The sequence below is a fragment of the Papaver somniferum genome, unplaced genomic scaffold (assembly GCF_003573695.1).
Source record: "Papaver somniferum cultivar HN1 unplaced genomic scaffold, ASM357369v1 unplaced-scaffold_117, whole genome shotgun sequence".
Classification (NCBI taxonomy): Eukaryota; Viridiplantae; Streptophyta; class Magnoliopsida; order Ranunculales; family Papaveraceae; genus Papaver; species Papaver somniferum.
The window spans coordinates 6,443,554-6,515,642 of record NW_020620714.1 but is presented as its reverse complement, the minus strand read 5'-3'; the positions used below and the strand labels follow the sequence as shown (position 1 = coordinate 6,515,642).

Genomic DNA, 72,089 nt, shown 5'->3' with positions numbered 1-72,089 from the left:
CTCCAATCCAGCTAAAACTTTTTGGATCATTAATCTGTCCACTACTGGATAAATTTTATCCAGTGGGTCTATCACACAACAATCAGGGTGATTTTCGCAATACCTGTGAAAGAAATCCCAGCATATTAAAAGAAACGGTCAACTTCGTACGTATATCGAGTAATTATGCTTTTTAATTTAAAAAGTAACTACCTCTTCAATTCCTGCATGCCTTTGGAGAAAGAAATTCCATTAAAATACTCTGAAGAACCTGTCAGTTCAATGTTGGTAATTTCGTCAGTTGCTTTATGGAAAACGACATCAACTTCGTGCACTTGAGGTTCCAGTGGGAGATCGAAGGTGAGAGGAATAAACATCAGCCCATTCTGAGTAGGATTCATAGGGAATGCCCCTCTCTGTTGGAATCAAAGAGGACAGTGGGCAGACATAAGATACAGGAGAATATAACCAATAAGCTAAATCTCTCAATTAAGATATTCATGGGAATCACCTTGGCAAAGTCTGCTTCTCGAGAAGCTTTCATTACGTAACCAACTCTTATGACGTTATTACTTGTAAACTGTTTAAATGGAAAATAGAGAAAATTAACATGTGAATTTGAAAGTAGAAAAAATGGCAGACTAGTTTTCTAGACAGAGGATATCTGTAGAGAGGGGTATCCTTGGAGCATATGATAAAGGTGTAGAAGGAACCAGAATAACAACCTTTCTACTAAGACGGCACAGAGTAAGAGGTAGCTCTTCCAGCTTGTTAATAAGCATTACTTCTGAATCCTCCATCCCGTCACCACTCTCCTTAACTAGACAGGGAACGAAAATCTTGTTTAGAAGTGCATGAAATAGCATATATGATCAATCTTAAGGAAGGAATAACTATTATTAGTTAGAAAAATGGAATGCTTACGTTTAGCAACAGTCAGCCATCCATGATCATGTAGTTTAAGAAAGAGGTCATCATCTTTACTTGAAGCTACATATAAACAACTCCCCCCGATGTCTCCCCACGATTGCAAAATCTCACTAAGGGATGCATCTAATGAAGATGGGTCAAGCATGAAGCAATCCAGTGAGTATAGCATTGCCATCTCCTTGAGGAAGATAACCTATTTCAAAAAGAAAGCATTGACACGAACAATATCACACAATGTACATACCACAGATCCACTGCAGAGAAAGTAGAGATCATAACTACGGAATGATAGGAATTACAGATCATAAGAACGAGTGACTAATGGCACCAGCTTGTCAATGATTGTCACATGCATACAAATGCAATAAGTTAAGAGTTGATAATGTCTCCCAATAGGGTTAAGCCGGTTGTTGAATACCACTTGACATAGTCAAGCTTTCTTTGCTTAAGAAACAGTGGGACAAATATGTAGTGTTATGGCATTGTGCTATATAGAGTTTAAGACAGCTGCAAGGAAACCTTATATTAACATAGCAAAATCTAAAGTAGGAAAAGCACACCTTTTGGGGTGAAACACTCCCTTCATAGGAAATTGCCTGCAAAACAGATGCACTAATAAATCAGAAAAGTCTAATGCATCAAGTAATTCACCAATGCAAGACATCAAGACTAACAACTTACTAGGAAAGTGGACTAGGAGCCCATAGAGAAACATACGCAATCAATCACAGAATAAATTTTAGCCATAATATTCAGTAAATGCAATCAAATTCACTAATCACCCAAACCCATACCCGCTACCAAATTTGCAAGAATTGCGGATCGTATATCCTTCTAAACCATCATGATCATTCATAACATTCTTGATTGCAAATACACGAATCCACAAGACTGAAACCAAAACCCTATCATTGAGTCCCACAATTCAGAAATTAAACTCCATATTTAGACATCCAAAATAAAACTCACCCAATTTCACGCATAACCATTTACCCTAACCACCAATCTCCAAACAAAAACCTTTCAACCAAATCAAAACCCTTAAATTCTATCCAGTATCTGATCCAAAAAAACAACCAAAACCCACCCCATTTCAGTAGAAATAGAACAAACCCATATTCCAAAACCATCAGAAAATTTCAATTTTAACTAACAAGGATGTAAAAAAGAGGTGTTAATAAGAAAATAACTATACCGTGTGGAGATTTGAGTATTGAAGTCTGCTGAGAAGAGATTCAGAACCAGATTGAAAAAATGTATTTCCATTGTTATCTTCAGCAAACAAAAGTGATTCATCCAGTAGAACTCCTCGTATAAAACCACTACTACTACCCATTTTTCGTTTTGAATCAGGTTTCTGAGAAATGGGTTTCTGATAAATGGGTTTTTACAGAGAGTGATGATAATGAAATTTTGAGAAATGGGTTTTCGATAAATTACAAGAAAAGGAAGAACGAGGAGAATAAAGTACACGCGTCTGAAGTAAGCTTCTGTGAAGTGTGTGCAGGACTCGCACTGAAAGAGAAAAAGGTTGGCGTTTTTAGGGGCCACCCCAAAGGATTTAGGGGCCATCAATTTATACCCAGCCAAAGACTCTAGTTAAGGGGTACCCTATATGATATTGAAGTTACATAAATGCCCTTCTGGTAAAACTGTATAAAAACCAAATCAAAAACAATTCTACTCATTTCAACTCTTCTTCTTCCAGTTTCATATTATCTTCCGATTGTGGAAGAAAAAAAAAAATTCCTCGTTCAACCAAAACATCGCCGCGAATCGTAAAATCAAAACATCGTCGATTCGATTATAAAACAATGGATAAGAGAAATGAAACCCACAGACCTAGAACCAAAAATGTTGCTCGGGGTATCGATCCAAACATTGGAATTTTAGCAAGAAATAAAGAAATTCTTGCTGCAAATGAAGAAGAACGCGAAGAACGCGAAGAAGAAGTACCCGGCAATGTAGTCGGTGGTGGCGATTCCGAGACTCAAACACTTCGTCAACTTAAAATGGCCCCAATTAGGTAAGAATCTATCATTTTTGGGGTTTATTTCGCTTTAATTCGTCGAATCGAGGAAAAAATTTCTAGGGTTTTCGGTTATTTATCCAGATTCGGACGATATGCATGCTCATTTACTTCCGAATGTAGTCGTGTTCTTCATTTTTCAAGAACATCGACAGTATTCTGGAGAAAGATTTGATGATTATTTGTCGAATATTGGTGGTCATATCTTCCTGGATACAAACTGCTAATAATCGGTAGTTTAATGAATTTTTTGGCTACCGAATATATTTAAGTAGACACAAAGTATTCGGAAGAACACTCACTACCGAATGTATATATTGAAAAAATCTCAAAATTTCTGATATAGGAAAAATCCCATTTTGGGGCCAGTATTTATTCGGAAGACAATATAATGTTTTATACCTCCGATTGTGTAGGATAAAACTTTAGAGTTTCTGAACTCCAGTTGATGAATATTCGGTTGTAAACATGTTTAGTTATATTCCGATTGTTTTTCATTCGAAAAAAATATGTGTCTTCTTACTTCCGAATTTGTACATTCGGGTTATAGATGTGCACTTTGTCTTCCGATTGTGTAGGATGAAAAATTTACAGCTTCTGAACTCCAATTGATGTATATTCGGTTGCAAATATGTTTAGTTAGCTTCCGATTGTTTTGTATTCGGGAACAATATGTGTCTTCTTACGTCCGAATGTGTACATTCGGGTTATATTTCCATACTTTCTCGTCCGATTGTATAGTTTGTAAATATTGTTCCTTTATTTGTTGTTTAGACAAAGTCGAGAAGGGAGGAAGAAAGTGACAGCTAGTGCTAGGAGGGAAAGGAGTGCCAAAGATAATTCAGGTGCTCAACAAAGCGAACAAGAACAAAGCAGTCAACAAGGAGTGCAACCAACTGTTGAACAACAAGGCAGTGAACAAGGGGTGCGACCAAGTGTTGAACAAGCCGCTCAACAAAGTGCAGGACCAAGTGTTGAACCAGTTGATCCAGTGGCAAGAGTAGAAGAAGGACAACCAAGTGGTACCCAAAAATCCAAAAAAGGAAAAGATGTTGTAAGGAAGGATATTGCTAAGAAAGCATCACATCTTGTCCCTCAGCACTTGAAGAAGAAGGGTATTCCAGCAGGCACAATCCTTGGACTACCAGAGGATGTAGGAAAATTGCTATTTGGATACAAAGACTCATGAGCCAGAGAAATATATGAAACCGAGATAATAAAATTACTATTTTTTATTAATGTATTGTCTATGTGTTATATCGTAATACTTGTATTAAGGATTTTTTTATGTACTTTAATAGGATCATCAAGATGCGGTCCGTCTACTCAAACCTACCGCCGCACCAACAAAAATGCTTGCGTGGCCTTTATCCGGTGAATGTGAAAGGTTCAAGACAATTGTTGTACATTCGGAAATTTGTTTGGGTAACTAAGTTAGACAAGTTCAAATGACAATGATTTGTGTGGTATATTCGGAAATTTTTGTAACTAATTTAACTTCCGATTATTTCAAAGACAAAATTTGAAAAGTATAAGTTTTTCCAAATTCTGATTTTTGGGCTATCGTACATTCGGAACTTTACAAAAAACTATCCTCCGAATATCACAAGTTCAAAACAAACCACGCCATGGCTCCAGGTGGTTCCAAGGGCCAATATTGAAGGTTAGACAGCCCATATTCGGAAGCTTTTGTAACTAATTTAACTTCCGATTATTTCAAAGACAAAATTTGAAAAGTATAAGTTTTTCCAAATTCTGATTTTTGGGCCATCGTACATTCGGAACTTTACAAAAAAACTATCCTCCGAATATCACAAGTTTAAAACAAACCACGCCATGGCTCCAGGTGGTTCCAAGGGCCAATATTGAAGGTTAGACATCCCATATTCGGAAGTTTTGGTAACTAATTTAACGTCCGATTATTTCAAAGACAAAATTTGAAAAGTATAAGTTTTTCCAAATTCTGATTTTTGGGTCATCGTACATTCGGAACTTTACAAAAAAATTATCCTCTGAATATCACAAGTTCAAAACAAACCACGTCATGGCTCCAGGTGGTTCCAAGGGCCAATATTGAAGGTTAGACAGCCCATATTCGGAAGTTTTGGTAACTACTTTAACTTCCGATTATTTCAAAGACAAAATTTGAAAAGCATAAGTTTTTCCAAATTCTGATTTTTGGGCCATCGTACATTCGGAACTTTACAAAAACATTATCCTCCGAATATCACAAGTTCAAAACAAACCACGCCATGGCTCCAGGTGGTTCCAAGGGCCAATATTGAAGGTTAGACAGCCCATATTCGGAAGTTTTGGTAACTACTTTAACTTCCGATTATTTCAAAGACAAAATTTGAAAAGTATAAGTTTTTCCAAATTCTGATTTTTGGGTCATCGTACATTCGGAACTTTACAAAAACATTTTCCTCCGAATATCACAAGTTCAAAACAAACCACGCCATGGCTCCAGGTGGTTCCAAGGGCCAATATTGAAGGTTAGACATCCCATATTCGGAAGTTTTGGTAACTAATTTAACGTCCGATTATTTCAAAGACAAAATTTGAAAAGTATAAGTTTTTCCAAATTCTGATTTTTGGGCCATCGTACATTCGGAACTTTACAAAAAAATTATCCTTCGAATATCACAAGTTCAAAACAAACCACGCCATGGCTCCAGGTGGTTCCAAGGGCCAATATTGAAGGTTAGACAGCCCATATTCGGAAGTTTTGGTAACTAATTTAACTTCCGATTATTTCAAAGACAAAATTTGAAAAGTATAAGTTTTTCCAAATTCTGATTTTTGGGCCATCGTACATTCGGAACTTTACAAAAAAATTATCCTTCGAATATTACAAGTTCAAACAAATTGTTTCCTGGAACCAACAACACCATAATCGGAAAGAAAGTTGACTCATAACATAACCGAATATTACAATCGGTAGGTTGTTTAACAAAATAATCTACCGATTTCGTATAATCGGCTAGTTTTTATATTAATAATACTTCGATTACATCCATTACATAAAGTTCAAACGGCCTTAACCTTACAATTTCGTCAAAGGCACCTAAATCCATACTCCTAATTGACGATAAAAATATTAAAACAGATCATAACTTCCAGTGACCATAGAAATTGTCCCTCTTGATTTTGTAGCATCCTTCATGTTCAAATCGTTTCCCGTAGAGGTCCACATACCGGCGATCCGCAAGATTTCTCTGAAATTACGAATGAGTAACAAGTTAGTACTAACTTTTATTAATGTGAGTTGGAGTTACAGAGATACTTACTCGTTTTTCATACGTCCACCAAGGAAAAGCGTTCCTAACAAACCGTTCCTCATCTTCAAGTTTGTCAATCTCCTTATCGAGCGCATTCTTTCTCATCTTAATGTCATTGGATGATCTTCGAATTCGATTACCATCTAAGGCCTCAAATACCATTAAGATACGGTTCCATATCTGCTCTTCGGATTCCGATTTGTGGAGCTTGTGAACACGATCATGAGCAGTTACCACAACCCACGCTCTATAAATAGCACAATCTTCTTCTTCGGCAAAAGCAATATCCATGTTTTTTGTTATGAAAATTAAAACTGAAGAGAGGAAAGAGTTTGGTGCAATTGGGGTGATAGATATGAGTTTCTTCATATAGGTTTAGGGTCCAACGGCTCTTTTTGTTTTTCCCAAAAACTCCAACGGCTAATTTGACGAAAGTTGAATGTGGAGAAACCAATAATCGGTAGGTATTGGATTTAGCATATCTACCGATTATGGTAGCTTTCAAAATTTGAATTTGCGGCAACTTATAATCGGTAGGTTTTGTAATATATTTAACTCCCGATTAACGCTGAATCCAAAACACGAACCAAGAAATACTGCACCGACTACAATCGGAAGTATGGGAAATATTTTGGCTTCCGATTGCATTCGGAGGGTAACAATTGATAGCTAAGGAATTAAACCTAAAACTATGGTTATATTTACACCTGCAAGTATACAGGGTCAGATAGTAGATAATGAAAAGCAGGGGAAGTCCACAGGGACAAGGAGGGAGCTGGTGTTGTTTCTACTTTTCTAGTGACAGAAAGTAAAGCAATGCAATATCTTAGAATGGGAGGAAAATCAGCTTGCTCACTGATATGCCCCTAGTATTGACTGTCTTTTGACAGCACAGTCAATCACAGGCATACCAGAGCACTGATTACTTCCCATTGCTCAAACAAAACAGGCATCAAGATAAACATGAACAGGAGCTTGATATAAAATGTAACAATCACACACTCAATTTAAATACATGTTGGAGTTCAGAACAGCTAAAATTAACAATGCATTTGAATTGAGAATCATGGAATTGAAAAGATTGAAACCCTCAAAGCTACAGTTCATGGAAATAACAAAACTAAACTATTCTACTGATGCTCTAGTTAATCCAGGCATGATTCCAACACTCACCCAATATCTCCTTTTATACCCAATTACATAATTAGGGTTTACACCCTTTTCACCCAAAAATTCCCAAAACAGTAGACATTAGGGTTCTACCTAATGTGACAGAAAATCACAGTTAGGTTCAATTACCTACCCTATATCACCCACTTTATCTTCTCCATGCTCTATCTCAACCTAATTAGGATTTATGTAAAAACCCCCAAATTGACAGAACTAGGGTTTGGTAAATTCTTACCCAAATTGATGCGATTACACGCTACTGACTTCGACCCATTATTCTCCTTAGTCTCCTGCTCCTCTCCATGCCTCTGATTATCTCCATCTCATCATCCTATTTCACCTATTTCACACCTAGGATTTCTGTGGCGTGAGAGGAGGTGAAATTGGTTGTTGAGGGAGGTGTAGAGTGTGCTAATGATGAAGGGTTAGGTGTTTGGTGGTGTTTAGGTGGCTATGGAGTAGGTGGTGGCGATGGCAGTGGCAGCGTAGGTGGTGGTGGTTCTGCAACAGGGATGGGTAAAGAAGAAAGAAAGAAAAGAAGAAGTGGTCGATTTGGAGGTATGGGTATTAGGTTTTTAGAGTGTTGAGCGGCTTCATCAAATTTTGATGTTCTGTGACTGAGCTGCGGGATGCGAAGATGGTTGGTAGATCTAACGGTGAGATGAGAGATGAATCGCTGCAACCGTTGGATTTTGAAACACAACGAAGTCAACGGTGTTAGATGATGTTAGGTACTGTAGTGTAGATCGGGAGTATCTAGTTTTGATGCACAGGCATAGAAGCAATCGTTGGATTCAACTACAATATAATCTGAAGGCTTGGAATTTAGGCGATGTGGTGTTTGTCAGAGACTTCAGATTTTGATGCTCTACGAAGGAGCGACCGTAGGATTTCGATGTAGTCCCATCTAACGGCTGAGAATGGAGGCGGTTATGGATATAGAAAATGGGTTTGGGTAAGGGTTTTGGGCCTTGGGTATGCCAAGCCCATATCTTCTTTAAGAACAATTCTTCCTTCTTGAGCCCATTCCTAACTCTTTGGACTTGTGCGCACCATTCTTCGCGGCTTCCTTGTGTAATTCCTCCCAACTTTTCACTACTTTTCTGCTCTTTTCGCTCCGCAATTCATCCAAACTTTATTTGGTACCTAAAAATGCAAAATTAAATAAGAAAAATATTTATTCTTGAAAACAAAGAAAATACAGAATATGGGATAAAATGTAGAATTAATGCACAAAAGATGAGTTAAATGCCAAGAAAAATATATAGAAATATGCACTTTTTAGCACTCATCAAATACCCCCAAACCTGAATTTTACTTGTCCTCAAGTAAAACAAAACTAAGAAAATCCTACCTATACCACTGTCGCTGGTCTCTCGAATGCATTTAGCGTATGCACTAAGCCTTTTAAACCACTAAGTGTCCCTAGTGGACGAGTGAAGTCTCGTGAAGGTTTGCTTAGAACGTACCTACAAAGTTCTAGGTCAAAATATAAGCTCAGATTCCATCAAATGTGACATGTGCAAGTCAGTTTAAGCTCACAGCAAAATGGAGATGTCAATCTAGCTATCAAAGGCACAATCCTAGCACTGATAACAAATAAAGACGTGTGATAAGAGTGTAAAGTGTATCTACACATGTTTCTAGAATGACCTGAAGTTATGACTACTAACCACCAAGAGATAGTTTTTAGGCTAAGAACCGAATTCTAAGCCAAGCTAGCTGTCCGGCTTTACGAGAATTGTGAATTTTCACCCAATGAGTTGGTGATATTTCAGTTTACCCGCGTTATACATCGATGGCTGCACCCTCCTTGCTTATTACAAGACTATTTACAACAAAAAGATGACTCTTTACATGACTCTTATTTACATTGATTACTCTCTTTTATTTTTGGAACAAGAGAGAACTATTGTCTTTAACATGACAAAACATGGAATAAATATTTGATTTTTTTTTTTTTTAAAGAAAAAAACTTTGATCTTTACAACATAATGACACTTTTGATACATGAACAAAAAGAAAAACATAATTACATGACTCTTAGCAAGAGGTGGCCCTTATCGAATGCATCCGGTCAAATTCTATGGTTGCTTTTCTTAACGTATCCTCCAACTTCTATCCCAGCCAACCAAATAACAAGCTAGTCAAGTCTCATTCAGTATTCTAAAGTGATTGGCAATCTAACTTCCTATCAAACACCTTGAAGATCGAGGCTATACATGTATTGGTAGATCGTGCGCGTGCAAATTTCTTATCACTATGTGAATTGTGCTAGAATCAGGGTGCCTAAATATCTAGACTAAGACTCCTAAAAATTACATATTTGCACAAGAGTCAACATTTCAAGGTAAATGAGCTCCATTTTTATGATTTTTCATTTTTTTAATTTTTTTGGAATTTTTTAAATTTTTTCAAAAAGAGGGAGTTCTTGTTTTCAATTATGGCATATTATCAAAGTATCTACTTTTCACCCCCAAACCTAAACTAAACATTGTCCTCAATGTTTCAAAATATGAACAAAATTATAATACAACATATGAAGAGGATCATGTTGAGTAGAGAAAAAGGAAAGAGAATACCCGATTTCGGCGAAAGTAATATTAGAACTCCGTTATTCAGGGCAAGAATCCAACATATGTCAGCCGAGATCATATTGGATTAGCAAAATATATACAAAAGGAACAAAAGGGTTTTTAAAATTTTTATCTACTGGATTATATACAAAAAATTCACCATACACTAACAATCTAAAGAGTTGAGGATCAACCCAAAAGACAAACTGTAGAGGTTTCAACAGCTTCACACAATAATAATATGATAGGAATGCAAGTGAAGCTGTGAAACAAAATGAGCTACCCCCAAACCTGGATTTTTCAATGGATAAAATTTTGGAAACAAAATCTCGCAGTTTTGGGGGTTCATCATGTACAAGGTCTAACTCAAAGTGAACTGTGCTAGGGACGGGCAAACATGCTAATTCCAACTGTGGCTCCTCAAAGATATTATTCTTAGATGCAAAATAGTCCAAGAGGACTTGGGAAGCACACAGTTCCAAAGCTAGATTAGGGACTCTCAGAAAAGTCGGTTTGACAATATGGGTACAAACCAAATCTAGGTTGGGTGGAAGGCCATCAGATTGTGACTTATGTAGGAAGATAGGCACATCATTACTAATCACATCAACATCTCCTAAGTCTTCTACAAGTGTCACAACATGCTCACAATCATCAAACAAATTGGCAAGATCACAATTAGAGTCATCAACATCATCAACAAATTTATTCTCATGCATCGGCAAATCAGGAGAAATATCACAATGTGACCTAGGTAGAGAATCAGACACATCAAATATATTTTCATGCATAATAATATTAGTGTGTACAGAAGATTCAACTATTCCTATGTCATGCTCATCTTCACAGAATAATTGTACGAATCCCATGTCAATATTAAAATCATATGAATTACAATGAGTATTAGAAAAAACAACATTCATGAAGGTCGAGGGCGAGAAGCCATATGTTATTGAACCAACAGGTTCCACAATATTTTCATGTTCTTCTAACATATCATCATAATCATCATAATCATCATCATGGTAGCATGCATATTGGTCCTCATTAACAGTGGTGGTGTCATTAGTCGATTCATGTTCCTCTAAATTAGGTTCATATTCAACATCATTTACATGAATGGGACTAGACACTTCATTAGGGGCAACATACATTTCCTCATGAATTTCCTCCTTTTGTAGGTGAAGCAAAATCTGATCTAAATATGCATGAATTCGTGATGTAGATCTATCAAAGTTTTGCTTACTGAGTCTTAAAGCTTCTGTGGTGGAGTCTAAATTCATGGGAGTACAAAATTCTTCATGTTCAAATTGTGGTGAATGGTACATGCGTGCATGGTCATTAGGGTTTACAAAATATTGATCGCAACCCTCAAAGGATTGATTATAGTCCCAATAACTACCATTCTCACAATTTATGGGCATTTCATACCTTGGATTTTCTCTAGATTGCCTAAAATTATGCAAAATATGACAATTCTCAACAGGGTGGTCTAAACTACCACATGCGGGACATGCATAGATTTCAGGTTGCCTAAGAAAATTAGATGTGACAGATTCCTCATGTGATTGCATTTCTAAAGCTGTGATTCGAGCTTCTAATTGATCGGTCAGTGATGATTGTGTGATTGAGGCACTAGCAAAATGTTCATTTTCACGTTGTGGCGAATGATGCATGTGTGAATAGTCATTAGGGTTCATGTATTGAGGCTCGGGACTTTGAAAATGTCCATAATAATTCCTATGACTATTGACATCATGGTCCGTGGAAGGTTCATAACGTGAAGTTTGTCCATATGCAAGTTCTCTAAGGGATTTGTTGTACTCCCCAACTGTAGAAAAAGATCTATTCATGATTGGCTCAAAAGCTAAGTAAAGAATGTACAAAGCTCAGAATTTGGTTTTTAAAGGGTTTGGATTTTTGGGAAAAATTTGGTTTTGGTGGGATAAAAGAAAAAAAAATTTGGTTGTTAATGTGGGAGCAAAATAAAATTTGGTTTTAAAATCTGGGAGCAAGTAAAAATTTTGGTTTTTGAATGGGAGAGAAAATATTTATTTATTTATTTATTTTAAAAGAAAATAAAATTTGGTTTTTGAATGGGAGCAAGCCCACTGTTGGTTTTGTGTTTGCTTTGGCTCAGCTGGTTTGAAAACGTTTGGTGAAACTGAGTCCAAAATCTCGGCCTAGAATTTGGGTACTCGGCCCACTAACGAGTTAACCTAGCGTGATCGGTTACAAGCTCAGCTGGGTTTAAAAACCCAGAATACAAAATACCAGTCCAAATTAAACAAGCTCACAAAAATTAAATACAAGCCCACAAATTAAACAAACAAGCCCACAAAAATTAATTACAAACCCAACAGAAAATAAAAAGCCCAAAAATTGGCTTTAATATTACAAGCCCACAATTAAAAATTGGAAGCCCACAATTCGGGTTCTCTGAATGGGTTTACCTTTTTAGCATAGCCCAGCTGCTCTGATATTGTTGCAAAAACCCAGTTGGGCTTTGGTTCTTTTCCTTGGTGGCGTCCCAGCAGAGGAAAAACTGGTTCAGAACAGCAGGTCCAACAGAAAATGAAGTGAAGCAGATGCAGATGCAAATGCTATGCAGTGAAATGCAAAAATAGCTAATAAAACAACTAGAGAAACAAACCCGAGTCCCCGGCAACGGCGCCAAAAACTTGGTAGGCGTTTAAAGATGTGAAAATAAGACAATAAATGGATGCCTACAGTGATACCTGCAAGTGCACAGGGTCAGTTGTAGCTTGTGTGCAAGAACAGCGTCATTCCACAGGAACTTGGGGTGTTATGAAGTTTTCCTAGCTAAGCTATATGCAAGGCAATGACAATGAGGGATAGGCCAAGGCAGTGAGCAAGGCAAAGCAATAAGGCAGAACAGTTAAGAACCAAGGTTGTAAGCCAAGGGCAGGGGGGAGTTTGTGCACTGATTTCAGTGCACAACAAGCTGTAAATTGCACAAAAACTAAACAAAGCAGCAAGGAAAATTTAACTAAGCAATAAGAAAAACAGATTCGGAGTTGCAATTGACTGTGAAAACAAATTGTGGGTTAAGCTAAGGCTTTGAATCCACCCTTGTGACCTATCCAGATAATGTAATTCTAGGTTGAATTCCTAATGGAACTAAGTGACAGCTAAGGTCAACTTATGATCCTAAGCATACAAATGGAATGGAAAGAAAATTAGCTTGCTCAACTAATGTGCTCCTAGCATTGACTGTCTTTTGACAGTACAATCAATCACAAGCACACAGATGAGCACTAATTTCTCCCATTTCTCAATCAAAACAATGCACTAAGGCTCTAACCTAGCATTCCACTATCAGACAGTGCACTGAGGTTTCATCCACTAGTGGAAAACAGATGTTCCGCGACCGTCAGGACAAGTCATATATACGAGTTATACGACCATTTCCAACCGTCTCTGTTGGGGTCTCTGATAAAGCGCCGCTGTTTTGTACGACCCTTAGCCGTGGGTCTCAAATAACGACGGATTTTAAGGGTTACGAGGTACAGACCCTTAGCCGTGAGTCTCAGATTTAAATTATAATATAAAAAAAACATAAATTCAGACTTGCTGAAATGCCTGAATGGCTAAATCTGAAATAATCTGACTGGAACTCAAAGTTAAGTCAAATGAAACTCAAAAAAGGTCAAGTCAAAGTCAAGTAAAATGGAACTCAAATGAAATCCAAATTTAAACTCAAACTTGAGAATTCCACATTCATTCACTTTATCCATTTGGTTTAAAATTACACTTCACTTTATCCATTTGGTTTAAAATTACACAAAAAAGATGAAATTTTGGCTCAATACAAAACATGTCCAGCCTAGGTAGCTAATAAGTTCTAACAACAAGATGCTAAACTAATAGACAATAATCTAAAAACAACATGTTAAACAACAAAACGATAAGCTCCTCCGATGACGATGAACTTAGCCAATACTTCATAAATGATATCAAGTAGAGCATCCATGTGTTGTGTCCCTGGTTCACATACGACAAAGAACGTCGTTCCTGCAACATACACCAACCACCAATACCATAAATGTAATGTTCAAGGTATAAGGATCATGTAAACAACAGTTGGCTCATTAGTCAAAATTAATATCTGTAGCTGACAGGGAAATCGAAGGCAGATACAAAGAAATGGGTTGAATCCTTTGGAAACTCATGTGTTTTTATTTTTTGTAAGTAACGACATCACAGGGGAACAAATAGATCATTCTAAGGCAACAGATAAAACTCAAAATCAAATCACAAAAGGAGGTTCAAGTTTTGTTGCCAACTCACATGTGGGGCAGGGGCAGCTACATTCCAATCTACCAGAAAGTAACACCAGCTACATTCCAATCTACCAGCTACATACATGCCGTCAAGATGTTCTTTGTAAATTCCATCATAAAGATGACAAATCTCCATAATCAGGTACAGTTTACCCTGCAAAAAACCACAAGTAAAAGACGACAAATCTCCATAACTGAGTGCATGTTTTCTCATAAGTGCATATTGAAGACTAAAGACAATAGGCTCTGAATTGAAGACTGAGATTTAAGGTAGACTTACTCCACCATCAAAAGCAACAGGCTTGCCAAAACGACTCAATTCCGCCTCTAGTTCAGCAATACTTTTATTAATTATCGACTGGAGGCCTGGGATGCGAGACTTGATTACAGTTCCCAAGTGCTGCAAAATCGACCATTATGCATCAGTGAGTATGAAATAAACCAAAGCTCATAGATAACCAAGTATAATTTTAGGAACAGCCAGACAACACGAGTTTTCGCATTGCCAATCTTTATAAATTGCAACCTAGGTCACATATAACAAACCCCTGATATTAAAAATGTACGTTAAGATGAGGATGGTCTAAATCTAGACAACGAGATTTACAAGTTAAATAGAGTATACACAATCGAAAGAGACACTCTGACATTTTAAATAAATTTGGGAGACAACCCATTTAACATGAAGAATTCCTAGCTTATCATCAGTACCCAATGAAATTTATTTTGTATTTGAAATAAAAACCATCCATCCCAAGCCGTAACAGCCATCATATTCTATGGAGACATTCGCAGTATTCCCCATTTTAAAGACAAACAAGGAACCAATCCACAAGCTACGATACTCCTACCCTATACCACTTGAATATCATTGCAGTAGTTTGCCAAAATAGGACTAATCAATCTACCATATAGAAATTTAAAAGATAATCCTAGCTACCAGTTTGGACTAGCTAGCCATACCACGTTCAATCTGGCACGATATCATTCTCAAATTCTAGTCTTCTAGTCGTTGATTATACATGAATCCCATAAACTAATTAATTCCAATTTATATAAAAAAAATGCATTTATAAGATATCATGTGGCAGTATAAATATAGACCCAATAGTTGGCAGAATACATGTTACCATATCCAGGACCGACATAGCCTTGGTTAGGATACATGTTAGGATCTTGAGCAGCTGAAACATATCCATAGCCTCCATTGTTTTTGTCCACTGTAAACCACAAAAGCACACAGGTTACATCGCCAACAATTCCAAACGAAGGCTTAACATGATCAATTAAAAACCCAATTTTAGCATCAACCCCTGACTACTATAACCCAATTTGAGCAACAATACCAAGATGCATGTTCTTGTCAAAAGACGGTTCTAACAACACAAAAGTAATGACAAGAAAACCACACATCAAGGATGTATCAGTACTTTGTATAATATGTAATACTGTTGTGCCTGCTTCCTACTTTTACGAACCAAAACTCAAGAATCGTGACCCATCCCTAAAACCAAAACCGAATGCACTTAGGCAAGAAAGAGCATTTGATTACAGATATTAAACCAACAGACAAACATTCTTTGTTGAAAGTATACTTGTGCTCTGTTATAAGCATACGTTAGACTCCCAAAACACTAGCTATGGCAACTCCTGCAGTACCCTGTAAAAATATATTACAAAGTCAGATCAAAGATGAATTAAGGATCAAAGATACCAAAGCTAACACGAGGACACCCCCAACAGCTGCAGAACCAAACTCTATACAGGTGGTCCCCCAACATACTACTAATCCACTCAGGTTCTTTCCACATTTTGGAGTTTATTAGATGGAATCCCATGATTCACACCATATATACATCAACGGTTTATAAAATCTATACCCTGCAAAGTCACTTGCAAACCATAAATATCTGACAAAGCTCAGTAATATCAACAGACCCCAACAGAACCAAAGTGACCAATCACAGTTTGGAACAAGGTGGCCAACAAAAAACCCACCATTAACACTATGAATACTAGAACAAGGTGGAACATGTGTTTCGTAATTATTTACCTTTGTCGTGAGAACAGTTTGGACCATGCATATGCATTATAAAGTTGATAGTTCGAAACCCGGAACATCTCCGTCAGCTTGCCATAATAAATGACCATCACTTATGGCTTGGGAGTTTTCTTTACCATACACATCAAACCATGAATGTCTTACACAAAACGAAAAGCTTCCTGCACAAGATCAGATAACAAAATTCAGATAGAGAACCGAGGTAGTTTTTTCCACGCAAATACTTGGACTATGGAACTAATTATTCTCCACATACCTGCCAAAGTTCAATCTCAATTAGTCAGGTATGTCTTTCTGGTCCTTGTATTTGTTAACATTTGCAAGATGGTTTCTGATTATGTCGCAAAGCCTACAGAATTCAGTTGTTCTCTTGTGCTTCTTACAAAACTGGAAGACTCGGTGTGCAGTCATCATTACAATAGAGAGAAATATTACACTCAAACTCATCAAGACTGAAAAATCAAAAATGCCTAAGAGATAAAAAGCGGTTGAAAGGAGGTAAACCTAATTAAAATATCAGATGGCTTACCGCGTAGAATGCTTCTAGTTTAGTGTTGTTACGGAGAATTTCGAGAACCATTCTGTAGGCCTCTAACCACAGAGTAACAAGCTCGCGGTCAGATATATCCTTTCCCTTCTCTCCACCAATATAGCTCAGCATCAAGTCTTCAGGCCTCTTATCCGCTTCCAAGTCATCAATGTCTAGAGCTTCTTCTAAAGCCTCTGCCTGGGTCTTTGCATTCTCAACTTTCTCAGTTGAAAGATGCAAAAATGGTTTGATCACCTCTTCCAGAGAACCAACATTAACTTGTTGGCATACAATCTGGTACTGAATCAGTCCGTTCTTTGCAAACCGACCTCTCCTCATATCATACTTGTCTACAAGAAAATTACTTTGAAAGATTAACAAAGTAACACAAAAACCTAGTCAACTTGGATTAAAAATCATCATTCTAAGTCATATTGGAACTAAGAATAACATCATATGTAATCAAATACTAATATACGTACAACCACTGAAGTATTCATTTTATAACTATCATGTTGTTAAAACAGAAATCCCGTTACATTTGACATCAACCAAAACAAAATTACTTCGAAGAAAACAGAACGTGCTTGTACATTAACATCACCAAACCAGTAATCCTTTCACATGAATTGAGACAAAATCAGTTAAAATTAAACATATTACTTCATTACCTAGACCCTAATACATGATCAGTAGACTAAATCTAAACAAACAAACCCCAACTTCAGTATCATGAAAACAACTAACATCACCCAAATACCGAAATCAGATAAAACTTTTACATGATGAAGATGTTCCTATAACTTAAGTTGTCTGACTGAAATCAAACAATAAATACCCGAAATCAAACAAATACAAATAATGGTTAAAACCCAATGAAGACAGCCAACTAAAAAGAAAAACAAGTTGAAAGAAAAGAAAAAAAAATAAAACTCAAATTTTGCACCTGATGAAATTTGTAAAATCAAACCCTAATAACCGCACCAAATTGAGAAATTAACCTGAAATCAACCAATAATCGAAAAAAGCTTAAAACCCAACGAAGAGAATCAACCAAATCAACAAAAAATAAATAAATTAAAACTCAAATTTTGTACCTGTGAAGTTTGCAAAATCAATCCCTAATAATCGCACCAAATTGAGAAATCAACCTGAAATCAACCAATAATCGAAAAATGATTAAAACCCAGTGTAGAGAATCAACCAAATCAACAAATAAAGTTATAAGAAAAGAAATAACGAGAACTTGAATTGAAACCTAATTGTACCTGATGTTGTTTGAAAAACCAAACCCTAACTTCACTAATGGCCAACGGTCTAACTACAAGATCGATGTTGTTTTTGTACTGAAGATCGGTGTTGGTGTTGTTCATGGATGTGGTAGATAGATGATTTCTTTGAAGGTAGTCGGTGGTGGTTGGAGGGAGAGGGAAAGACAAGCTGAGGAGTGAGGAGTGAGTGTGAAGAGGAGAAAGATGAGGCGTAGATAGAAGGAGAAGATATCTTTATCCTCAATAATAACGAGGTCTCTTCTTTCCGATCCAGCCATCCATCTCATCTCAATCAATGGATCAAATCTTAAACATCTACAGCCGTTCATCAGACATCTAAAAAAGTAACTGCAATGTACACCTGCGGGTCTCTGAATTGGAGTTCCAAGAGGGATACAAGGGTAAATAAATTTTGTTATTCTGAGACAGCTTATTAAGCTCTCGGATATGGTCCATTTTCTTATTATATCAGAGACGGTTATTTATGGTCGGCGGTCCAACTACCATTAATGAGTGTCTCGGATGTGGGTAGTTAAACACCCATTTTCCACTAGTGATCTAAACCTCAGCTGCAACAATTTAGCTCATGCTCAACATATAAACAACATTAACATTCATCACATATGATAATAAGAGCAAATTCAAACAAAACATGACTGAAAATTTACAAAACAAATGAACCAACAGTTGAGGAACTGGCTAGTCCAGTCCTCTTGGGTGAAGCTCTGGCTAATCCAGGCATGATTCCAACACTCACCCAATATCCCCTTTTATACCCAATTACATAATTAGGGTTTACACCCTTTTCACCCAAAAATTCCCAAAACAGTAGACATTAGGGTTCTACCTAATGTGACAGAAAATCACAGTTAGGTTCAATTACCTACCCTATATCACCCACTTTATCTTCTCCATGCTCAATCTCAACCTAATTAGGATTTATGTAAAAACCCCCAAATTGACAGAACTAGGGTTTGGTAAATTCTTACCCAAATTGATGCAATTACACGCTACTGACTTCGACCCATTCTTCTCCTTAGTCTCCTGATCCTCTCCATGCCTCTGATTATCTCCATCTCATCATCCTATTTCACCTATTTCACACCTAGGATTTCTGTGGCGTGAGAGGAGGTGAAATTGGTTGTTGAGGGAGGTGTAGAGTGTGCTAATGATGAAGGGTTAGGTGTTTGGTGGTGTTTAGGTGGCTATGGAGTAGGTGGTGGCGATGGCAGTGGCAGCGTAGGTGGTGGTGGTTCTGCAACAGGGATGGGTAAAGAAGAAAGAAAGAAAAGAAGAAGAAGTGGTCGATTTGGAGGTATGGGTATTAGGTTTTTAGAGTGTTGAGCGGCTTCATCAAATTTTGATGTTCTGTGACTCTGAGCTGCGGGATGCGAAGATGGTTGGTAGATCTAACGGTGAGATGAGAGATGAATCGCTGCAACCGTTGGATTTTGAAACACAACGAAGTCAACGGTGTTAGATGATGTTAGGTACTGTAGTGTAGATCGGGAGTATATAGTTTTGATGCACATGCATAGAAGCGATCGTTGGATTCAACTACAATCTAATCTGAAGGCTTGGAATTTAGGCGCTGTGGTGTTTGTCAGAGACTTCAGATTTTGATGCTCTACGAAGGAGCGACCGTAGGATTTCGATGTAGTCCCATCTAACGGCTGAGAATGGAGGCGGTTATGGATATAGAAAATGAGTTTGGGTAAGGGTTTTGGGCCTTGGGTATGCCAAGCCCATATCTTCTTTAAGAACAATTCTTCCTTCTTGAGCCCATTCCTAGCTCTTTGGACTTGTGCGCACCATTCTTCGCGGCTTCCTTGTGTAATTCCTCCCGACTTTTCACTACTTTTCTGCTCTTTTCGCTCCGCAATTCATCCAAACTTTATTTGGTACATAAAAATGCAAAATTAAATAAGAAAAATATTTATTCTTGAAAACAAAGAAAATACAGAATATGGGATAAAATGTAGAATTAATGCACAAAAGATAAGTTAAATGCCAAGAAAAATATATAGAAATATGCACTTTTTAGCACTCATCAACAATGTTATCATATCCTCCGAATATATAAGGGTAATTTCGCCATTACGAATTACGCGAGATAAGGGCTGGCTACATTTTCCCTTTGGGTGACCTTTTTTGTTTTATTGTTGGCCCCTAAATCCTTTTGAGTGGCCCCTAAAAACGCGAGGCTTTTCTTTTCTCTTTCTCTCCTGGGGTCAATTGTTTTTTATTTTTACTTCTAGTTCTTTTTTCAACGTCTTACATTTTAAATTTTTTTTTTGTTGCTGCATAAAAACTATAGTTTTATTACAATCCTATAGTGTTATTACAACAAACTAGTTTTTTTTTTCTAATACAACAAACTAGTTGGAAGCCTAACAAACGAAGCTCGGAATGGTGTACTATTACATTAATTGAATAGGTTGTCGTGCTAGCCTACCAGCGAGCCTCATGAGGAATCAATCAAGGGAGCCGAATTTGATAGGGGGATGATTATGTTGCAAGGAGGCAATCTAACTCTACCTTACATGTCAAATTCTGCAATATTGCGTCATCGGGAACTCGAACCTGGGACCTCCTGGAGCGTATCAAATCTTTGTGGAACAAGAAAAAAGAGTTAGCAAATAACTTGTCGGCAACCTAGCAACAAGTTAGGCACCAACACCTTTTTGAATAACAATTCCTAATCTATGGAAAGAAAATCACTAATTTTAACATTTACATCACGACTACTTATAAAATTCTTCACCCTCTTCAAGAAATCCATTGTCTCATCTCCCAACGTCGTGAAGAGTACCTAACTCATAACCATGTATAATACACTTGTCAAGATACTTGTTCCGTTTCCTCGAAACAGTATTAGATATGCCCTGCTCTGGTATGAGATTAATTACTAACTTCATTACCTGTAAAAGGTGAAATACACGTTACATCTAAACATACATAACGACCGTTATCCCAATTATAGATAAGAATGTCTGCGATTCTTAAATCACCACCTTCAGCAGATAAGAACCCCAAATCCACTTCTTTTTTTCAAAGTATGCTAGCACGAGAACGTATATCAAACAACACATTACGGACTAAATCATGTGTGAAACTTCTAACATATTTCATGTGCATAATGAAGAGCATAATCGCCAAACATATGCATACCCCTATCACAAAAGGAACACAAACTCCGCGCCGCAAATAGTGGAATACCTAGACGATAACAAAGAACAACGCAAAATTTTCGAGCTCCAATGCACTGTCCAATACCACCTATGGGCATAGCTAACAAGTAATCCTGAGCATGAGAGAACTTATTGCACTGCCATAAGACTAAATCCCCACCTGACAGGTTATATAAGTTTGGTATCTCTTGTTTAACAACATCAAAGTACAGAACTTCCAATAAATGCATAAGATGGAGGGAAATTACCTCTATGTTGAAAGTTGCATAATCAAGATGACATACCTCGAAGAAGGAGTCTTAGACACGCTGGTAATTACAACCCTCTCCACATACACCATATTCCCGCAAGAGAGTATCCTGCAACTGTTTGGTTTCAATGCAAGATAACAATATTGAATGGTGTCTAACATCCCTTCTCCTTCTAGGGAAGGAGACACCTTTTCAAAATCGAGTGATTCTAAACACACCGAGAAAATTTATGAGATTTCAAAAAGAGTGATTCTAGAGATGAGACTTTAAACAGTGGATATAACGATTATAGAATTTCATCATATTTGTCTTTTGAATTTTAAAGAATTAGCATGTGCGCAATAGATAGGTGATACCTTGTTTGATTTCTTTCCTGGGATCAAATTAGTATGGTGACTCAAACTCAACCATTATAATTTATAAAATATTGTATGATCTGAGCTTATTTGAAGCTAATCGAAATGGGTCTGAGGCTGGCGATCGTCGTCCCTTAACTTAATCACACGGGAACTCATTTTATTTATAATTTCCAAAAAAAAAAAATCTACTGATTCAGAAACATATTATTTATGGATAAAAGAAGTGTTAAGACCAAAAAAAAAATGGATATATAATAGGAAAAAAAAAAGTTTTAGCTAAATAAAAAAGTTAAAGTGAAAAATAAAGATAAAACTGAAAATTCCGGAAACTAAGTATCCGCAGAAAATCGGTGAAGTAGTTTTCTCAACGAAAACTCAATTTTTGTGTTCGCTTAGTTATAACCCGCATCAGATCTGTTCAACTTTAAAGTGTAACTAAGGATATCGCTACATTTGAACAATACGGAAGACCATAATAGTTGAATTTCGATGCAATTAAATTATAACAAAGCAAAATCGATTACGATTATACTTGACCTAAACAAAACCGACTACAATTATACTTGACCTAAAAGAGCTAAAAAGTTCCATGGCTTAAAATTTTCTTATGACTAGAAATCCACCAGGTGATAAAAAATAATTAACATTAGAACTTAGAATATACAATGTGATTCAAAAATTGTGAATCGGTTATATACTGTAGGTGATTCAAATATCAATGTCCCTTATCAATTATTGGTTAGGATCTATTATTGGTGGTCTTTATTTCTTGGTTCAAAATTTCAACAATCAATGTTCCTTGTGCAAACAAACAATTCATCTCATGGAAATGATTATACATCATATCTACACTTGTAATGGATTATGAACTATGCAACATGGAATTTCTCTTGAACTATCTTTAGTTTCGGTTTAACTGGGAAAAATTCACTCTTCTTATTAAATTCGGCTCATTCGACTCCTTAGGCCGCAGTGAGGTTTGACAGCACGTGCACAAATGAAGAAAAAAAAATGGTAAATGCCTATTTTTATTTTTAAGTGGAATTGTCAAGTTAAATTCACAACCCAACTTGAAAACAATATAAAAGACGAACGCAATGACAATTGCAATAGAGAGAAACATCAGTGATCAGCCAGCCCAACCACGTTGCTGTTGGTTGTTGTCCTTTGTGAATCACAAGCTAGGAGTTAATTAGGCGATCCATGACCAGCTTAAGCACTGCGGGACCATCAACAGTAACAGCCACCTTAACTGTTGGCTTACCTGACCACTCCGTCTCTTCCATAAACCTGGTTCATATGGATATTATTAGTGAGTAGCAAACAAGACATTCAACATATGATTTCAGTTCACCTTTACAAGAATTTCGTATTACGTAAACTGCTAAAGAGTTAAAATGGGCGCACTCAGCTTCATTATTTGCTGGGTGGTGTCAACCATGATTTGAGGTTAAAATGCATAATTTATTGACCAAATGAAAAAAAAATTTCTAAAAGTAAAATATTTATGTGTTCGTAGATTGATAAGAGAGAAGCAGTCTTTACCTTTTGACAGTGTTATAGAAAACTGTGGCACCCCTCGTTATACCGCTTGTCTGAACTCTAACGACCCCCTCAGTGTAAGTAAACAATGAAGGATCCACGGCCGCAATAATAGTTGCTGGATCGTGAAGGTATACACCTGTATGTAGTGCCAAGAAATTTAATATCACATCGAAAAGATGAATGTACTAGTCTATTTCGTTGATGGAGCCCTATTTACCAAACAACCTTTTGTGTTATATGACTCGTGGTGATAGGAGTAATAGATATCTAAGATCTTGCTTATGTATTGCGCAAATTTCCCATTGGATTGTACAAGCTTGTCTCGGTCATCATCTGTAATAGAAAGGAGAATATAGCAATGAAATTCATGCGAAAGAAACAAAAAAGTGAACGTCCAGGACACTAGCGTGAAGGGAGCTTTTGCACATATTCTTAACAGTACATTAATGACAAGGAATTCAATGGATCTTTACAGTCACGGTTTTTATTTTATTTTTGGGCCAAATTGTCAGAACATGGGATCAAGACAGGTAAGAGAAATTACAACATACCAAAAACTCAATGAGCATAAAAGATTGTGAGAACCATACCGGACATAATAACTTGATGAGTAACATTTAATCCTATAGCTACAACGTCAGCTCCACTAGTGAATACAATATCAGCAGCATCTGGATCACCAAAGATCTGGTCATGTCATCACAGTTCAGAAACAGAAAAAAAAAAAGAATTTGAGAATACAAAGAGAGAATAGTGCTGGTTTTGAAGGTGGCAGCAAAAACAGGTTATAAGTCAAGGACTTGCATATTTCAGACACAAATCAGTGTTACTACGGAAACAAACCACAGCTCTATGAATAGAAAACTCTTTTTTACCTATGAATAATCTGGGCTGGTAAGAAGATTGATAGAAAATCGAGAGATTTAACTTTTCCTAGATTTTTATTCTTTTATTTTTGAACATCTATTTACAACAAACTACCGTGTACTGGACTCTGTGTCCATATGATATAAAGCTGCAAAAGATATCGAGCTACATACATTAGCCTCAGAGGAAGGATTCACGTTCCCATTCACAAAAAAAGCACCGCCAAGAAGAACAATTTGTCCTATCTTTTTTGCAAATTCGGGATCTAGCTCAATAGCCTGTACCGACATGGATATCAAATTAGGAAATATCATAAACAAATCGCCTAAGAAGAATCAATGGTTAAATATATGCTAACTCACCAAGGCAATATTTGTAAGTGGTCCAAGTGCAACCACGGTAACCTCTCCAGGGTACCGATTTGCTTGTTCGACGAGATAATTGACAGCTGATTGTTCAATCGCCTTTCCTAAAGGTGGAGGGAAGTTTTGGTTCCCGAGGCCATCAGTACCATGAACAAAATCAGCAACACGAAGCTTTGTACCTTTCTATAAACAAAGCAGAGGAAACGATTCAGCCATGACGAAAAACCCATAATATGTCAAACCAATAAACCAGTCAAACACAATCCCAGTGTGCGTGTATGTACTGTGTTACGAAATCAATTACACTTAGATAGTTACTGAATGGAATTTCTCAGCCACATGTTACCATAATTTAGAATCAAGATATTTCTGGCAGATTAGATTAAGGAAGAAACTGACTGAAGTTACAAGTAAAACAACAAAAAACATTGCCATCAGATAAATACTTACAGTAAATGTAGTATGTGACCCCTCGACCACTGGAATATCTGTCCGTCCTGCAATTTCCAACTATAAGGAGACAAATAAAAACTGTAAGACTGACATCTTTAGAAAAGAAAACAAGTTCATCCGAGGAAAAACTATGTCTGCCAATACAGATGGACGATCCAATATTATCGACATACAAGGTGTTTGTTTTCTTAGGCATCTATTCTAATTAGTCAATGTCTGCTTTAATTCCGTTGCCATTTAAATCTAACTTGTTCAAAATGAAACCTTAGACCACGCACGATTTCTAAGCTTATGTAGTTAAAAATTATCTACATTTGCATTGAACTCTCTGCAATCTTTCACCTCAAAATTAGCTAAACATTGAGACTTAGCTGACTCGAACAACCAGCAATTAAGCAGCATCAATGTGAATTACAATCATATGCCTTAAAGAAAAGGTGAATACCACCTGAATCTGACTCATGCAAGAATTCTAAGTCAAATTCAAGACGCCCTCTACAACTAGTCTAAAGAGCTGAAATAGTGATTCGAATGCTCGAATCGTATGTTTTGTATGTAATTCATTGGAATAAAGAGTAAGTATGTGTGTATTGCAACATTGAGATTCCTTTAAGACTTACCAAATGCAAAGCATTCCTTGTAGCAAGAGTAGTATAAACATTCCCAAATATCGTAGTCAGTCCAATCACTTCCACTTCCGGTGAATTTAAGGCAACAAATATTGCCATTGCATCATCTATACATACAAAACTTAATCAAATTGAAAAAATAAAATAAAAAATTGTACACAAGAATCTGGTCAATAGATGTTGACTTTACAAGATGTTAACAAAATTAAAGAGAAATGAACAGGAAATCAATGATCTTTCAGGTTTAGATTGTGTTTTAATGGTGAAACTAAACTTGGGTTGTTGATTAATTTGGGTATTAATGGGTTAATCATATAGATTGAGATTGATATATATATATATAGAGAGACAAAAAAGAGAATGAAATGAGATTGTTGAAGGAAAAACTTACCGATTCCTGGATCAGTATCAATGATGATCTTCTTTTTCTTTGTTGCTTCTACCATGATTCTGATTCAATTTGATTGTGATTGATTTTTATTTTTTTCTATGAAATCAATAAAAACGGTGATGAAAAGAGAAGAGAGAGACTAGACTGTGTAAAATTAGGTACCGGTACGATATAACGGTAGTGGGGAAGAAGAAGATGGTCAGAGTACGCAATGTGCGTAAGTTAGTGTCTATCTTATAATTGTGATTTAAGTGATAATTATCACTCTAATAAAATAATTGTGGTAGGTCACTTTGCATTCACGCTCCACATGACGAACATGCCTTTGTGAAGTGTCGCCACTAACGAGTTTTTTCATTTTTATCAAGGAAAAGCTGGGCCCAACCTCAGGGTGAGTCCAATCAGCTGGACCGACCCCTCGGTCAGCCCAGCCCGCCAACCCCACGACTATATACTACATCAGATTTTTAGTCCCCATTCGGGAGGTGGATGAGAATCCACTGTTCTATGAACAGGGTTCTCGAGATGTACCAGCTATATCTACAGGTAAAAGGATTGACCCAAATATCTAACTGATGTTCAAAACTTAATTTTTTACTAAATTCACTATAATGATCTCAAATTTGTGAAATTCAAAAGGAATATTTTTAAAACTTTCACATACCTTTTTCGCAATAATTGTCCATGTCAGAAGTTTAATTTAGTGGGCTTTATGTGCTTCTCCTTAAGTTCATTGCAGTCATCGTACGATGCCATTATTCTCTTCTTTCTCTATAATCACAAATTGTATATGATTAACTTAGTACATTTCATAACAAAGAATAATCGTTTTAAGATTGTTGGAAAATAAGCTAAGTATGACTAATACAATAGATATGTTCATGTAAGAAACACCAAAATTGCAGGTACCAGGAAATTTGGACTTGCAACTATTTGACAATGGCAGGATAACAAACACAAAATTGTGCAGTGATTGTTATTGCACCTTTCACAACAAAAGTATCCCACAATTATCGACGGTGTATTCTAAACAATACTGAACTGCATATATACTATAATGAATGCAAAGCAAAGCAAACACAATTTACAGAGAAATTCAAGTATTCAATCGCAAATATTAATTAGAATTCATAAGACAGGGATAATAAGAGAAAGAAATAGCAAACAGTGGATTGGGGCTAGAAAAATTCTCTATGTGCTTAGAACGATTACGCCCCCACAATGATGCCGTAAGTATAATTGAAGTTCGTCTCCTCGGATACGACAATCTCCTTCTTGGTTGATGCATTACTTCAATCAATCAAGAGATATCAAACTAAATTGTGCATTTATGTAATCTCTTTTAACACTCAAAACTCAAACAAAAAATGGAGTTAAAAAAAAAACTTATTTTGAACAACAAGGGAATTTTTGGAGGATTTAGAAGAGAAGTGCCGTCTGAAAATAGGGACAAGAGTCTGTTCCAAAGAGACACCATGTTTGGTCCTTTAACAAACTCAAACCTCTTCCGGAGAGACACAATTGATAGTTTAGGAACTGTTATTGTGGTTAGTATTTGAAGCCAAATAATAAACCGTTGCGAAACCATTGGCTTTGTCCATTCACCTAATTTCTATTCAAAATGATTAAGGAATTAAATCTTATAATTCCAACAGGTATTATACATGAAGTTGTGGTGGGGCGAATGATAGACGCATTTATGTATCTATTTTGGTCTCAATGTATATATTGTTAGTGCTCGATTTTGTACTTGTTTGTTTATTTTATGCTTTTGTAGGTGTTTTTGGAGAATATAAGCTTTTGCGGTGAAATTGGCTCAAAAAGTGATGTTTGCACCCTTGTGAGAAAATACTGGAGACATCCCGAAATGCGTTAAAGGCACCTAGAGGAGTTGGTAAAGGCATCCGGGGAAATTAATGTTTACACCCGGAAATCACTATTTGTACCCACCAGAGCATGTGCTAAAGGGACACCGGAACTGGATAGGGGAGGTCACTTTCTTCCCCCTTGCAAATATCGTTTTGGGTGGAAACAAATACAGACCTGCGTGATTATATGAATTTGTTCTGGGCGAGTTTTGCTTGGATTTTGTCGCTGGATTGGATTCATATCTTGCTGTTACTATTAAAAAGGGATGGTAACTATTTTAGAAACGTAGAAAATGGAAAGTTTGAGGCTGGTTCTCGTGAAAACAGAGGAGATAAAGCTACGGGTTTTCTGTTGAGTTTCATGGAGTTCTTCTCGGATTTGTTCGTCGGTTCAGCTTTGTTTGGACCTGTTAAGATTATACAAGGAATGCAGGTTGTTTAGTTTCGAATAAACATACGAGTTCAATGATTCCTCGACAAAACAGGGTAGTGAGAGAGACTCGGGTTTTTTTTAGGTTGTTTATGGGAATAGCGTGCAGCAGGGAGAGGAGATAATCTGCCAGGATTAGATTCTATCCAATAAGGAAGGTACGTGTGAAGAGTTTTAACCAAATCAGAAGACGCGTGAGAATAAAGGAAAAGTAAGTATTTTACGAGATTTAGTTAAACAGGGAAAGACATATTCCCGTGAACTGTTGGATATATATATGACAAGTACGAAGAGAAAATAAGGCATGATATATTCTCTGAGATTCGGTTCATTGAATAAAACAGAGAAGTTGGGTTGGAAGAAAACTTGGAGAGGATTATTCGCAACTTGGCAGCGAAGAAAAGAAGATAAGAAACAAAAGATTTACCGCATATTTTATTGGTCCTCAGGTGTATATAAGAGCTGCTGGGAGTTCACAAGAAGGATTTCGGGAGTTTGGGGGCCTGAGGAGAGCGAGAGAGGAAGAAATTCGAGTTTTCCCAAACTCGGTTTCTGCTGCTGCTTTTGAAGAACATGAAGAACACGAAGAACAGACAACCCAAAACCGTTGTTCCACAACAGGGTGAGGGTCGTACTACTACAGTGACAGCAGTACTACACTTATAGCGTTTCTTTGTGATGCTTTGTGTGGGTCGTACATTCGCTGTTTTACACATTTTCATCCTTTTAATCAACTTTTGAGCAACAAACATGTATTTTGAGCAAGTGATTAACATGATGAGCTAAACCCCAACATTGAGACGACGGAGGAAGCCATATTTCACGCATTTGGTAATTCTAATAATTCTTTTATGACTATTTGCATTTATTTGATTTATGATTTTCATTGATTGGGTGCGATTTCGTTTGATGATGTATGCTTGGTCTATGTATTTTTGATACATGATGCTTGTGATTTACAGTCATTTATTTTCAAAAATCTACTTCTGGCAAAGAATAAGAGTCCATTTTTTTAATATTTGAGCTATAATTGATTGGAATTATTATTTGAATCACATGAATGGAATTTGGTGGAATCCTGAGTCTCAGTACCTCTCGATACTTTGACAATCTTTTGTATATATATTCTCTATTTTTATTATAAGTCTAAAATTATTCTTCACAAGTCCGAGTTTGAACGATACTCTACTTACCATTGAAAAACTACATCAGCGAACATGTTTGGCTGGATTGGTTGTTGTTGGATGGAATGATGATAATAGATCAACTGGATCGGGAGAAGTTGTGGGAACATGAACATTTTCATTTTCCTTGTTTGCTTGTTGACACTCTATTAATATAGGGTCTGACATACTTCACCAACAACTGAAATATAAATTCATGCATAATATAGACAAACCCCGGCATACAAACAACCAATATATCAACCAAATAACCATGCTTTATTAGTTATTAACCATATGATTACTTTAAATCATGATATAATCCCTAATATTAGATTTTAATGAGTTTTTCCTCGAGAGAACACAAAAATCAACCAGGAAACACTAAAACTAAAAATATTTTGAAAAATATATTCAAATGGTTAGATGTACAATCTTGTTACTTTGAATACGTAACAAAACTTTAATCAATATAGGTTGATTACATCTCATCCAAGGTAGAAATGGATGATAATTAAAAGAACGACAGAAAAAGAGAAGATTGAACCTCACCAAATTTATCTCCATATAATAATTTTGTATAAGCGTTTGAATAAAGAAGAAGAGATGATATAGGGCTTGCATATTCTCATCTATTTATAAGCAAATCAAGATAACTCATAACCTAACCTAGTTTTTGGAGTGAATTTTGTTTACCAAATTTATTATGTCGCCAAAATAATGGTTACTTTACCCGCGACATAGTAATGGATAATCGTTATATTAATTAATATATATATATAAGTGGGTTGGAGAAAGATTTTTTTTATTCCATATATTTAGGGAGCACAGTTAAAATATAGGATAAAAGATGTCTTCCCACAATGCGTTAACCACATGACAACTGCAGAAGCTCTTAGTTGGATATTGGTTTTTTCCTGATGATTTTTTGATCCAGCTCATGTTTTCACCAGATGGTATCCGAGTAACATTTATTTTTTGATCGAATATATGAGTTCTAGTGAAGGTCTTCACTAGAATGCAAATTGACAGTCATAAGAAATGGCCCGGTTTTTCATTTCGGAAGTCCAGTGAAGGCCTTTGATAAAACCTTCGTATTTAGTTAGCCATCCTTCCTACTATGTAGGATTCACCAAAGGAGATTTATTTATTTTAGATGAGAGTCTAAAATTCTATATAAAGATGAAATTCTCACCTTCTATTGAGATGGAATAACCATAATAATCCAATAAATACTGCAGAAGCCGATTGTTCAAGTTTGCAGAAAGCTTGGAAACCTAATGACGCCAGGGGTGTTGGTGAAGGTGTCATTATTGAAAATTCAACTTTGTAGGACACTATTCCCTATAGGTCATCTACCCAGCAAAGAAATCCTTATACAAACAATTTTTTAAGGTCAAAACTCAAAAGAAATGATGGAACAAATTTCTGGAATCCCAGTAGGGCATCTCCAATGTTGAACATAATATGGTATCTAGACCTACTTCTGCGCCATCTGCCACCAATATGGTTGATGCTACTTTGGCTTTGTGCCTAATTCGGAAATTGATATTGCAGAAGAAGAGTTTGCGAGTTAAAACATAATTTATCCAATAATATTATCGGGGAAGAAATTTTTATAGACAATCACATAGATGAACAACTAGAGATGAATAAATTCATCATTTTACGTACTTGGATGGTTTGTTGTCAGATAGGATTATGAAGAAAATGGATGGCTTACAATTCATCCGGAGTAAAACCAAGTGTATGCGATGACTGGCATAAGCAGATTTAATTTTGATAATAAGAAAGTATTACCGTTCCTGCTGATGATGGGAGTCTCAGTGCAACTGCAGGAAAACCTACAACACGCCCAAATGAACTAACTAGATAATGAATCAAGCCATAATATTGAAAATAGAGAGAATGTTTAATTATATAGAAGTAAGATTTCTTTTAAATTTACAATCAAACCATAATCATTAACTCTCAAGAATGTCTCTCACAATATAACTCTCTCTGGATACAACTTACTGAACCCCTTTTACATTGTCTTGATGCTCCTTATATAGACGTTTGTAGTAGTGGAGTACAGCTTATCATCTACTTCGCTGGTATTCACACAATTCACATGACTTTAGTTTTACTTCGCTACTCATAGGTTTGTCATTAAACTATTTCATACTTCGGCGATATGTATGTACAGTTGTCTTACTTCGGCGATATGTATGTACAGTTGTCTTACTTCGGCGAAAACCCCGACGGTATGTATGTGAAGTTATCTTACTTCGTGTCCAATAATTTATTGTTCTTCTTCGCTTCGTCAATCTTGATGATCTATCTTCTTCACTATATTTCTTGTCTACTTCGCTACTATCACTTCGTAACTCTTATTTTCACTAACTATTCTGCTAGGTTTACTAACTGATGATTTGACTTCTATACATCCCATTAAATACGTTGTCTACGAATCTGGTAATAATATCTCTGACGAATATCTTTCACTGATTCTGTTAGAGCATATCTCGGGTTAACTCACCAAGCGTTGGTATGTCAAGTTTGGTTGTCATATTTTAGTATCAAATCTCATTTAGATTCGATTGATTAAATACTAGATTCAACTTCGTTTAGGTTAGACTAGAAAGTCTAGGAATGTTGAGACGTACAAGTATTACTCCGAAGACCTGAAGAATGTGAAGAAGTAACGACTACAACGACGACGACAACCTTCCACTTGAGGTTAGTAATATTGACTTGATCTTGTTTTCGTTCCTAACGTATCTTTCAAGTCGTGCTATATAGAAAACATATATAACATGTGAACTTGTATGTATTGTATATAATACTCTAGTGATGTGACTGATCATAATAGTATGATCAAAGTGTCAAGGAAAACATATTACGAAGTATGAACACTTATCTTTTGGAACTTCGTAAGTACGACATTGACATAATTTATTTTATGTATTATTTGATTATGTGTGCATTATATAGGTATGATTTCATCCTAGAAAATTATGTATCTTTACGTGAGTTTTAAGGAAGTAGATGTATGAACTTGTTTCATAATCGAATAGGGAAATCATAATTGGTCTTGCTATTCTTTGAATATCTTTTGGATGACCAATGGAGTATGACTTTGGTAGAACCTATCTTAATTCGCCCCAAATAGCAAAGAAAAATTGCTCCAAAATAGCAAAGAAGTATGTTAAATGACATCAAAAACAAAAGAAAACTACTTTTATTCGATTAAAACTTAAAAACAAAAAAAAAATCTTGCTCAGATCTGGTCCAAAAAAAACCAAAACTGAATAAGAAATTAACGGAGGCTAAGATTTTTTCTTCGAGAGAAGAAGAATGAAGATGAGAGAAAGAAAGACGAAGGGGATTTTTCTTGGATAGTATTTGTTTTTGATAGTTCATATATATTTGTTTGGTTCTTGGATAAACCTATAGCTAAGTAAGATTCGGTTGGTACTTGATTGGAATGTGAAGAATCAATTTTAACCCTATATACAATTTCTTGTTTACTTGTATGCGGTCCTCAAATGAAAATAAGGTGGGTGTTCTTTTAATTGTGATTAGTTAACTGATTATAAAACCGATGATAACCGGTCCCATCGGATAGACTATATATAATTAGTATTTGGTCACACATCATTCTCGTGAATCCATAACTAGTTCACCCAATGTAATGGTTTCAAAGGGCTTCCCGATAGACGGCATACTCTGAGCTGATAATGATAATTATACCGATACTTCTTGCATAGTTGGCCGGGTACGTGGATCACCACGTAAGCATGAAAATCCTACCTTCGAATAATGCATTGTTTGCTTTTTTGCTAAATCCGATGGCGCTTCAATGCACTTGTCCAAGATGTCTTTCAACCTTATGTTTTCCCCTGCATTACTTGAAGTCGAGGAGGATGACGACAGTGGAAGGAGAGCAGGAGAGAGTAATGCGATGACTTCAGATGGATGACTCCCCATTAGTACTTCTAACATGATCACCCCAAAGCTATAAACATCACATTTCTCTGTTACCTGCATTGTGTAGGCAAGCTCTGTCGCGGTGCTAGTGGTTAGTAATAGGGAACAAGAGACCTGGCAGTAAAAGTATACAGAATGTTAGTTGACACCAAAGACAAACAAAATTTTCTATTATGTACCTGGAGAAACATATCCATATGTTCCAGCAAGTGAAGTCCAATTGGATGAATCTTGCTTCAAAATCCTCGCAGTACCAAAGTCGGAAATACGTGCTTCATAATCTGAATCCAATAAAATGTTGTTGCTGGATATGTCCCTGTGAACTATGGCCGGTATGCAGTCATGGTGCATGTAAGCAATTGCATCAGACGTTCCCTTGATGAATCTTATCCTCTTTCTCCAACCAAACTCCGCTGCTCTTTCTCCATCAGATAATACATGTTTCAAGCTTCCCCTCTCTATGAACTCATACACCAAGAATGAGATTCGTCTTTCGGTATTAGAACAAAAACCAAAAAGTTTAACTATGTTCCGGTGACGAGTTTCTGTCAAGGCATGCACTTCACTTTCAAAAGACTTGAGATCAACCATTTCAGAATCTTCATCTGGAAAGTGAAGTTTCTTCACAGCAACAACTTGGCGTGTCGATAACACTGCTTTGTAAACACTCCCATACCCTCCTGTTCCAATGCAATATTTGGTATCAAAATTCTCTGTTGCTTCAAGTATATCTTCAAACACTAGTTTCCCATCATAATTCCATATCGAGAATAAATTTTTCCCAGTATTAATGGTTGATTTAGTTTGGTCTGGGTGTTCGACATTTCTACTGAATCTTTTCCGGAAGCAAAAAACAACGGCAAGTACTAGGAACAAAATAAACAATGAACCAAACAAGGGAACTAGAATTTTCATGACCGCGAGTTTATCAGATTTGATCTCTTTTCTTCTATTTGTACTCGAGGAATTACAAGATCTCATACCTCCGGAGTGATTACCACATAAACCTCTATTATTCCTCAATGCATCAAATGGAGCATCCTTGAAAGCCTTGATATTTGGAATAGGACCAATCAATTCGTTATATGAAATATCAACAATGGTCAAGCTAAGCATTTCATTGAAAGAGTTCGGAACTGAACCCGAAAGCTTGTTGCGGGATAGATTTAGCTCTACCAATTTATTTAATTTTCCGAGATCCGATGGTATTTCACCTGCAAGCTCATTTTGACTGAGATCCAATTTATATTGTATTGAATTCAAGTTTCCGATCTGAGGTGGAATCTGTCCACTGAAACCGTTTCTTCTCAAGTTCAATGAAAGTAACTTTGAACACTCTCCGAAATGTCTGGGTATTGACCCGGTAAGCTTATTATTTGACATGTCAAGATATTGCAAGGAGGGTAACGTTCCAAATGTTGAATTACATAAAGAAGTAGGGATTGGAGCAACGAAATTGTTTCTTTGAAGAGCCAAGTCCGCAAGGGAACGTAGCCTTCCTATTTCTTTTGGGATGATACCAGAAAGTTGATTTTGAAAAAGATATAAATGGTTAAGTTGCTCAGATTACATATAGAAGCAGGGATTGGACCAACTAGATAGTTTACGGCCAACTCAAGGTCAGATAGAGACATCATGTTTCCGATTTCTTCATGAATGGTACCAGAAAGTTGATTTTCATAAATACGCAGAATTTTTAAGTTGATCAATTTGTAAAGAGAAATAGGTATTGGACCGGTAAGATTGTTTGTTGAGAGTTGTAAATCAATAAGAGAACTTAGCCTTCCGATATCTCGAGGAATTGGACCTGAAAGTTTATTTTCAATGAGGAAAAGTGTCCTTAAGTTGCTCAGATTACATAAAGAATTTGGGATATGGCCAATGAGATTGTTGGTGGTCAATATAAGTTCTGTAAGAGACCCTAGCCTCCCAATATCTTGGGGAATGGTACCAGAGAGTTGATTTCGATTAAGGTATAAAATGTTTAGGTTGCTCAAATTACATAAGGAAGTAGGGATTGGACCAACGAGATTGTTTGTGTACAATATAATGATCTCAAGAGACGTCAGCCTTCCGAGTTCTTGAGGAATGGTGCCAGAAAATTTATTTTCAAAAAGGTAGAGACTGTTTAGGTAGCTCAGATTACATAATGAAGTAGGTATGCGACCGGTGAAATTGTTTGTTGCCAATCCTAATTCAGTAAGAGACGTGAGCCTTCCAATTTCTCGAGGAATGGTACCGGAAAATTGATTATCTGAAAGGTATAAAAAGTTTAAGTTGCTCAGATTACATAATGAAGTAGGGATTGAACCAGTAAAATTGTTGCTTGTCAACTGGAAGTCAATAAGAGACGTTAGCCTCCCGATTTCTTGTGGAATGGTACTGGAAAGCTGATTATCGGAAAGGTATAAATTCTCTAAGTTAGCCAGATTGCATAAAGAAGTTGGGATAGGACCAATGAGATTGTTTGAAAACCATTCAAGATGAATAAGAGACCTTAGCCTTCCGATTTCTTGTGGAATGGTACCGGAAAGTTGATTTTTGGAAAGATATAAAAACTCTAAGTTGGTCAGATTACATAAAGAATTTGGGATTGCACCAATGAGATTGTTTGAATCCCATTCAAGACGAATAAGAGAATTTAATCTTCCGATTTCGCGAGGAATTACACCAGAAAGCTGATTTTCATACAAGAGTAAAGTAGTTAGGCTGCTCAAGTTACACAAAGAAGTAGGGATTGACCCAACAATTTGATTATGACCAATATATAACCCATTCAAATTTGTAAGGAAGCCTATTTCTGGTGGAATATATCCAGAAAAGTTATTGTAAGAAAGATCAAGGTAGGCCAGTTTCGAAAGGTAACTTATCTGAAAGGGGATGGATCCGACGAGTGTGTTGTTGCCCAGGTTAAGACTAACAACGTTGGCAAAAGATGTAAAGTTCAAACTATGCAGTGTACCGTGTAAGCCCAAACCATTTAGTTTCAGTTCCGCGACGCTTCCCTGGCTGTTACAAGTGATTCCGTACCATTTACATGGACTTGTTGTCCTCGCAGTAGAACTTCTTTTCCAAGAATGGAGGAAAGAGTGAGATCGGTTAAGAGTGGATTTCCAATTCAAGAGAGATTCTACTTCTTTTTCCACTACTACCTGTAACTTTTTTTTGCGAGTTAAAGAAGAAGAAGAATGGTTGGAAGATGAATTAAACGAAACAACATCAACTACGTAAAATGAATAAACCAACAGTAATGCCACTATTGATAAAGTAGCACTAGCAAATTTTAACATTTTTGGAGAGATCTTGTTTCTTTCGGAGATAGTTTGAGTTTTGAACATTATGTTTCAAGGGGTTTTTATAGTGTGCTTCAGCTATAGTGCGTCAACTTATAAGTCTTTGAAACTGGTGAAAAAGAAGTATGTGACCACTGAAAAATTCTCAATCACTGAATTATAGAGGTGCCAACCTAGTCAGGATATGTCACTTGGGATGCATTTGTCTTCCATTCATATTACTGTGAAAAGTCTTTAAGGTCAAGGCCTAGACATACCGACCTAATTAAAACCATGTATATCATACAAGTTCGTAAGAATCGTAACCCAGTGCATACGCACGAAAGACTACACGGTGCGTATTAATTCTATGGTGGATGTTGATTCTCAAATGTCTATTCAGGTTTCACTTTCATGTTTGGTTAAGAGGTCGATCCACAAAATAACCCTTTCAAAGACTAAGTTGAAGCAAAATTACATGATCCATGACTTCATCATCCATAAACTAAGTTCCCATAATCTCATTACAGGAGAACCTTCATATATTAATATTCTCATTGCATTAAAGCCTTCATATACTAAAATTTTTGGGCACGCACAAAATTATTAATATATGGAGGCTATTAACATATGGAAGTTGATATATATAAGATTTTACAAATTCGGATTATGAATTTGTATCAATATGTAGAGGTTATTAACATATAGAGTATTAATGTATGTAAATTCTACTATATATGAGTAGAATATTTGCATGATTTTTACCCGTTTAAAAAGAAGCAAAATAGGGCTCAATTGAGCTGTTAACCGAGTTATAGATCTGTTTAAATCATCCTAAATAATTTAGTTTGAGCAAAGACGGTAAGTAGACAGATGGGCAAACTTGCACATTGCCTCTCCACGTTAGGATAGACAAACGGGCAAATAAGATGGGAAAATGCTCAAATTTGTTTCTGTTTAACTTATGGGTTTAACTTTGGCCGAGCGTCCAAGGCTTGGGCAACCAATAACGGCTAGCTCTTCCAACTACCATAAATTCATTGCTTACATATATTATCTTTCCATTTCCAAATTTCACGAACTACCCCTCAAAATCATACCTTCTTCACCCATAATCTATAACAAATCTTTTTTAATTCCAAATTTTTTTGCTTATTTATTCATTAAAGCTTTCTCTGTGATCCAAAATTAGAAAAGAAAAATGGCAGGTAAATCGCAAAATGCATCAACAAGAGTTTATGGTCCAAGATACTGCTATTTGCAGATGTTCTTTTCACATTTGATCATATCAATGGTGTTCAACAACAACGTCACATGCTGTGAAAGAATATTATTAGTCAATTTTATCAGGAAACTGGAAGGCCAAAATATCGTAATGTTGCCAGGTTTTCTAGTCGTTTTAATACCATAGGCAAAGACAAGAAAAATTGGGGTGTTATGATGATGCAAATGAATCGTCGCAAAATGAGCGGTGAAACATAATTCAATATGGTGAATCGAATTTGACTTTGTTTTAATTGAAATATAAAACATGTTATGTGTGTTATAACAACTAATGTGTAACTTTTTCAAACTGCAACAACTTAAAACTCGAGAGGTATGGTTAGAGATACACATGGACCAGTATAGTCCGGGTTTCTTATGAACACGGTACCTGTGCCTACTACTGACCGGCACCCTCATGTAAGTACATAGACATGTACCTATACCTGTAAGACTGGTAACAGTTTTTACCTGCAACTTTGATACACAAAGTAATAGACTAACAACTTGTGTAACAAACACAACCAACAAAATATAAAAAATAATTGTTCTTAATACATTAACTACTTATGCTCTTAAGATAAACAAAGGTTTAAAACAAGTTAAATACTTAAGTTCAAAGTTCAACATTAAAAAACAATAAAAACAACATTTTCATATATAAGTCTGCGACAAAGAATGAACTTCAACCATCTGGAAAAGCACCCAATATACCTGCAACAAAAAAGGAAACATTTTCATAAATCTGCGACAAGGAATGAACTTCAAGCATATGGTACATGATAGTAGATAGAGTTTCTTTTGGTCTTACATTAGCACCAATTTTATGATCAGAATCGCTAATTTTATTGAGCTTTACCATTTATAGATTCATCCAATCCTTTTTCTTGTACTATGTCTACAATTAAGAAGAAAACCCCAAAAAAGAGGAGTAGGTATTGCTAAGTAGAATAGAGTATCAAGAATCTTATAACAATCAACCAAATATACCAAAGCACAATTCTTAAACAAGGGTCACTAAAAGCCCATTAATAAGAAGCCAAAATCATGTAAAGAGAAATGACAACAAAATCATAAATCAATCCAAATCGATCTCAAATAAAACACCAAATCATATTCAAACATTTAATTAAACAATTTAAATAAACATGTAATTATTAAACAAACCCTAAATCAGATGAATGATTTACCTTGACTTGTTGTTGATTGAAGAAAAAGAAGCAAGGCAATGTTTTCTCTTCGTTGATGGTAAGTGGAAGTGGTGGTGAAGAAGAAGGTGGTGGCGGTGGCGAAGAAGAAGTGAAAGATAGATTGGTTGAGAAAAAAGAAGAATGGTGACATTGTTTTTTTCGGTTGAGAAAAAAGAAGAAAACGAGTGACTGAGTGAAACTAAATGGAATAAAGAGTGAAACTGATAGTTGATAGATAATACCTACGATTGATGGCTAAGATTAACTTATGTGGACGACTAATATTCCCCTGGTGTTTTTGGTCCGATACTCCGGGAATTAGCTTAGAACCGGTACTTGTACCCCCTCCTACTCCGGTTTTAATTTTGATTCCCGTACCCTGTACGCCCTACATCGTCCCAGTCCGGTTCCGGCCAGGGTTTTTGATTCTAGTCCGGTATACCGGTTCCGGAATGGTTTCTGTGCATCTCTAGGTATGGTGAAAAACAAAAACTACTAGTTTTAAGTACGAAATCTGTTTCCACATCCTTAGGTAGCTGAACTGATATAACCCCGCTCTGATAAAAGGATATAGTGTATACAATTAATCACCATAACAATTTACAAATGTTTCTCAGTTACTCGGGTCACCTCGTTATTTTTCACCAGAAATATACTTAAGCCCTCAAAACTTCACTGGTGTATCTCATCAATGTAATTCTAATCTCAATGTAAACTGTAATCCATAAAGATATGATGAACCAGGTAACAAGAGAGTTTGAACCTAAAAAGTGAAAATTTGCAGTGTGAAAGAATGTCAGCGGATTGCACCCTGTGTTGGCTATGCACTTCTGTTTTGGTAGTTCTTTAATCGGAAATCCAGGTTGTGCAGGAATTGGTATTATTAGCATGGTCGGTCTATATATCATGTTATATAAGGACTGGTTTGTCCACAAACTATATGAAACATGCTCTTACTATTTTAATAGAAGATGAGTGGGAAGTTATATTATGCAGGTGTAGAATTACCCTTAAATCAGATCCAAAGGTTGTTATAAGTGACCTTGGAAGAGATACACTTCCTTGGTGCATTAGTGCAACATAGGACAAAATAAATGCCCAATTGGTTATTAAGTTTGAACACTGTTTTTGTGAAATCAATTTCTCTTCCCATAGAGTTTATTATATTGAAAAAAAGAAATTAACTTATGTTTTTCTTCCCATAGGAAAAAAAAAAATTCTAGGCACACTGCCCATTCAAACAAAAATTAAACCGTTTTCTCACATACGGGACCCAAAATCCACCCATGCAAATCCCTAAAGGATGGGCCACTTTTCTGTGAGTAAATGATTTTAAAATTATTTGGATGGGCGGTATTTCTGGCACCACTCTTAATTTTATCTCGGTTGGGGTATTTTTATCTTTAGCCTAGAATTTTATATTGAGCTGTTCTTTTGAAGTTTCTGATTTATCAAAAAAAAAATATAAGGTAAGAAGAGCAAAAGAGAATCGAAAGGCAACTCAAGAAGCTTTAAAATCATCAACTTCAGAATCTAACATTAACTAGTTTTTCGATAAATAAGGAAAAAATGATATTGTTAAAATAATAGAGCTAAAAAAAGTGGTTGCAGATCAGCAAAGATCGCAAGCCAGTTGAAAAACATTTCCTTGATATGCATATCAATATAATTCTAGGAATGGACATGATAAGGAGAATGTGGAAAAACTGCACCTTTGGCAACTGGCAAGAGGAATTTGAAAAAGTTCAGGCAACGAACGCATGACAACATAACCCTGCAATAGTTGACATTGATCCTGAAGAAGATCAGGCGTACTTTTTTGGAAGAGGAAATATCCATTGTTTCTGTCAATTTTTTAAGCTACAATCGATGGGTATGATTATAAACATCTACCCATTGCTGACGTCCTTATGAGATACTCGATCATAGAATATGGGTATGATTTCATACTCAAACCGAAAATCAGTGTAACTGAAAACAATGTTACACCCAAATTGAAAACATGTATGAGTATGAATATTGTTTACTCGAATTATACGCTCAAATTGGAAACAAATATGATTTTATATCCGAATTGAAAAAATGAGTATGATTTTATACTCGAACTGAAACGGAGTATGACGTCATATCTATTTTCAGAAATTATATTAATTCTTAACTCGAGTATGGATTTAAATTGTGTTGACGTTTTCAACATCAGCAGTCCATGTGAAGGTTCATATTGGCCGATCTAGGAAAAAATAAAATTTTACTTTTTTTAGTTTGTTTTTTAAGTTACCATTGGTCGATACAGATATCAATATTTACCGATTCTGAAGTGCGATTTTTAAAATTGGTTGATATGCACACCTATATATGCCGATACCTCATGTTCTTCGTGAATGAAGAACATAAACCCAAAATCATTTTCCGAGGGAAATTCTTGGTAGATATTCTTTAAAAAAAATATATTTACATGTTTTGTAATTGGTTAACACTAGTTGTTCTTCGGTTAACAAGATCAAACATCTATTAATAAACCAAGTTAATACTAATTAATCAATGATAAATTAACCGTTGCCAAAGTGACCTGATATTATCATATAGTAATTCTACCTAGTTAGTTTTGGTCCTATGGGGTTTATTTGAGGCTTATAGATTTCTTCAACCACCTAGACTAAGAAGATAAGGGGTGTCCAAATTAAGTGAAAGTACTAAATTACATTTACTATTAAAATTCAATCCAAAACCTCCTTCTAAATTTGAAACCTATTCAAATCCTTTTAAAACTAAAACCTTTTCAAATAATTTCCCTCACAAACTAAAACTAAAAATAAAACCTAACTTCATCAATCGATCATAACTACATCGATCAATTTAAAGGAAATTTCACCATTTAAATTTCAAAATAAACATCGTTGATTGAATCTCATTACTCTTAATTATACTTGTGATTGGTTTATCCATTCAAAATTGAAAATTACAAACAATCTTGGGTTTCTGTATTGAACTATAATCGGTCAACGTTCATTCCATATTAACCGATTCCTATAATAATCGGTCGATATTCATGAACACGTCAACCGATTGTCCTGAATGTGTTATCTGGTCGAAGAAAATTTAACCAGAATCGGTTAAAGTTAATGCTCACATAAATCGATTCTGGTATGGAAGAGATTCCCAGTTTTCTACATGTTATTTTTTGTTAGAATCAGATTACATGTGAATGTCACATAAATCGATTATATAGCATTTGAAGGGGGAAAAGGCGCAATTTTTTTTGTGTGATTTTTAACTTGGAATCCATTTTTATGAGCACTTGTATGGACCGATTCTTTCAGTGCGGTGTCGAGAATCGGTCTATATGTGTGTATCTTGACTTCCGTTTCTAAAAATCGGTTTATGTGGTAAGCAATAAAAAACGATTCTTAGAGCAACTGCAGCGTTGAGTTACTATATTCTCAAATTCTCAAGCCATATATGGATTTTTTGTCTTAGAAATTTGGTGTGTGACGTAGTGGGAGACCGATCAACGTACTTAATACCACCGTTTCAAGAGAAACGAAATCAATGAATCCGTCCAACTCAAAAGCATTTTACAATAGCGTGTGGTTACAATGCAATTTATAATTTCTTCTTCTATACCACGGGGTTTAAAAAACCGTTTGTCCATTAAACGTTTTCTATAATTACTTTTAACCAAACTACATCTTAAACTGCGTCTTAGTCTAGATGGTTTTTATAAACGCGTTCAGTTATAAGCGTGGTTTATAACTACGTTTTTATTAGATGGTTATCAAATAAGTTTCAGCAAACATTATTAATAGCAACATTCAGTGGAGAAGGAGTTATAAAATGAGTCTAGTAGTTGAGAAGGAGTTATAAAATGAGTCTAGTATAAACGCTTTTAATTGAAACGTTTGTTCGAATGTGATTTTAAATTACGTCCAAGATTGACGCAATTATTAAATGCGTCCAAGCCTAAACGCTATTATAATATACGTTTATGAAAACGATTTCTTAAATAACATTTGATCCACGCGCTATCTTAGAGAACGTTTTACTATCTTAGAGAACGTTTTACTAATGAACGTAAACTTCAATACCTTTTTGAAGTCCCACGCAAATTATATTAACGTCTATGGACCACGCATTTTATAACTGTGGGAAGCTGTATATGAGATTTTCCAAAAAAAAGTTTTCATATATAGACACCGCGTTTGAGAATATGGAAATATGAGACTTATAGAAGCTAGGAGTGTGCCTGCTTTTGTTGCCATATATGGCTTATAGCAGCAACACTAAAGTTGCTCTTAGTAACCATTTTTTTTCGGTTAGTATACTCGATCATAGAATGAGTTTGAAATCATACTCATTCTAAAGCCGAGTTATGTACACTTGATTTCAGTTCGAGTATAAATTTTATACTGGAAATGAAAATAATTTTATACTCGAATTTGAAATGCATATGATTTTATATCTAATTTGAAAATGCGTATCAATTTATACTCGAATTGAAAATGAGTATAACTTCATTCTCGATCTACAACTGAGTGTGAAATCATACTCATTCTTAACTCGAGTATGAATTTAAATTATGTTTGTTGTTTTTCAACACCAGCAAATAATCTGTCGATGTGAAGGTTCATATCGACAGATTTGGGTAAAAGAAAAATTTATTTTTATGTTTTTGTTTTTGAAGCTACAACCGGTCTATGTACTTATATGTTGACCGATTCTGGCATGTCCCTGTTGGTGGGTACCATCGTGTTAAAGGGTGCCTTTAGTATTAGTTAGTAGTTGTGATCCATGTGTGTCGCACATGCCTTCATGTTGTGCCATATTTAGTAGAGAGTCTGTAATCCCGTTTCATAATCGAACATAATTTGTTTATTTTTTCCCCTCAATTGAGGTTTATCTCTCAGTTCTACAGAGTAGATCCTGTGGTTCTGATTTTGATTTTTCTTTTGTAGTGTAGATCACTACAGATTTTAGGTTTTCTCCGTGAATTAAGATATCAACCTAGAGTTGGTCTGTGAGAGCATGAACATCCAACGATTCTGGGATGATGTTTTTCCTTAAAAAATCAATGTTTTTTCATGTTATGATGATGAATTAAGATTAATTAATTTCAAGATTAAACATCAATTAATCACCCGACTTAACATTAATTAATCAAAAATAAATTAGGCATGAAGTAAAATACTACCTCCGTCGCACTATTAAGTGATCCATTTACTTTTGGATTTTGTTTCACTATTAAGTGACCTATATCACTAAATAAGGAGTTATTTCTAAAATTATCCTTTTAATTGATTATAAGAAATATAAGAAATATGCATAATTTGATAGGGATGTTTATATTCGTTACGTAGGTGTTTTAAAATGCTTTTCAATGGTATAGAGTTAATGAACATCGGAGGTGTACTTTGAGAGATAAATCATTTCAAAATTTCATTAATTATTATTCATAAGGGTATAATTATAAAAAATACTAAAACATCTCTTTTCCATTGTTTATCTTAAAAATTGTGTAAACTTCAACTAGATCATTTAATAATAGGAGGGAGGGAGTAGTGGCTAAAAAGTTTTCATTTTACTTCAAAATATCTTATTTTTTATCTTGTAATGGTAGGCTTAAAATAATTGGCCTCAAACTAGGAAGACTAGTAATTGGCCCCAAGTAATTTCACCAGACTCGAAAATGCTTCCCATCTCCCATATTTATCCACCCCAATACGTGTCACCTAGGCATTGGCTCAATTCCTTTAAATGGACCCCCCTGTTATCTCTCTTGAAGCATTTAGGAAAAATCCAAAGGCTTAAAATCATGCCACCTAATGGGGGATGATAATGGTGTATGATAGTGGGGGATGAGTAGCACTGTCGCAAAAGACTCGACCTCATATACGGAAGTCAACAATACTATCATTGTAGGTTGTGTTTGCAGGTTAAGAGGTTGAAATGTCCAAAAATGCCACAGTGGCATGCTCTGTAAATAAGACCAAACCCCAAGAAAGTCCCTCTTTTCCATAATTCAAAAATCATCTCCTTTCATCTTCCTCCTAGATCTGACTGCTACTTTCAGACACACACAGTTAATGAAGTTCAAGAAGAAGAAGAAGATCTAACACTCACTACTTTCACTTCATCAATTTCACAGAAATGAAGAGAGGGGGAGAAAAAAACAGTATTTTTGGGCTAAAAAATCCACCCATGAAGATTGAATCTTCATCTTCATCAAAGAAGAAAAAGAAACCCAATCTCAGAAACCCATTAACAGACATTAATTCCTCATCGTCTTCTTCTACTGCTAGTTCTGTTTCAATTGAAGCTTCATCAAGAGGTTGTTTAGGTTTTTTCTTATCAAATCCTTCAAAACCCCAACTAAAAAACCCTAAATCAGTACCAATTTCGAACCCCAGATTAAAGAAAATTCAAGAGAAATCGGTGATTAATAAAGGGGTTAGGGGGAATTTTAATCAGAAATTTGGGTGCAAAACTTCGAGCTTAAAATCACAATCGGGTTTGAAGAAGAAGAAGAAGAAATTGGATTCTGAGGCAATGGGGGTTGATAAAGGTGAGATTTTTGACCAAAATTTATTTAATTTCAGTAAATTAGGGTTAGATGAAACCATAAATGTTACTCCTTTGAATAAATTTCAGTCTGTGTTAGATATGGAAATTGAAAAAAATTCAGTAGAGAAAACATTAGAAAGAACTCCAGTAACTATAACACCACCAATTCAAGCTTCGGTTTCGCCGGAGCTTCAGCATGGAGCTTCTTCCATGGTTGGTGGTTCCACTACAGGGTCTTGTTATGCTGCTGGTCATGTTTTATCAGGTGTACCTGATAAAAGGAAATGTAGGCCTAGAGGGATTCTTACAGTAGGTGAAGAACTGGGGTTTGAGAGTTTTCAGTTGTCTAGTGATGACAATGTGTCAAGTTCGGGGAAGGGTCGTAGAGTGTCATTGGTTCCGACGCCTAGTGGAGTGTCGATGCGGTGGTTGTTGTCGCCTTGCAAAGAGGAAGAAGATAAAATGGACAATTGTTCGCCGAATGCCTCAGCTGAATTTAGAAGGAGAATGGGTCCAACGCCATTTCAATCACTTTCTTCGCCGTCTTCAGATGTTTGTTTGAAAAGTAATGGTAGTAGTAAAACTAGTTCTCTTGTTAAGATGGATTCGTCGATTTCACCAATTGAATTGTCTAAGTTTGAAGGTTCTAGTGATGTTTCTCCGTCGATTTTTCAAGTTCGACCTGATGTTGAGCATCATTTGGTTTCTTGTTTCTCACCGTCTTCGTTTGCTGATACTACTACTATTACACCTAGTAAAAGAGTAGAAGAGAGTTCACCATTGTCTGTAGACTCTTTGGATAGTCACAATGCAATTTGCACTCCGGAATCTGATTCAAGCTCGGAGAGACGGAGATTTTCCTGGATGCAGAATGTTGTGGATCACCGTGAGTCTCGGTTTGAATTTGATCCATTGGCAGATGTTTTCCGAACGAAAAGTTTGTCTCCTAGTGGTAGGAGAACGAGTTGGGATCCAGCCGATGTTTTACCACTCCCTGGGTTGAATTTTAAGCTTCATGATACTATGATGGATCCAATATTAGGTGTCTCAAGTTCCAGTTTCAGAGATTCAGTTGACTCCCAATTGAGAGTATCATGGAGAGAAGGACTAGTTAGTCGGATATTCGATATGGATGAGTTGGATTCTTATAGATGGTTATCAGATGAAGCGGAGGAAGTTAGTCTTTCTGGGAATAAACAGTTCAGTTCTGCAGATTTGGATTGTGAAGTTGATATGAGTCTTGAATCTCTTGATGGCGAGTTAGTTAACATTACTAAATCACCTGAATTTCTCTCTGAAGAACCTGAAATTATCGGGAAAATCAAGCTCAACTCTCCTCAGAAACCCAGATCTTGTGCAGAGTCAATGAGCACGGAGGGAGGAGGATTAATCGCTTCAGGGGATTCAGATTGGACTCAATGTTACAAAAACCGTTTGTTTCAAGGATAGGTTCATTTCTTCTTTTTCTTTTTATTTTCTCTTCGTTTCTGTAACATTAGTTTAAATTACATCGATTTCAAACACTGAGGTCTAGAATAGACAATTGTGAATTATGTTTGTTAAAGTATCATCTATTCGTGCATGTTGTAATATTCAATTAGTCTAGTTTGATGTTCAAACTAGAACTGATATAATTTATATGTAAGGTTCAATTACTCTTACAGTTTACTCTGTCTGTTCTTGCGTCTCCTATGATTATGTGAATTGTCACCTTTTTTGTAGTTTGAGTTGAAACAATAGACAGAACGAGATCCTGTATGGCTGTTTTGGGTATGATTGCAGAGTTCAGAAGTGCAGCGCTTCATACAGGTTTGAATCCTTAGAACACCTTTCAATTATGAGCATGTTCGTCTTTTCTTTTCTTTATTTCACATCTTTCTCCATTTTTAATGAAGTAGGATATCCTGAAATCCTTAGAACACCTTTCAATAACTCATTTCTCCAACATATCCATGGAATTCTGCACAAAATTCTCAAGAAAATTGAAGTGAAAATGCATATAATTATGAATGTGTTTGTTGATGATCATCTAACCATAACAATTCAATGAAAGAAGAAAAATGATTAGATGACTATCAACAAAACATAATCATAGATGCAAAATGAAAATTGACACAGATTTTTCATCTTGTAAGAGTTGAGTTATAGAAAGTAAATAGGATTAGGTTTGCTTGTAAGGAATTTCTTACGTAACATATAGTACAGCATATTCCATAAGAATAAACCTCTTATCCAAAACTTTCTTGATTGCTGTAAGTGAAACTTTGCATCTACTTGGTACCTCCTACAGTAAATGAGATGCTACATAGATAGAGACTGATTGAATTCGACTTAGGTTGTTTCTCAGTTCCTTATGTCTCTCTCATAGTGGACCCACACAGTAAAGACAGTGTGACGAATATAATTTTTTACTGTTACTGTTTTTCTGGAAGAAGAACACTAGATGTCTAATTAATCAATCTTATTACGTTTTCCCCTGTTACATGATTGTTTTGAAGCCATTCTGAACTGTACTAACTGTAACAGTGATTTTCCAGGCGGGGAAACCGTTACTGTTATATCAGTCATTTTTCAAAATGGATGTTGAATTCCAACAGGCTTCATAGACACAAGTAACAACCCAAAGAATGTAGGACCATAACAATAAACTCCAAAGCGCATCCATTTCAAATAGGTAGACACCGTTAGGTATCTTCATAAACCTACTAGTTTTTCTTGTTTTCTATTCATTTCCAATAGAAAATTGAGTTTTATGTGATGAATGAGGACAAAACTGAAAAAAATTGTCGACAGCATCAAAGACACTAAAATCTATAAACTCAGTAAACTTTCGTTAATTTTGACATTTTCACCAGAGGAGATACCATGGTTAGAATAAGAGTGAAGCGTTTTTCTCTCTGCTTGGCCGTGATTTCGATTGCAATTCAGGTTTGTGTTGGTCAGGGCGATATGAAGCTGAGAAGTGACAAACTATGTAGTCAGTGTTCTAAATGTGAAGCAAAGCAATGCCCTCCTAGTGAATCTTACCTACATATGACAATCTTCGATGATAGACTGATTGCTAGCGCTTTACAATCTGATCATGTTGGTACTGGTGATAGAGGTGTTTATTCAGTTTCTAATGTCATTGGTGGTGTTTCTAGGACTTCCAATTCCTATTATGGATGGAAATCAACCTCCGGTTCAGAATCCGGATACCACAGGTAATTTTACTAACCAGAGATTTCTCCGCGAGGCATAATTCGTATGATTTTGCGTCTGAACTAAGTATGACTTGATCTCCAAACTTTTTGTAGTGCACTTGGAGTTTTCACCACTTGCTATGCAAATACTGTGTTGTCGTTTATTCTTATGTTGAGAAACTTCCACTCTTCACGGAATGAATTGCGATATTAATTCAACTTCTTCATGATATGTTCCAGGTTTAGCAACTACATGGATAAATGTTCAGAAGGTCAGACCTATCTAAGTGTGGACAAGAAAGGAAAAGTAGCAATTCGCTCGTTGCAGGCCCTGGCAAGCCTATCCCAAGCTGACTGGAAATCTGTTAATCCACCATCACATCTAAACCACCGTGAAGTTCGATTCTGTGTCTCTCTTAGTACTGGGAAATGCTTAACAGTACTAGGAGGGAAGAATAAAGTTAAACGAGCTTTAGGCGTAGCTGAATGCAGATTTGATGGTTCCAACGTTAATCAACTGTTTGCATTTCGATTTCACTATCATAAAGCTTTTTGCTGTTGTGGTATCTTCAACAGCTAAATACATTTTACAAATCAAAACCTTCAAAATCTTGATTTATATATGCAGTACTTTTGGTATTTACCAAAGATGATGGCTATGTATAAATAAAATACTAACATTTATATAGTAGCATTGCCATGATGATACCAGAAAAAATATGATGATAGTCACCAATAATCGGATCATCCACCCAATCCAAAACTGAAACAAAACACATGTCATTGGATGATAGCAATTATTGGTACCGTATTATTGTCTTGAGATTGATATCTCCTCAATCCAAAGCTGGCGAATGTAGCAACCATCCCAAACACTCTATAAATTTCGGCACCTCGCCTATATAAGATTCACTGAGTATTTTATCATGTGTTATGTTTCCCGACAAAACCCTTAATATCGGTATGGTATGAAGGATTTGTGTTCACTCGTAGAAGAGTAGCACGATTCTCCAAGTATCAAAGTTAAGACCATTGCGCAAAATGCTCAAACAGAAAGCACACTGCACTCTGTAAATAAGGAATTTTTGTCGCAGCACGAAAAATCCAATCAATTATTGTCGTAACTCACAAACAACTCATTAACCTCACTAATTAGTAAAATTAAGGTTTTTGCACCCAGCGCAGTGTATATTAGGCCCCATTTGTCGAAATTACCCTTAAACAATTAAGCAATTTATCCACCGTGGATTAATAGGTGAAGAGTCCTGCCCAGAATCAAAAAACAAAGAATAACGGAGCCGCGGAGAAGGAGCAACAACAAAGCGTGGCCATGCCACATGCAAGACGGCGCCACTTGGCCACGCCCCATGTTACCTAACCGGCCATACTCCTCTGTCGACCAATCAGGTCGCCTTAAACCTACCACACTTCCATTATTTGTGGCTGGGCCCATACTTGCCGGCGTTATTCCCATCGACCAATCAGGTCGCATTAAACCTGACACGCGCACCAAAAGGGTAGCCACGCCCATGATTGGACGGCTCTCTACTTTCATTGACCAATCGGGTTGCTCTAAACCTGCCACATCTCTAAAAAGGGTGGAAATTATGTCAAGAGGTTACCATACTAAGTTGATTTCCCAAAACCATGCTAATGGCATACCAAACATGCCAAAAAACAAACATGCCAGACGCACATGCCAAACATGTCACCTACCGCATGTTACATACCATAGTTGCTAATTAGGGTTTCGACATTCCAAACCCTGATTTAGGAAAAGTTGTCGCGCCATCTGAGCGAAACAATGTTCCACAGAACGTGGGGGTCAATGGGGCCATTAAAACTGATGTTTCCACACGACGTTTGAGTCCAACACCAACGTGCCAAAAATCCAGTGGCCATGGCTATGCCAGGCGCCTCACGCACCATCGTGCCGCTGGCATGCACGAACTATGCCAACCATGCCGCAACGCCACTGGCATGCGTCAAAGGGGCCACTTTGTCATTATCAGGCGCCAACGGAAGGTAGCCGTAATCAACGGCTACCCTTCCCTATGAGATGCAATCTTAGCCATCCAAGTTTGCCACCAAATTGACAAACTTGTGGCAACTTTTAGGCGACCAGCTGCCTAAATCCAATGGCCAAGGCTACGCCAGGCGCCACTTACACCATCATGCCGCTGACATGCACAAACTATCCAGCCATTCCACCGTGCCACTGGCATGCACGAACTATACCAGCCATGATGCAACGCCGCTGGCATGCACAAAAACGCCACTGCGCAATTATCAGGCGCCAACAAAAGGTATCCATAATCAACGGTTACCCTTCCTCATGAGATGCAATCTCAACCATCAAAGTTCTCCACCGATCCGGGAGGCTTGTGGCAAGTTCCAGGCGACCATCCAAGGCGAGCCTACTAGCACCACATGATACTTACCTGCGGCAAGCCTCTTGATTTTAACTTGCCACACATAGCAAAGCGCTACATGTTTTCCACGAAAACACTCGAGACATCAAACATGTCACAAACTGGGGGATACTCATCAAGGTATTGGTCTGGCGGTTTACAGCGTGCTGCGTGCAATACTCCCGTTACAAGAAAGTGTCATAAAACCGGGCGGTTAGTAATGGCAAGAAGTAATGGTGTAAACGGATCTTTCATTATGGAAATATAAATTCCTGGCGTTACACATTACTCCACTCTTCCACCACTCAATTGTTTCCACTTCCTACGAGACCAGGTACGTTTTATTACGACTTGTATAAATAGGTCTCACATATTTCCACCAAACGACAAATTTTGGTCAGAGAACAATACAGTATCCATAAATCACCTGAAATCACCTGGTAGCTTTCCATTCTGCTAGCCAGTTCTATTTTCTCATACAAGTCGTAAACAACCACACCTTCAGAACCAAGTATTCTGGTCTCAACACTTTCTTCGCTTCCCTCCCTAATGCCAACCCTTCTCCTTCGCTTTGTGACCGAAGCAAACCTGGAACGACCATTTCTTGGTTTAGGTCAGGGTTGTACAGATTGATCTCTCGAATCAACTATTCTGGTCTCAACACTTTCTTCGCTTCCCTCCCTAAGGTCAACCCTTCTCCTTCACTTTGTGACCGAAACAAACCTGGAACAGCCATTTCTTGGGTGAATCAAAAAGTACTCCCGTGCAATACATTATTTAGGATCTAGAATCGTTTCTCATCCACGTATAAGAATTTACCAAAACCAGCAAAAATCATTTTCACCCTCAAATACCTATTTACCACCTATATAATTTCTGATATCTCTTAAGTACTACTCATTAACTTTATATTTACATTTGGTGCATGAAACCACCAAAAAAACTAAACACCACTCAATTCTATATAAAAATCAAAATCAATTCTTCTTCTTCTCCCGCCACCGACCAACACCTCTTTACTCCTCTGTCTCCACCAACCCGCCACCACCTTGGATCGCCTCTTTTTTTTATATAGGTGATAATTAAGAAAAAGTAGAATTGAAAAATACATTTATTCCAGAAATTGCAAGATGGGTGGTAAATAAAAAAAACGTGCGTGGTGAATAGGTAAAATCGAAAAAAAACTAAAATGAAAAGTCTGGAATCAGCCCTTGTTAGTTTGGACTCCCGAGCAAACAAGGCCAGGATATGGAAGAATAATTCAGATCTGAAAAATGGCATAGAAAAAGCTACTACCAGTAGGACCAGTGAAGTAGTTGGGAAGAGTATGGAACCCATATATGTCATTATAGCTTTAACAGCCATATTGACCAGGCTGGCCCTTCTATTCATGGTGGGCGGGTGTAAGAAACAAGAAAGCATTGGCAATTTCTTGTTATGTTTGTAGATATTAACTACCGATTATTACTGACGATTTTGGTAGACCTATATGCTATCACTGTTACAAGGCTTCTATTATCTTGTATCCCAATATATTTTTTTTGGTAAAAAAAGAAATTCATTTCATTAAATCATAGAATAAAGATTTTTTTCTAGATTTTCTACAATGTAATTTGGAGAAGTAGTGTACCAAACATTCATAGACTGATTTCTTGCAGTTTTTGCAATTTTATCTGCCATACTATTAGCATCTCGCTTAACATGAGTGCATTTCCAATTGACAAAACTGCTAAGCAAGCTACGACAGTCCTGGATAACACTATTTGTTGTCCAGTTTATTCTCCCTAAAGCACCATTTATTGACTCAATGACATTCAAGTTATCTCCTTCCAGGTGCAAATCTTGGATTCCTTTCTGAAGAGCCCACTTTACAGCTTCTAATGCAGCAATTGCTTCTCCTTGTTCCTCATCTGTTTCCGAGGTCTGCATTCTTTTGGCTTCAATGAATTGACCTGCACCATTTCTCATTATCAGTCCAATTCCAATGGGTTACAATTTATTAACAAAACTGCCTTTATATCCCAATATATATGTTGGGGAATAGTAACAATTATAAATCTGTATTGATTTTATGAATTTGTATCCGAATTGACGTACTTAATTTAATCTGAACTGAATTTAATAAATAGCTTCGAATTTCCTTTATTACCCTTTATTGTTCATTTTGAAACTATAATCGGTCATTTATAGTGGTGGGACCCATATCTTCGTGGTTGTTTTTCAACAGATGCAGTGATGAGAGATAGAGCTGGCAAACGGGCGGGATGGGTCTGGCTTGTGATCAACCCGCGGGTTACGGGTTAATACCAGCCTGAGCTCGCGGGTTGAAATTCTTCACGGGTGGTCATTTATCCTACCCGCGCCCGTCCCGGGTAAAGCTCGCGGGTTCACGGGTGCTCACGGGTGAACTGGTTTTTGTTGAGTTAACTCGCCAGAAACCGATTTTTGGGCTATTTCCGGCCATATTCAGCCCATCTAAAGTTCCTTTCCTACAACCTAAGTACCTAACATTCATCCAATTCATTTTTATATCAATTCAAAAACTCAAAATTACAAAACTAAACTAATTTTGCCTTTAAAGAAACACAGATACTACTATACTAGTCATTAGTAGTTTAGTACTTAAGTACTTTAGTTACAACTTACAGACTTACAGTTCATGAATCATGATGATATTTCCAAGTTTCCAACAATGAAAATAAACATAGTTTCCAACAATGAAAATAAACCTCCGAGACTGTACCATATTAATAACCACTTCCTGCACAAAATATATATTGTGTGGTTAATCAAAAAAGTGTGAACTGTCAAAAAAAACATCTCCAATCTCTTTTCTATGCAAACTGGAGACATTGGTAAGTGATAAATAACTGTCTGTCCAAAAAACATTCTCTTTGAGTTGCTCCAACTATTCAATATGAATCTGTAATTTCAAGAAAAAATAAACCAAGCAAAAAAAAGATTCAAGTCAAAAACATGGAATTTGCATAATTACCCCGCTTTATATTGAAGAAGTACGCATACTAACTAGACGCATAAGAACTTACTTCCTACACATCCTCCACTTCCCCATCCTCCACTGCGTCAGGTTCAAATCCTAATACATCTTCTTCAACAATCACATTGTCCTCATCCATATCTTCTTTTCCTACATGGATAAAAACAACCAATGTTATAGATAAGAATTAGACATTCAATAAATACAATATTACTGATTTTCTTACCAATTCCATATTCCCAATCACGAGTTGTTATTAACGCCTCAGCATTTTCAGGTAATAAGGAACTGCGAAATCGATCAATCACCCTTCCTCCAATGCTAAATGCAGACTCCGATGCGACGGTTGAAATAGGAATTGACAAAATATCCCCTGCCATTCTTGAAAGTACTGGATATTGTTGTTCATGGTTCTTCCAAGTTGAGGATGTCGAGTGAATTTAGACACCTCTGTACGTCGCAAGATCATCTAACTCTGACAAGTCAGTTAACATTACCACCACGTTCCTGTGTTGCAACATATTCCTGCATGAAACAACCTAGAAGTGGGTGAACTATGAATATACGAGTCTTAAAAGTCTTAGAAACAAGCTAACACCATCACATATTATATCCACAGTTGAAAACAAGCTAACGCCATCACATATTACATCCACAGTTGAAAACAAGCTAAATCCAACAATGTAAAGCACTCATGTGACTGCACAGCAAAACAGCTTCATCGTCATAATGTGGCATTAAACTTACATCCTAAGGGATTTCACTGATTAGTAAAACCTACTCATGACCACAAACATGATACATCTTAGTTTAGAGCAGGAGGCAATATCTCTATATTGAGACATTCTATAAAGTGTGGAACACTTCCAATGGGTGGAGTTCCTGACACGAGAACCTAAACGTTCAGCTAATAGCTTGTCGATTCTTAGTATATAATCTAAAGGAAAATCATCTAACAAAGTATGTAATCAAGTTTAACCAAGAGAACATAAGAATCCCCAAAAACGGTGAATCCAAAACTCACATTACCCTAGTTTCACAATAACATGCAACACAATCCAGTAAATCCCAATCAAATGCACATCTAAACTTCAAAGCATTAACAGGTGAAAACAATAGTAACCCCCATGTAAAGAACACACCGACATTTTCACAATAGAAATTTAACCAATGAATTAACACTAAAATAAAATTAGCCCAAAATCTATAGAGAAAACAATTTAGGAAGAGAAATAATTACAGTTCACTAACATGAATTAGAGTTAAGTAAGCTTTAAAATTACCTGAAAAAAGTCACTCCCTTCTTGGACAACAAAATTCCCACCATTTTGAACACCCAAATTTTGAGCTGCACAACTGTTGGAAGCTCTTGAACATGACAGGGTGTAATACTCATTAAAAAGTGCTTTTATATTATTATGGACTTTATTAACTTGACGTTCTAATTCTCTCTCATCAGCATACAACTTGGAGTAAGTAAATTTCACAAAATTCATTTTCGATCTAGGATCTAACACAACTGCCATAGCCAATATAGGACTCAACTCCTTCCAATAACTATCAAATTTTTTTGCATCTCTTTTACCATGTTCCTAATGAATTCAATTACTTCTACTCTCTCTTCTTTAGTAACACCTGAACTTGACAAATTCTTTCAAAATACAGATTGGAAGTAGGATACTTACTACCAGAAAATATCTTTGTGAGTTCATGAAACACCTTGAGAAACTTTGTGACTACTTCAATTTGTTCCCATTCTTCATTAGTTGGACAGTCTTCATAGTCTGAATCCACCAACTTCAAATGAGAGAAAACTGGCTTATACAAGATACAACTATCTAACATAAGATAAGTTGAATTCCACCTGCATAAAACAAACATTCAGTGAGTATCTAAAAAAACATTAATACAATTCTCTAACTTTACAATTTATAACAGAATAAAAGTGGAATCCCACCTTGTCTTTACGTCTTGCCGAATACCTCTTTTCAGTCCAGACATTCCTAAAGTACCAACAATGTCCAAGAACTTTGTTTTCTTACTTGGGACTTTTTAAGGGACTTTACTGTCGCTCGAATCTTAAGCACAGCTGGATCAATCTTCGTAAGTCCTTCTTTTACAATAAGAGCCAAGATGAGCACAACAACGCACATGAAAGTATTTTCCATCATTCAACAAGATCTTCTTTGCAACAAGTCTACTCTTCATAATTCCAGCACAAGCTCCGTTATTTGCAGCATTATCCAAGGTGATGTTGGATACCTTGTCTTCAATTCCCCAATCTTCTATCATTGCAAATAACTTGGAAGAAAGGTGTTCACCTGTTTGAGGAAGTAGAAAGGGGAAAAGTTAACATGAAATTATATTTAAGATAATAAAGAAATAAAATTAAGGGATTTACCTGTATGAGGTGGTGGAAGGGGACAGAAATTCAGAAGCTTCTTTTGCAATATCCAATCTTGATCAACATAGTGCGCAGTTAAGCTTATATATCCAGTAGTTGTTACAGAAGTCCACATGTCTGATGTTAGACATATCCTACCTGTAAGGATAAGCCATACACATTAGCACATCATATTAATGAAACACATATATCCATAAATTCTTTAGGAAAAGGCAATTTTGAATCATACCTGGAGCAAGTTTCAATCTGTTGCGAATAACTTCTTTTTGTGCTTTATGTTTCTTTACCACGTCGGCTTTCCCAGTATTCCTTGATATTGGTTTAAAGTCATCATTCAAATAAGCACATATATCCCTAAATTCTTTCCACTCCACCAAAGCAAATGGAACATTTCTTGCAATGAGTAAAGCTGAAAACAAATCCCGTAATTTCATTTGATCAATCTTGCGTAGACGGGTAGACAACTGGCTATTCTGTGAAGCTGCTAACATCATCTGCCCTACATCCATAGACTGACGTTTAAGGCACTTATGCCTTTTCATGGCTGAGGTTCCACCTCTTTGGCTTTCATATTTATCCTACATTACAAGCCTTGCACACCCCCTTCGTTGTACCATCTTTATACTTAACAAGTTTAAAAAATCCCAAACTTCGGATCTAAGTCTATTTTTCTTTCCACGTGCAACTGGTGTAGGTGCACAACCAACAGTTGGATCCTCATTCACAGAATCTAGCATCTCAGCATCATCATCATCATCTTGACCGTCACCACTCATAACATCGTTGTAATGGTCTGGTTCTGGTAACTCTTGTTCTTGTACACTTGACATCCTGAAATGGATGGAGCCACAAAGAACAAGTCAAAGAGTCATTCGGAAACGTGAAAATTATATAAACAGAAATTGAATAATACATATACATGTACATCCAACAAAACTATTATAGCAATCGGCCAACTAAGATCCCATAACTAACAGCCTTGGTTCTAAGTTCACATGATCAGGAAGATAAACATCACCTAAACTCAGTTTTGGAAACAACCAATTGATCTTCATTATACGGGGGAAAAGATACAACCATCATGATACATTGACCTGACCAACCAAACTTGCAATATTGTTGTTTAATAATAATGTTATAAGAAACATAGTTCAACAAAAATGCATTAACTCTGAGATCTGCAATAATGATGTTCATGCACATGTTTCCAAGAGTTTTCATGATTTACATGGAAGCAAGCACATATCATAAGCATCACCAGTCACCATGTTCACATTCCAACCGTATGCTACACAATTACATTCTCCCTTGATACCAAAAAAATAACTAAGAAATTAACAAGAGAGTTTATCCGAGACGGCCGAATATAAACAGCAGTTACAGCACCTAAACTCGATGTGCTACAACTATGAGCTTTACCATCAACATCCAAACATGATAAAATGTACCGAAACAAATATCATATCCATTTTCCTAGATCCGAACATGATATTAATTGCCAAAAAAAACACAAAACCAAACAGAAATATGTGGATCTCTCTATCTTCTTAAAGAGTACATGAAATTAATAAGAAGATGAATAAACAGGAGGTACAAACAAACCAGTACTAGTGTAGTGTACTTGTAGATTGGTGCTACTTCTCCCGAGGCTGGAAAAAAGAGCAATGGTATTCTTCCCTGCAACCCAAACACACGATCAGATGGTGATTGTGTACAGAAAGAATGAAAATTACCATAAAAGATAAAGAAGTCAAATTTTATTTGATTTAAGTTTACAAAATGTACTTACAGATTTAGGGGACAACCACTTATCCAAACTGCTCAAACCAAAATTTAAAGATTTCACTAGAACTCCAATCTACAAAACAAAAAGGATGCAAGTACAGCAAAACAGCACTGGTTTAAATGTAGAAAAATGCTGGTAATATGAATGATACTTCGAAAAAGATAAACAAGATAAACAAAGAAAGACCTTTTGTATATGATTTCAATCACATCAAGCATGTTAAATCTCAACCAAAATTCAAACTAAACTCATTCAATTTGAAGCTCATACAATTAATATCTCAAATTCACAAGCAAACTCTAAACTGCTCATTCAATTCCAACCCATTACCCATAGTACCATTACTATCATTTCAATTTCACAAGCAAAACTGTTGAATACGAATACAACAAATAAATCATGGAAGTATGGAACTGAACAACATGAGTACATGACCAAATCAAACAGATCTTGTAATATAATCATCAGATTCATCACCAATTACAATCATACAATAAACTAAAACATGTGAAATTCAAAAAAATCTTAATCAAATCAAATTCAAAATCAAACAGAATAACAGATCTACTAAGAACAAGTCAAACTGAAGACTGAACTCAAATCGAATGAAAAAAAAACATCTTACATATTATTAATCGAACAGAAAATCAATTTACTCTTCACGAACCCAGAAAATCAATTCGTTGTTGTATTCCTCCGATCTTCACGAGCCCAGAAAATCAATCCGCTCTTGTATTTCTCTTCAAGACTTCAAGTCTTCAAACAATTTGTTATTCAAGCAGGCTAATCAAAAAATTTATATAAAGAAGAAAACAAATAAGAAAATCTGATTACCTGTCTTTGATCTTTAGATGAATCTAATAATTTTTCTGTCACTTCTGTGAATCTGTGAAGTTTACTCAGGAGAGTAGGAGACTCAGCAGCGCTGCAGCAGAGTCAGGGAAGAAGAAAAAAAGAGGAAGAAAGAAGAGGAAGGCGAGCTAGGGTTTTTTCCTTTTATATGAAGAGGAACGAACATGTTACATGACACGTAACAGATAACTGTGTCATTGTGTGACACGCAGCAGCCTAAGTGGCAGTGGGTGCGGACCGAGCCGGGTTACCCGCGGGTTGCACGGGACGGGACGGGTTAACCCGTTTCTTCACAAGCCACTGATTATACAACCCGCGCCCGTCTTGTGTAGTTACGATCCGGGATGGGCACGAGTTTTCACGGGACAGGACGGGCCAACCCGCGGGTTTTGGCTCGGATTGCCAGCTCTAATGAGAGAAGAGACCTGGACGATATATAGATTAAAGAAGACCAATAGTTCAGGAATTAGGATGACCAATATAGAAGACTGTATTTGGAGTTCTTGAGAAATACACAGGCATAACCTTAAAAGTAACGTCTACTTACCTTGTATACGGATATAATAATCAACATAAAATCAGTAACTCAAGTTAATCATGATTAGTAGGACCAAATCCCTTCGTGTCAAGTAAACTTACACGTTAAAGGGAGACAGCTGATCACATGCTGCTTCATTGTGACTTTGCTTTTAAGGTTTGGTCCAAATTCATGGAGGCTCACATGCTGCTTCATTGTGACTTTGCTTTTAAGGTTTGATCCAAATTTATGGAGGCTTTTAAAGTGAATTGGGTTGCTCCAAGTTCAGTTTGGAAGCAGTTTTAAGTCTTGGAAAATCAACAATATGACAGGTAGATGTAAGGAAGTTTGGTGGAAGGTGCATTATGTAGTGTTGGCATATTTAGAATGAGAGGAATTCAAGAATTTTTGGAGGTAGAGCTAAGGACGTAGAAGAACTTTGTCTTGTAATTAGGCAAACTATTGTTTTGTGGTTGTCTGAAACTTCAACTTTTGAAGGTTATCCTGTAACTCAGATCTTATTTAATTGGAATAAAGCTTTGCACATGTGATGTATGAGCAAGGCTAGTTCACAGGGTGTAAATATTGTACAGTTTTTTTTCTCTTTATATAACCTTCTTTTTCAAAAAACAACAACAATGTAGCAGTGTCTTACAAATAAAAAACCTCGTTTAATTGGGAGCTCCAAAAACAGTTACGGGCCCTGACCAATTTATACCTACACCAAAAAATATAGAGGGGTTCCAAAAGGTGGTGAAAACAGTTACGGGCCCCGACCTATTAACCCTAAACATAAGACCCCCAATTCATTTTCTAAAACCAAAATCAGAAAACTCCTCCCCCCCCCCCCCCCCCCCCCCCCCCCCCCCCGACTTCTCTCCATCTCCTCCAAATTGAAGATTAATCTCAAAATCAAGGTTGCAGTATCAAGTCGGGAGGAATTAGAAGAAGAAATGACGCCAATTAGAAAGAAAGTGAACTAAGACCCACATTTGTTTTGATTTATTCTTGAGTTTTGATTGTGAATTTGAGTTTTAGAACCGAATTTTTTCAGTTTCAGTGAATGAGTTGTTACTCTGTGTTTTCTTAAACCTTAACGATTCTTCATATGCATATATACTATATGAAAAATCGTTCAGCTATATGAAGTTTTAGATAACGACTCTAATTCTGCTACTACAAATTTTTACCCTAAATTTGGGTCGTTACTTCTATAATCGAATCTATTGACGATCCTAATTCTTCTGCGAACAGTCTCTCTGCCTTAATTATTGGAAGTGTCGTCAATAGATCAAATGAAGTCGTCATTGAATTTTTTTTGGTTTATATTAGATCCGTTACCTATATATAGTAACAGATGACGACCCTAGTTACAAAACAAAAATTCTCATTGTCCAAAATATTGAAAGGGTCGTCACATTATTTGTTAGAGTCGTCATAATTTTTATGAGAGTCGTTTTTGTTTTAAATAATAGGATGACGACCCTTTTTATGAAAGCATGAATACTTAATTTATTTTTTATTTTGTTGTGTATGTATCATTGTAGTTAAAAGAAAGACAAGAAACACATTCTCATTCCTCCTTCCAGACCACCACGACACACCAGATACTTAAGTGTCGGTCCATTCCTTCAATGCAATACTATGCAAGATGTATCCCTTTTACGATTCATTGAAATGATTCTATGAAATCAAAAATTATGATAATCCAGTGCAAGAGTCGTTACATTATATTACTACGGAGCCTAACGACCTTTAATAACATATGCAATGGCTAGGTAGGATCGTTATTTTATGTGACTACAAATATGACGACCCTAGGTGTTACATTTTACAGTGAGTTTTGGTTTTAGAGTCGTTCCTTTGTTAACAAAACAACATAACGACTCTAGGTGACCTAGCTAAAAAGGGTTGTCAATTTGTAGCACACTACCGTAACTATTTTTCATAACCTAGGAAAGTTGCAGGTTTTAGTCGTTATTGGTAGTGTCAATACACGGACGACTTCATAGAGTCGTTTGGGTATACATCTCCCGACTCTGATGACCCTTACACTGAGTTGTTCCATAGTGTGGATGATTCGACCACTTGGAGCAACAAACAGACAAATCAAAGGGTATAAGATGTTTACATGATCATTTGCACCAATATTCATGTCTTCCTCTATTAACATCTCTTAATTAAACATCCAATCCATAGGATTAGTTGAGACAATCTCACCATCAACACAATTATGTTTGTTATTTGAAGCTTCACCAACATCATTTCCTCAACTACAATCACTCATTTCTAATAACCATAACTTTTCCCATAAAAACTCCTCTTTTTCTTCTCAACACACAAAAACACTATTCCCCCCCCCCCAAAAAAAAATAAATAAATAAATAATTTAACTCTTAAATATGATTTTAACTTAAACAAACTAATTATCTTAACTTAACAACTTAATTAACACTAATCATTTAGGGATAGTTTGGACATTTAAAAAATATTGGGATAAGAGTTAACCACCGAATGTTATTTCATAACCCTTTTATCTTATAGTGTCAGGCCCCTAATTGTTTTTAGGGCCCCCAAATTAAACGAGGTTAAAAAAGGTGTGAATATGACTCCTCAAAAAATGACTTGGAGGAATTACCAATATGTACTATTATGGTAGTCTTAGTTAATAGAAGGTCCGCCTAGGGCTGCACAGGAACCGTCCCGTCCCATGGAACCGTACCGGAACCGCAGGAACCGTACCGGTACCGTCCCGGAACCGTGATCATACGGGACAGGTACAAGTACCAAAAACTGGTACCGTGCCTAGAGTAGGTACAAGTAACGGTTCTAGGCTATTCCCGTCCCGTCCCGTAGTACCGAGGATCTGTATCCGTTGATTTTAGGATTAAATCCTGGCCGTTGATATTAGGGGTTATACCCTTTTATTAGTCTCCATCGTATTCTCGGACATTCTCCTCGTTTCCTTCTCCTTCTTCCTTCTTCCCTCTCTCGTTTTTCAGTTTCCTCTCAGAGAAGAGAAGATGCCAAACTTTTAGTTTTGATTTCCTTTCCATCATCATCATCTGTATAAGACTTCAGTATCCATTTACGTAAATGGATCTGCTCTGAAGAACTGTTTTTCTTTTGTATCAACAAAGAGGTGAAGAATATGAAGATCGTTTAATCCTCTTTGTTCTTTGGTCTCTGTGTATTTTTTTTTTGGGTTTATGTACTCTGAAGAACAAGGTTCATGTTCTAATAGATTTCGTTTTGAATAATACTGCAGTTGGAAGTAGAGAACGGAGATTTGAGGTCATCTGTCAGTGATAATTCTTCAGTTGCTACTGAAAATCGAGGTAAGATCATCTTTAATCTCTAGTTTTATGTTTTGGGTTCAATTTTGGTTTTTATTTATTTTCGATTTTGATTTTGTATGGAACTAAGAAATCATGATAAGCTTCAGTTCTCTTCATCTTTCTATTTTTTTATTAAAATAAACTTATACCCAATCTCAAATTGTTTTCCAGATTAGCCTTTTCTCCCACTCTTTGTTCTTAAAAATGAATTCGGAGTTTCTGATCTAGTTTGGGACAGATTTATGATATTTTGAGGATTGTTGTTTTCTGTTCATAATGTTGTATTATTGGATAGTTTGTTACAAATTGAATTAGTTAACTGAGGTTATATGTGATTATGATGTTTATTGATAGGAAGTCTTTATGATAAATTATGTTTGGGTATGAATGAATTGAATTTTTTGTGAGAAACATATCTCAATTTCAGGCATTGCCATAAGTAAGTCCTTGTTATAATCTAAGGATGTGTAATTTCTTTTGAAATTGAAAGAATGATCTGCAACATGGTTATGTGAAATTGGTTTTGAAATCCAGATTAGCTTTCTGTAATTCCTTTGAATTTGTGGTGTTAACCAATAGTTTCTTTGAATAAGACGGTGAACACTTTAACTTATGTTTACCCTTATCTGCTCTAAGATGCAGGTGGCCCTGGCCCTGTTTTGTTTAACACTTTAACTTTTGTTTTTCATTTCAGATGGATGCAAATACAACTCAAAGTGAAGCTGCAACTGAAATTGGTTCCTCTATTCACCCTACATCTGTACCTGCACCTTCTGCTGATGCTCAGCAAGCTGCACAATCTGATCCAACCGAAGCTACAAATAATGCTGGTGATGTAGCCGCGAAGCCGAAATCCAGTTCAAAAGTTTGGAATGAGTTTATAAAATTAAATGGGGAATGGACAGAATGTAAGCATTGTAAGTAGAAATTGAAAGCCGGTAGTCAAAAGAATGGTACGTCTGGATTATGGAAACATTTGAAGCATTGCACCAAGAATCCTAATAAGAAGCAGGTGAAAGGACAGCAATTATTGGTGGTTGAACCCCAAAAGCCAGGTGAGGATAGTAAATTAACTGCATCTAATTTCAGTCAAGAAGCGTGCAGAAGGGCTCTTGTTGTGTTTATCATTGTTGATGAGAAGCCATTCAGAATTGTTGAAGGCGAAGGGTTTAGGGCCTATTCGCAAATGTTGGAGCCTAGATTCAAAATTCCGAGTCGTATGACCATTTATAGGGATCTGTTACAACTCTATGTAGATGAGAAAATTACTTTGAGACGTTACTTTGCAGCTTCCAAAATGAGGGTGTCCTTGACAACTGACACATGGACTTCACCTAACAATTATAACTACATCTGTGTTACTGTTCACTTTATTGATCAAAATTGGAAGTTACAAAAGAGAATCATAATGTTTTGTCAAATTGAAGGTCACACAGGCAGTGCTATTGGTCAAATGTTAGAAAGATGTTTATTGGATTGGGGTCTTGAGGATGTGTTTGGGGTTACTCTAAACAACGCCAGGGCTAATACGAAGGCAATTGAATATTTGAAGCAAAGTGTGATTGGTTGGACATCAACTCCAATTAGAGCCGAATATTTGCACGTAAGTTAGTTTTTCTGATTTGTTCATTTCTAAATTCTAATATTTGCATGTGTATCTGTAATTTATCAATTTCAGTGTATGTGAACATTTCATTTCAGTGTATATGTACATTTACTAAGCCTAATATTTGCATGTGTAATCTAATATTTGCATGTGTATTTGTTCTTACCAGGTCAGATGTGCAGCTCATGTTCTTTCCATTGTGACAAAAGATGCAGTAAGACTCTACAATAAATCAATATGTAGGATCAGGTCAGTTATCAAATATGTAACTAGATCTCCTGCTAGGTTGAATAAGTTTAAATATTGTTGTGGTTTAGAAAAGATTGAATATAAGCAAGGTTTGATCCTGGATGTGAAAACTCGATGGAATAGCACCTATTTAATGTTAGAAGCTGCTGAAAAGTATGAAAAAGTTTTCAAAAGGTTAGAAAAGCATGATAGGGATTTTAGACAGAAGTACATATTTGAAGAATCTAGGAAAGATGCTTTACCTGATACTGATAATTATGACATGGAAATTGATAATGCTTTTGAGGATCACTCTAGTTCTGAATCTGAGGGGGAAGTTGATGAGGATTCTAATAGAAAAGGGAAGAAAAAGACGAACAATAAGAAGAAAAAGCCTCGTCAACATGCACCATATGAAGAGGATTGGAAATATGCCAGAGGTCTTCTGAAATGCTTGAAGATATTTTTCGATGCTACTGTAAGATTTTCTGCCTCCACACAAGTTACAACTCCTGGTTTCTTATGGGAAGTAGTACTCATCCATGAACAGTTAGTTGAGTTTAGAGATAATGCAACTAATGATCCATTTATTGCTCGTATGGCTGATATTATGTTTAGGAAGTACAATTTTTATTGGGGTGCTTATGAATAGATGAATTCTGCCTTATTTTTTGCTCAATTGTTGGATCCAAGAGAGAAGGAAAAGGGTTTAGAATTTGCTCTTCAGTGTTTATATGAACAAGACCTTGTTAGGGTTAATACAGTTATGAGGCAAGTAAAGAGGGACTTTAAGATTCTCTTTGAAGAATACAAGTCTTTTCATTCAGTTAACGAGGAGGTGGCAAGTTCATCTAGTGGTGTTGTAGTTGACAACTCAGTTAGTGCTCAAAATGTTGATCGATTTTCTACACTTCAGTCGAGAAAGAAAAGGCACAAAAAAAACCAATCGACTGCTGAGGCAACAGTAGCAGGTATAAGATAATTTCATGTATGGCAAAGGATATATTAGCCATGCCAGCGTCTTCGGTTGCCTCTGAATCCGCTTTTAGCACCGGAAAGCGTGTGCTTAGTCCATGGAGAAGTTCTTTGTCTACAAGAACAGTTGAGGCTTTGCTCTGTTGTCAAAGCTGGTTAAGCAAACCCATTGATCTTGATCTTTTAGCTGATTATGTACCAGATGATAACTCTAAGGATGAGGAAGGTAATATAAACTTTTCTTTGTTTGATTATGATTTATTTGAATCAGTGGTTCACTGATATATATATATATATATATATAAATTGTTGTTTGCAGAGATCTTGGGTGTGGTTCAACTGTCAGAGGTCTTGGATGCTTGATGTTTGGAGTTGCAGGTCTTGGATGCTTGGTGTTTGGAGTCGCAGCAAACTTATAGAAGGGGTCAATTACCAAAGCCGAAATATTGTTTTTTGCTTTGCTTTTTGTTTTTTCTATTTGAAGTTTTAAACAACGTTGTTGAATTTAGAAGTTGAAAGATTTTTGTTAATGTATGAATTCAGGTTTTAAGACTCTTAAAAGTTAAAGTTTTTAAGCTTAGAACTTTCAAGTATTTTTTCTTTTTTTTTCTTACATAAGTAGATATGCTACGGGTAAAGAACCGGACCCGTCCCGTCCCGAGATAAACAGGTACAGGTCCCGTCCCGTACTACACAGGTACAAAGTACAGGTACCGGCCATAAGGAGGTACAGGTACTGAGTTAGAAAAAAACCCGTACCGTCCCGTCCCCTGTGCAGCCCTAGGTCCACCCACTAAAGCCAGTAACCAGAGGTCCATAACAAAAAGAAAAAGAGATAATTGGACCAAAAATTTTATCCCCTGGTCCGGTACACGTGCGGGATGTCATAATCCACTTTTGAAAATACCCAAACTACCCATTCCCTGATAGTACATATATATATTTCTTTAATAAAAAAATCACCATTTTTTACAAATCTGAGTTCCGCTCTCCTCCTCTCTTTCTATTTCTGCTCAAATTTTGTTGCTGCTTTTGGATTACGAGCTAGAGTTTTTTTGAAGATCTCTTTGAAGATTTAAAGGTATGTTATGTAATATCTCTTTCTACTGCTGTTTTTTTTTTCAACTGAATCTTTGAAGATCAGATCGTTTTGATTACTTTTTCACTTTATTGTTTCGTTTTTTGTTCGTTTTTTGCGTTTATTTTTGTTTCGGTTTGTTTTTTATGAATCTTGATCGTAATTATTCAATTTTTTGGTTAGATTATGATGTTTTTAACATATTTGAACTTTCAATTTGATTATCTTGTTGTTTTCGCTTCTTTATTTTATCAAAATCCTGCTTGTTTGTTGTTTCAGGGGTATTATTCAACAGTACATATGTTGCATACTGATACAAATTGCTTTTGATTCTGTTTTGTTCTTAGTTGTATCACTTGTTGTTGTTTGATTCATAAGTACATATCTTCGATACTGAAATAAGACTCTATCGATTATGTTATTTTGATAGCTTCTTTACATACAGTTATTTTTTAGTTCATGAATCAGCAGTACATATGTGGCATACTGATACAAATTACTTTTTTTTGGTTGATCTATTAGTACGTATGTGTAGTACTGAAATATGTGCTTTAATTCGGCTATATTCATGGATTCATCACTTTTTCTTTACATGCAGTTGATTTTTTAATTCATGAATACGCAGTACGTATATGGCGTACTGATAGAAATTTCTTTTGATTTTGTTTTATTCAAAGTTTTGCCACTGTTTTTCGGTTCGATCCATGAGTACGTATGTGTAATACCGAAACATGTTCTTTGATTCGGTTATATTCATGGATTCATCATTTCTTCTTTACATGCGGTTGATTTTTTAGTTCATGAATGCGCAATACGTATATGGTGTATTGATAGAAACCTCTTCTGATTTTGTTTTATTCATAGTTTTGCCATTGTTTTTGGGTTCGATCTATGAGTACGTATGTGTAATACTGAAATATGTGCTTTGATAGTGTTATATTCATGAATTCTTATTTACATGCAGTTGATTTTTAGTTCATGAATACGCCGTACATATATGGTGTATTGATAGAAACTTCTTTTGATTATGTTTTATTCAGATTTTTGCCACTTTTTTATTTGTTTGATCCATGAGTACGTATGTGAAATACTGAAATATGTGCTAATTTTGTATAGCTTTTTCTGTGTTTACAGTGCGCATATAAAGGTTTTCCTTTATTTTTCCTATGATTTAATATTGTATTAAAGAAATATTTGAGATTAATTGGTATGATCCTACAATATATGTGATGTAAAACATTTTCTAATTCATTTATCATTGATTATAACAAACATGTACTTTTCCTGTAAGCAGTGCAGTAGATACATACTCGAATTCGTAAGCAGCATATATATACTCGAATTTGTAAGCAGTTTAGCGGATACGTGTTCTATTGGTAAACAGTGCGACAAATATGTACTCAGATTTGTAAGTAGTGTAGCATATATGTACTCGAATTTACAAGCAGTGTAGTAGATATGTACTCGAATTTATAATCAGTATAACAGATATGTACTCGATATAATGAAAGTGTAAACACATACGTTTGGTAACAATGGGTATTATGGTCATTTCCATGTTTTAATTAATTCTTGACCTTTAAAAAAAAATCAGGTTGGACCCTACTATAACTAACTTTGTGGGCTTAAGACCAAATAGCAAAGTTTCCAAATGACTTTGACCCTTGCATTAGAAATGCCCAAAAAATTCTTTTTTTTTGGTAAAAACTGTTTTTTGGGGACCATGGTTTTTTTTTTTTGGGGGGGGGACCATGGTCTTATTGGTCCACCTACCTTACAATGATAAGGGATGTCCTAACAATAATCCTACTTAGCAAGTTTACTAATTTTCCCTTAACCTAATTAACATTAACCCTAATACTAACCCTAACCGTGATATATTAACCCTAGTGCAAAAAAAAAAAAAGTCTCGCACCCTAGATAACTCGTCTTCTTCTTCCTCTCTTCTTCTTCATTTCAAACTCGTCTTCATCATCGATTCATAAAATTTTCTCGACAAACCCATTCTTTGAAATGGAAATTTTGTTTTTCATCGATTCAATTGAATAGAAATCATCAAAATAGGCTTGAAATGGTAGTTACAGTGTCGAGTTCGGTTAGAACGTGTTTTCTATTTGCCCTAGGTTCCTAACCGAACTCACTGAACTGTAGAACACGAAGAACAATTCGGTTCTATGTGATTCAGACTTTGTTACGGAACTGTAGAGTTTGGTTGTTTCGCAAAGAAATTGTAAAATTTCCATGTAAAACGAACTGTAGGGTTAAAGAAAATAGAAAGAAATTTTGAGGATGTAACCGAACCTTACCACTTTTCCCATTGGTTTTATTAGTCTAATAACCGAACTCTGAACTATGAGTTCGGTTCGATCGCAAACATTTTAAAACCTCCATGTAACCGAACTGTAGGGTTAAAAACATAGAAATAATTTTTTTATGTTGCCGAACCTTAATGTTATTCCCATTATTTTGAGTACTATAAGCACCGAACTATGGCCACTGAGTTCGGTTCGATCGCAAACATTTTAATACCTCAATGTAACCGAACTGTAGGGTTAATGATATTAGTTTTTTTGTGGGTTGTAGTAATGAGGTTCAAACTCTCGGACTTGTGAAGGATAATTTTTTTAAACTTAATAAAAAAGATAAATATATACAATAAGAATATTAACACTGGTGCGAGAAACTGGGACTAAAGATTCGGCCATTTTTCATTTTCAAGTGGTTCAAAATTTAATTTTAGGCAATTATAATTCAAAACAAAACAAATATTAACTCTATTCTTTGCCAAAGTAGATTCTATAAGATATTACTTGTATTTTATGAGCATGGCGCATCAAGAATCCCTAAGACTAAGCATGCTCCATCAAATAAAATCACAAATAATTAATTAAAATCTTAATTCAATTAAAATTGGTGCAAAAAGTAAATAAAGAATTAATTTAAATTACCACATGGATGAAACACGGCCTCGTCCGTCGTCCCAGTGCTTGGGGTTTAACTCGTCATATTAATCATGTTCTCAAAATACATAATTGATGCTCAAAATTTGATTAAAAGAGTGAAAAAGCATAAAACAGTGAATCTACGACCCACAAAAGGCGTCCAGAAATCAACGATAGAAGTGTACTGCTGTAAAACAACGATACTTAGATGCTGCTGTTGACAATGTTGAAGAACGACGGTCCTGGGACATCTGTTCTTCGTCTTCTCCTTCTTCTTCAACAGCAGCAGGAAACTTTCCTGCAGTTCTTCTCTTCGCCTCTGCAACCTCCCTGCGGTCTCCCAATCGACCCCAAACTCTTGACACCCATTCTCTGTGATACAAGAAATCTATTTATACTCCTCAGCCTCATTTAATCACGCCATAACTCAAGATAATTCTCTCTTTACTCGGGTTAAAGAGAAAATATTTTTTGAATATTTTGTTCCTTTAATTAGCTCTCCACGCGCTGAAATGATGTATAGACACTCCAAACATGATCTTACACGCTGTAGAATTGATTCAACACTCTCCAAACACATGAGTACACGTCTAAATTTGATGTGATCGTGTGATATTCATTTCTTGAACGTGCTTCCTGATTTCTTGATTGCGATGATTCCAGCCAATTATGATCGATCCTAACACCCAAAATGTCTTCCTCTATCCATATCACAAATACCCATTGAAAATCAGAGGTTTAATCGAACTCTAACCCCTCCAAAAACTGATCGACCCAACTGCCAGTGAGAAGAAATATTTTCCCGCCTTTTTCCAAAATTTGAATTATGAGAAGAAAAGTGTCCTCCCCCTAATCCTGTACGGGTGTCCCTTTAGCAATCGGGGTGGAAATAGTAATTTTGGGGTGGAAATAGTATTTTTTCTGGGTTCCTCCGGTGCATTTCTGGGATGCTTCCGGTGCATTTCTGAGGTGCCTCCGGTACATTATCCTGGGGTGTAAAACACTACTTTTCGAGCTCATTTCGCCGCAAAGGCTTATTTCTCTAAAAACATCTACAAAAACACAAAATAACACAATAAGTACTTAATCGAGTCTAACAATGCAGAATATTGAGAACAAAATAGACACAAAAATGTGTCTATCAGTTAAAAACATAGAATTTTTTTTTTTATGTAACCGAACCTTACTGTTATTCCCATTATTTTGAGTACTGTAAGCACCGAACTATGACCACTGAGTTCGGCTCGATCACAAACATTTTAAAACCTCAATGTAACCGAACTGTAGGGTTAAAAACATAGAAATCATTTTTTTTATGTAACCGAACCTTACTGTTATTCCCATTATTTTGAGTACTATAAGCACCGAACTATGACCACTGAGTTCGGTTCGATCACAAACATTTTAAAACCTCAATATAACCGAACTGTAGGGTTAAAAACATAGAAATCATTTTTTTATGCAACCGAACCTTACTGTTATTCCCATTATTTTGTGTACTCTAAGCACCGAACTATGACCACTGAGTTCGGTTTGTTCGCAAACTTTTTAAAACCTCCACATTACCGAACTGAAGTGTTGAAGAAAAATGAAAACATGCTAAAACATCCAGGAGAATGTTCGGTTACCAATCGGATAGTGAAAACATGAAAACCTGCTAAAACATGCTAAACCTCCAAATTCTAACTCATTAGCATAGTGATGAGATGTATCTTCGAACAAGATACCAATCAGATAAGGTTGATCATGCATTGGTATAGGTGGGGACTCCATCTACAAGAAATAAAAAATAAGTTCGGTTACATGAAAATTTTATCGGGGAAACCGAACTACACGTTCGGTTTGTTAAGTAATTTGGCAAGTAACCGAACAAA

General features: G+C 36.1%; 6 protein-coding genes and 3 long non-coding RNA genes across 9 annotated transcripts in view; 2 read left to right on the top strand and 7 right to left on the bottom strand.

The window, feature by feature from the left end:
- The window catches only part of LOC113329554 (inositol 1,3,4-trisphosphate 5/6-kinase 4-like), a 5,262-nt gene extending 2,873 nt beyond the window's left edge, over positions 1-2,389 (bottom strand). Inside the window, exons 1-7 of the mRNA XM_026576418.1 lie at positions 2,105-2,389; positions 1,470-1,505; positions 904-1,102; positions 705-799; positions 491-559; positions 193-395; positions 1-103 (exon numbers count right to left, since the gene is read on the bottom strand). The exon at positions 1-103 is cut by the window's left edge and continues 51 nt beyond it. Coding sequence (XP_026432203.1) covers positions 1-103; positions 193-395; positions 491-559; positions 705-799; positions 904-1,102; positions 1,470-1,505; positions 2,105-2,245 — 846 coding nt within the window. The 5' untranslated portion in view covers positions 2,246-2,389. The remainder of the gene's footprint in view (positions 104-192; positions 396-490; positions 560-704; positions 800-903; positions 1,103-1,469; positions 1,506-2,104) is intronic.
- An 11,489-nt stretch (positions 2,390-13,878) lies between these two features.
- On the bottom strand, positions 13,879-16,630 carry LOC113329727 (dynamin-related protein 1D-like). The gene is made up of 6 exons (XM_026576567.1): positions 16,588-16,630; positions 16,323-16,492; positions 15,400-15,489; positions 14,550-14,669; positions 14,273-14,423; positions 13,879-14,000 (listed from the first exon to the last, which is right to left on the bottom strand). The coding sequence occupies exons 2-6, from the start codon at positions 16,347-16,349 to the stop codon at positions 13,879-13,881; spliced, it is 510 nt and encodes a 169-aa protein (XP_026432352.1). The 5' UTR covers positions 16,350-16,492; positions 16,588-16,630.
- A 6,219-nt stretch (positions 16,631-22,849) lies between these two features.
- Positions 22,850-26,402, bottom strand: LOC113329432 (probable uridine nucleosidase 2). The gene is made up of 9 exons (XM_026576304.1): positions 26,183-26,402; positions 25,783-25,898; positions 25,160-25,219; positions 24,707-24,892; positions 24,518-24,622; positions 24,068-24,164; positions 23,703-23,810; positions 23,478-23,613; positions 22,850-23,222 (listed from the first exon to the last, which is right to left on the bottom strand). The coding sequence occupies exons 1-9, from the start codon at positions 26,235-26,237 to the stop codon at positions 23,114-23,116; spliced, it is 972 nt and encodes a 323-aa protein (XP_026432089.1). The 5' UTR covers positions 26,238-26,402; the 3' UTR covers positions 22,850-23,113.
- Positions 26,403-33,176: 6,774 nt separating this feature from the next.
- LOC113329551 (probable leucine-rich repeat receptor-like protein kinase At1g35710) lies at positions 33,177-36,916 on the bottom strand. Its single transcript, XM_026576414.1, has 2 exons — positions 33,795-36,916; positions 33,177-33,689 (listed from the first exon to the last, which is right to left on the bottom strand). The coding sequence occupies exon 1, from the start codon at positions 36,903-36,905 to the stop codon at positions 35,115-35,117; it is 1,791 nt and encodes a 596-aa protein (XP_026432199.1). The 5' UTR covers positions 36,906-36,916; the 3' UTR covers positions 33,177-33,689; positions 33,795-35,114.
- On the bottom strand, positions 33,373-34,998 carry LOC113329726 (MDIS1-interacting receptor like kinase 2-like). Its single transcript, XM_026576566.1, has 2 exons — positions 33,795-34,998; positions 33,373-33,689 (listed from the first exon to the last, which is right to left on the bottom strand). The coding sequence occupies exons 1-2, from the start codon at positions 34,996-34,998 to the stop codon at positions 33,373-33,375; spliced, it is 1,521 nt and encodes a 506-aa protein (XP_026432351.1).
- An 8,967-nt stretch (positions 36,917-45,883) lies between the features above and the next one.
- LOC113329725 lies at positions 45,884-47,347 on the top strand. The gene has a single exon (XM_026576565.1). It carries the CDS (start codon positions 45,884-45,886, stop codon positions 47,345-47,347), a length of 1,464 nt encoding a protein of 487 aa, XP_026432350.1.
- Positions 47,348-54,041: 6,694 nt separating this feature from the next.
- LOC113330259 lies at positions 54,042-54,538 on the bottom strand. Its single transcript, XR_003350134.1, has 2 exons — positions 54,487-54,538; positions 54,042-54,252 (listed from the first exon to the last, which is right to left on the bottom strand). It is a non-coding gene; the product is annotated as an uncharacterized LOC113330259 (long non-coding RNA).
- A 448-nt stretch (positions 54,539-54,986) lies between these two features.
- Positions 54,987-59,607, bottom strand: LOC113330258. Its single transcript, XR_003350133.1, has 5 exons — positions 59,514-59,607; positions 59,347-59,427; positions 58,683-58,751; positions 58,496-58,570; positions 54,987-55,014 (listed from the first exon to the last, which is right to left on the bottom strand). It is a non-coding gene; the product is annotated as an uncharacterized LOC113330258 (long non-coding RNA).
- Positions 59,608-63,011: 3,404 nt separating this feature from the next.
- Positions 63,012-64,177, top strand: LOC113329605. The gene is made up of 3 exons (XR_003349967.1): positions 63,012-63,190; positions 63,317-63,386; positions 64,081-64,177. It is a non-coding gene; the product is annotated as an uncharacterized LOC113329605 (long non-coding RNA).
- Positions 64,178-72,089: the final 7,912 nt, after the last annotated feature.

Bases quoted from the DNA above. Each gene is read 5' to 3' on its own strand.
- LOC113329727 (XM_026576567.1), bottom strand. From the start codon at position 16,349: ATGGTCCAAACTGTTCTCACGACAAAG. The intron at 14,424-14,549 runs GTAAGTCTACCT...GGTTTTTTGCAG, and splicing joins CTGTTGCTTTTGATGGTGGA to GGTAAACTGTACCTGATTAT. The intron at 14,001-14,272 runs GTTGGCAACAAA...TGTATGTTGCAG, and splicing joins TGCCCCTGCCCCACATGTGA to GAACGACGTTCTTTGTCGTA.
- LOC113329432 (XM_026576304.1), bottom strand. From the start codon at position 26,237: ATGGTAGAAGCAACAAAGAAAAAGAAGATCATCATTGATACTGATCCA. The intron at 24,623-24,706 runs GTGAGTTAGCAT...ATGTCGGTACAG, and splicing joins CACTTACAAATATTGCCTTG to GCTATTGAGCTAGATCCCGA. The intron at 23,811-24,067 runs GTATGGTTCTCA...TTTCTATTACAG, and splicing joins TCATCAAGTTATTATGTCCG to ATGATGACCGAGACAAGCTT.
- LOC113329726 (XM_026576566.1), bottom strand. From the start codon at position 34,998: ATGTCAAATAATAAGCTTACCGGGTCAATACCCAGACATTTCGGAGAG. The intron at 33,690-33,794 runs GTACATAATAGA...GCACCGCGACAG, and splicing joins ATATGGATATGTTTCTCCAG to AGCTTGCCTACACAATGCAG.
- LOC113329551 (XM_026576414.1), bottom strand. From the start codon at position 36,905: ATGTTAAAATTTGCTAGTGCTACTTTATCAATAGTGGCATTACTGTTG.
- LOC113329725 (XM_026576565.1), top strand. From the start codon at position 45,884: ATGGGGGTTGATAAAGGTGAGATTTTTGACCAAAATTTATTTAATTTC.